Source organism: Semicossyphus pulcher, unplaced genomic scaffold (genome assembly GCF_022749685.1).
Source record: "Semicossyphus pulcher isolate SPU_LCO1_2020_fin unplaced genomic scaffold, fSemPul1.0.p SCAF_1, whole genome shotgun sequence".
NCBI classification, from domain to species: Eukaryota; Metazoa; Chordata; class Actinopteri; order Labriformes; family Labridae; genus Semicossyphus; species Semicossyphus pulcher.
In genome coordinates, this window is record NW_027211603.1 from 9,677,975 (window position 1) to 9,748,956 (window position 70,982).

At 43.4% G+C, this 70,982-nt stretch overlaps 3 protein-coding genes across 7 annotated transcripts; 2 read left to right on the top strand and 1 right to left on the bottom strand.

Moving 5' to 3' along the window:
• Positions 1–4,397: 4,397 nt before the first annotated feature.
• On the top strand, positions 4,398–49,907 carry dmxl2 (Dmx-like 2). Of its 5 annotated transcripts, none has more exons than XM_069681043.1 (55): positions 4,398–4,731; positions 11,997–12,122; positions 12,371–12,442; positions 12,545–12,623; positions 12,831–12,975; positions 13,923–13,989; positions 14,101–14,273; positions 15,827–16,007; positions 16,131–16,311; positions 16,645–16,863; positions 16,948–17,219; positions 18,885–19,148; positions 19,290–19,519; positions 19,708–19,913; positions 20,177–20,298; positions 21,674–21,763; positions 21,889–21,997; positions 22,082–22,201; positions 22,359–22,586; positions 22,852–23,138; positions 24,941–25,113; positions 25,212–25,857; positions 26,071–26,400; positions 26,485–26,604; positions 27,404–27,539; positions 28,490–28,600; positions 28,782–28,951; positions 30,120–30,217; positions 30,310–30,475; positions 30,949–31,213; positions 31,356–31,558; positions 31,731–32,120; positions 33,032–33,214; positions 33,305–33,601; positions 33,706–33,897; positions 34,006–34,082; positions 34,256–34,386; positions 34,807–35,052; positions 36,203–36,385; positions 37,981–38,171; positions 38,324–38,457; positions 38,556–38,641; positions 38,734–38,935; positions 39,864–39,981; positions 41,124–41,189; positions 41,942–42,028; positions 42,545–42,666; positions 43,094–43,232; positions 44,819–44,879; positions 45,021–45,148; positions 45,252–45,329; positions 45,459–45,550; positions 45,649–45,701; positions 45,793–46,010; positions 47,997–49,907. In XM_069681043.1, exons 1-55 carry the CDS (start codon positions 4,645–4,647, stop codon positions 48,204–48,206), a joined length of 9,360 nt encoding a protein of 3,119 aa, XP_069537144.1. In that variant the 5' UTR covers positions 4,398–4,644; the 3' UTR covers positions 48,207–49,907. The 5 variants fall into 5 exon arrangements, with proteins under 5 accessions (XP_069537144.1, XP_069537821.1, XP_069538492.1 ...); XM_069681720.1 differs by having other exon boundaries at positions 19,711–19,913; XM_069682391.1 differs by lacking the exon at positions 41,124–41,189.
• A 1,384-nt stretch (positions 49,908–51,291) lies between these two features.
• Positions 51,292–56,726, bottom strand: gldn (gliomedin). The gene is made up of 10 exons (XM_069685047.1): positions 56,202–56,726; positions 55,160–55,211; positions 55,054–55,071; positions 54,817–54,915; positions 54,207–54,308; positions 52,945–53,061; positions 52,515–52,598; positions 52,303–52,428; positions 52,022–52,172; positions 51,292–51,934 (listed from the first exon to the last, which is right to left on the bottom strand). Exons 1-10 carry the CDS (start codon positions 56,724–56,726, stop codon positions 51,469–51,471), a joined length of 1,740 nt encoding a protein of 579 aa, XP_069541148.1. The 3' UTR covers positions 51,292–51,468.
• A 5,076-nt stretch (positions 56,727–61,802) lies between these two features.
• cyp19a1a (cytochrome P450, family 19, subfamily A, polypeptide 1a) lies at positions 61,803–64,507 on the top strand. The gene is made up of 9 exons (XM_069686128.1): positions 61,803–61,998; positions 62,078–62,228; positions 62,313–62,467; positions 62,569–62,733; positions 62,825–62,939; positions 63,040–63,151; positions 63,262–63,424; positions 63,588–63,829; positions 64,250–64,507. Exons 1-9 carry the CDS (start codon positions 61,803–61,805, stop codon positions 64,505–64,507), a joined length of 1,557 nt encoding a protein of 518 aa, XP_069542229.1.
• Positions 64,508–70,982: the final 6,475 nt, after the last annotated feature.

Sequence of the window (70,982 nt, forward strand, 5' to 3'; positions counted from 1 at the left end):
CATTTTGTCAAAGTAAACAAGCTACATATAGTGTCAGGCCATGTGATAAATGCAAATGTATGTGGATGTATAAGACATGCTGCACAGTTTTCTTAATGACAGCCGCTTGGAATCCTGTCCCTTTAAATCCTTGAGGTCGTCACTTTCTGCACGAGTTTCGTCAATTATTAACATATTTCATTACTTGTGCCGTCAATTCATCAGGCCAGTATTCATCATTTGTATCTGTTCACACAGTTGAACACAATCATCTCTGTGAGGAGGATAAAGCAGGAGACGTAGAGACTAAATGAAGCCCAGTCTGAGGCTGCAGGCATGTAGCTCACATCTGTTCATGAAAGGGGTCGATGGATGAACACTTGAGTGGCCTGCTCTATCCCTGCTTCCTCACATAAGTGGACGGATGAGAATCGTGCCCAGTGGTATACAAGAGTCTTGCTCCTTGGAATGCAGCTTTGCTTCTCCCCCATGTGCATTTCATCTCCTTTCAGTGCAGATAATAGCGGAATGATTGTGAACGACCAGGGAAATAATGCTGCATAATGTGTAGGGGATTAGGTAAAGTCCTGCAAGCATTTGGTCAGGCATCATATTTGCATGCACTTTGCATGTATCCTGCAAATATTTTGATGTCTTTTTCCCACCTCATGAGAGAGTCTTTTTGTTGAGGCTAAGAGCTAATAGTCCGCTGTAATGGCTGCTCTGAAAGCTATCTTGGATCTTCTCTTCCCCCTTTTTCTCTCCATATTACTGTCGTGTTTCAAAGCAACAGTAATCAACATAATGGATATTCTGTGTTGCTCCTCTGAGCCCCATTAGGAGTGTTTGCAAACATTACAATGTGTCTATCTCGTCATTAACATAACTCTATTCAAACCTACCATGGTTTTTTTTGGAGAAGCAGTGAATAATCATTTGAAATGATTGTCTTTGGAATAACTGACAAAGCAAATGAACATGCCAGTAATCACAAATAGCCAAATCACACACAGAGCGGCACGAATGGTGTTTGTCCTCATGAAACGAATCCTTCAGAACACAGCATTTGGTTTAATAACAGATTTACTTTCTCTAATTTACTATGAGGACACATGTAGCACAAGCTGTTGTTTATCCCTGTATATGTATGTGCTGCTTTGACAGAAGACTGAGGCCCTCATAATGTAAATATAGTTACTGTATGACAGCAACATCTAAATGCACTGATTTAATTATTTAAGTTTGGGAAGAAGCTCTATTACATTTTTTGTCCTGAGGCTCACAATGTCTCGCGCCTCAGGGCCGGACCGGAGATCCCTTTGCTAGCAGCCATCCATGAAATGAGAAAATCTATAATGCATTTAATTCTGTTCTCTGTAGATCAGGGCTGTGTCTCCCAATGGCACCGCGGGGACTGCAAACACTGCATCAACCTCCCTCCAACCCCACTGCAATGTCTATACATATAGTAGCTTTTACTCACAGTGTCCTCCATCTCCGTGTCTTTCTCACGCATATACACACTCCTGCATGAGACTCCTCCCCTGCTCTAAATACACTCTGCTTTCACAGGTTAGGCATTCTGTTGCACTGTTTTTCTCTAATGGCTGTGTTCTCGCTGCAATGATCTCAGCACTCTTGGCCGGCACACTGCCCCTGCTACTTTAGGAGATGAATCCCCAGCGTCTTAATAATCTAAAGTGGATGCAGTCCATGGTATCAATAATAATCAGCACAGGGAACACGTGAAGAAACTTGCTGGGAAACTGCATGAATCTGTCTGACAATTTTTGTCTCGGGTGATAAAAATGTAAAGGAATGCTGCCATGAAAATACTGAAATATATTGAAAATCGCTTTAAGGTAAATCACCTGCCCTTTAAAACCATGCAAACAGAAGCTAAAAGAAACAGATTTCTAGCAAGATTTCACTGACTTTGAATTTTCTGGCTGGTTATCTGTGTTACATAATGCTACATGGTCATCCAGGGATTGTGCTGCTGATTTACAACTGCTTAAAAAGCAGAGCAAACACAGCAGTCACTGCTCTTTGAGCTTTATTTGGTCGCAGTTACTATTAGAAAAACAGTCTTCCGTGACCTTGAGCCGATCCATGCAAATACTTCCTCAAATCTCCCCCCTTCAATCAGCACATACAGTACCTTCCTATGCTTGATTTATTGCAGTGTTTAAGTGACCTCTTAAAACATGATTTATCAGAAAACTGAAATGCTAAAATTTATTATCATTTTATTTTCCATAAGTTTTAAGTGTTGGCTGCACGGTGGTGCAGTGGTTGGTGCTGTCGCCTCACAGCAAGAAGGTTACAGGTTAGAATCCCGGTTCGGATGTAGGGGGGCTTACTGTGTGGAGTTTGCATGTCCGGGTTCTCCGGCTTCCTCCCACAGTCCAAAGACGTGCTCTTCGGTTAAGTGGTGAATCTAAAATTGCCTGTAGGTGTGGGTGTGAGTGTGAAAGGTTGTCTGTCTCTATGTGTCAGCCCTGTGATTGATTGGCAATCAGTCCAGGGTGTACCCCGCCTCTCGCCCAATGACAGCTGGGATAGGCTCCAGCCCTCTGCGGCACTGAACAGGAAACGAGGTATATATAATGGATGGATGGATGTTTTAATTGTACCATATTTCTTTTAAAGTATTTGTTATTTCATAGTTTTTATAGTACCTGCATTGATATCTATTTTCTTAAAGAACCTGATATTTTCATGACCTGTGTGTTTTATTTTGCTGCCTCTGTAAAACACTTTGTAACTTGGATTTTGAAAGGTGCTCTATAAATAAAATAAGGGTAAACATTAGTCATTGTGTCCAGTCTAGGATTACAGAACGTCTGGCACACCTCGTACAAAAAACAGGTACTCACCAAATGCTAAATGGACAGACACAGCCTTACACATGCTACAAGATGAGTGCACTCTGCCATTGTTGTTGACACTGTTTATGTGTATGTGTCACATCCTCTCTGGGCTCCTGCCTCACAGTCTTCTGCTCTGTTGTCCTGTGTGTCATGGTGGCTGAAGGCAGGCCGGCCCTGACTGATGATGTCAGTGTGGCTAAAAGAAGTAGGCCAACACCATGATGGTTATAGTTGTGTATCACCACCACCGTGGATCCCTGCTGTCAGTCCTCTCATCATTTATGTGGAGACAATGAAGGACAGAGTGCGAGAGAGGGGGAACAAAAGGGAAGGGGATAAACAGTATAATGGTGATTTGCTCCATTAAATCTCATCAGTGAGATGAATGAGGGGAGATAAGGAGCTGAGGGACAGTCGCGGCTGCAGTCAACCTCAGCTGGATGTAGCTCGCTCACTCTCTGCTCTCTGTAAAATGTCACACAGTAGTCGTTGTTACAGCATTTATTATCTTATGCTGTACTTGTGACACTAGGGATGCAAGTAATGATTACTTTTACAACTAATTAACTAGCAGAATATTTAATCATTTGTAACATTTTAGAAAATAGTAAAAATTGCCCATTATTATTTCCTACATCCCAGTGTGACATCTTCAAATTGGTCTGATATTCCAAATCTCATAGATATTCAATTTACAACAATGTAAGGCATGAAAACCTTTTTCAGATGTTGGAACCTTAAAAATAATAGATTTTTAATGATTACCGCTGACCTTTTAATTAAAAGTGAGCAGACTCACTACTGCTTTATATAATTACTTTCAATCCTTCATACTTTGATAGAATACCTCATGTGGTAATTAATTAGTTAATTTCAGCTCAAGGTTGTATGGAAACAGATACAATTTTAGCTTATGTGCTAATTCGGTTATAAAACAGTGTTCCATTTGCATCACAAAAAAAGTGTGAAAAAATCATGTAACCTTGTTAGACTTGAAAAGGAAGAGAAAGAGGACACCAAAACCACGTAAAATATATTACACCTCTATGATTTCTGTGGTAGGATGGCTAATCTCAAATTTTAACAGTTTTATGACTACAGTTTTCTTATTTTCATGCACTGACAAAATCACCACCAAATCATTTTCGTCCATAGTCTTACCCAAGATACTACATTTATGATCAATGAACTCAAATCGTCGACAGAGGGCTGCTGGCTCTACAAACTGGCACGCCGTAAACATAGAGAAGCAATGCTAGATCGGCTCTACAGTGCCCTAGAAAGAAGCCTGGTCAAACGTTTAGCGCAGTTGTCGTGTTATTTTAAAGAATAGATCTGTCAACGAAACAGCTGTCTTTTTTATTCAGGAATAAATGCAATGAAACACTTACCAAGAGTCAAGAGTTGATATTTTCCAGTCTAGATTACTATATCTATGGCCATTCAGTCGTGCCTTGACAACGTCGTGAACGCGCATGTCAGGTTCGCTGCAGAGATCCCACAGCCTCGGCTCTCTCACGATTAATCGTAGGGATGGTGCTGACAGTGAGAGGCGACGGACGCCAGTATTACACGTTTAAATAGATGACCGGGCCAGGTGAGATCCCATCTACACGGGTCCAACACCAAGTCCCCGAAAGCCTACATTTGTGGAGGAAGACGACGCTGCCAGGCCGAGGACGACGTTAACATTACTGATGGAATTCCCAGTCGTTGCTAGATGGAGAAACCGAAAGGGTGGACTCGTTATTAATAATTAAAATAACCCATCTGCTGCTAAAATAAAAGGAAAATGCATCTGCATCAGGTGCTGACGGGAGCTGTAAACCCTGGAGATTGCTGCTATTCGGTGGGAAGCGTGAATGACATTCCTTTCACGGTGAGCTTTTATTTTGATATTATGTGCTCAGGATGACACCCGTTGAAGCTAACGAGGGACTAGCTAGCTGAATAGTTAGCTAGCTGTCGTTACATTGGCTGTAGTCAGGCTGGCTCGTGAGCTAAAGCACTGGCTAACCGGGTGGTGTGCTAGCCAAACTGCCGCACTGAAAGCTCCACAAACAGTGAGTCGAGACTACTCGGGGCATCCTTATCACAAGCCTCTCTCCCATTTACTTCAACAGTCATTCAAACATGGACCAGCTAACATCTTCCAGTCACGTTACATCTCAACCCTAATATCTGTATCTATTCCCCACGTTATATTATTTATTGCTGCAAGACATTTAACGCTAGCTGCTTAAATGACCTTTAGCTGCATCTCGTAACGTTCGAATTACTGCAAGGGAATCCCTTTGCGCAGCCATAACATTATCGGTCAAATATTTGCATGCCGAGGTGATATTTTGCAGCGCAGACTACAGGTAACTACGCACGGGGCTTGACAAAATTGCGCACCACTACAGGATTTAAAAAGCTGTATTTTGCATGTGTGGTTGCAGAACTAGCTAAGCTTGCTACCATTTGGCGTTAAATCCTCCTCACGGATCATTAGCTCGCTGTCATCCCAGCATCAGCTGCGCCAGTCATGACGTAGAGAGCCATATATGGATACATGAGCTAGAGGGCTTGATGGCTGTGTTTTTTGGGTTGAAAATAATGTTCAAAAACGTGGTGCCATCTGTCTCCTTTTTCAGATTAGTGCAATAGACTACACTTACATTTAGCAATAGCAATTGTATTCATAAAGCACATTTCATTACAGGTAAGCTCAATGTGCTTTACATTGGGGGTAAAAACATACCAAATAGAAACAATCAAGAGCAACGCTTAAAATCCAATGTACATCAGACACACCACATAGCAGTCAGACAGCAAAAAAGAAGAAAGAGAATAAAATGAAAACATTGATATACAAAGCCAAACATACAACTATCGGTACAAGCGATCACGTATGCACACACACAGAGTCACTATTCGTACGCTCGGGAGAATAAATATGTTTTGACTTTAGTTTTAAAAGTAGATGCAGTTGTGATCTTAGGTCAACAGGACCAGAGTAACTAAAGGCCCCCTCACTGGACTTAGATCTAACTCTGGGTACAGTTAAAAGACCTTCACCTGATGACCTGAGGGGCCTAGTCTGTGAGCAGGTCAGAAATATACTCAGGAGTGATGTGATTCTGTATTGTACAGGGAGCCAATGAAGTGTTTTGAGGACCGGAGTGACTTGTCCAAACATTTTACAAAACTGATGTTCACTGACCCTTCATGAGCTCATACAGGGTTTGCACGAACCAGTCAGTGTAGATTTTAGTGTTTGTACGCATGCCGATCAAACACTATACACTGAATCAAATCCTGTCTGTTATTTATTGACCCCTTGGGCTATATATACATTCTTTGTCTGTCTGAGGTCTGGCAAAGCCCCAACATTTCTCTTTGTGACTCAAGTTGACAGGACCAAGAAGCCCAGTCAATATTCCATTTAGTGCAGTGAGGCATGGGAAGAGCCTATTATATTACAGCCTCTTTTGTGATGGCAAGTAGAAAAATGCGCACAATACTTCTTACCACCAACAAACGCCGTGGCTCTTTCGTTCAGTTGAAGTAGAGTGAAGTAGAAAGCAAAACTGCCTCTTCCTGAGTTAGCTTGATGAATGATGATGAGTTTATTGATCGCTAGATGAGCTTTCATGTGATTTGAAAGAACCCTCAAGGGCCAATAATATGTTTTGCGTTGTCATCCTGACAGGTCTTTGGCCTTTGGGTGTCTTAGTTTATAATAAAAGTGTGTTTCATGTCTGCAAGCACTTTCTAAAATGACAGATACGTTCTCTTGAACAGTATTAACCTGCAGCTCAGGGTTTTCCACAAAGATCGAAAGGACACAAAATATGCAACTACTTTGTCATTACTTTAAAATTCAAGATGCATAAATATTTCATGATTTTTGCCTAATTGATGACTCCACAATCTGTGTTTGTGATGCCAGTAACTGGACTCGTGTAGCATTCTTACCAAAAGCAGTATGACTGCATTACTCAAATCTGCCAATGCAGGCTCACATTAAATTCTTGAGCAGCTATGTTGCACGCTACCACTCCCTCAAGCTGAGAACACTGTCAAATGGCTGCCAAACGTGGGCTTGATCTGTTCCTGCTGCCTATTAGCGAGACGGCGCTTTGTTCTTTTATCTTTATATTTTTCAGATGCACACGCCCTCTTCTGCCTCCTCTTCAAGTCCCTCACTCCTGTGGAGTATAAGGCACTATTTTAATTTCCTGTTCATTCTGTCCAAACCAAACAGAGGGGGAGTTGTCCCCCTTTCCCCTTACACTGACCCCAGTTCAAGGCTGTTTGAATGTAAACAGGCAGGCCTCATACCCAGGGTCATATCTGCTCAACAGCATAGGACAGAGCTGGTTGTGGGGCTAAAGCCTTGCACGTTGCCAGGGGGGCCTCAGTTTCTATGCCTGGTGTTCTCTTTCTGTGTCTGAGAGGATATTTGAAGAACACTAGACATCATGTCCAATGCAGTTACACTCACACTGACCCCGAGGCCTCCTAGGCCAGACCCTAACAACCACACACACACACACGCGCACACACAGAGACCCACACTCACCTAACCTACAGCAACCATGAGTGCACCAGCTCAAATTAGCCAGCATGAGGCTATAGCTGCATTAGATCTGGAATCATTCCATCTCCATGCTATTTATGTCTGTGCCCCAGCATGACGTTTACAGTGATGCATGCTCAACAATGTGCATTGACATATTGACAGACGTTGAAAGACATAATGTTTATTCTAATGAGGGTGAATGATCGACAATAAATCTTCATCTCCCTGCCGTTGCCAGGCCTGGTGGCTTGTTGGGTGGTGGATATACACTAGTTTAGTGCTTAGAGCCCACTGTCAGAATACGAGGAGCCATGAGTAGGAGTGTGAAAGCACTCGATGGCAAGAAGAAAAGAGATCTTTCATTATTTAGGGAAGAGAAAATGGCGTTCCTCTTCACAATGAAAAATTAATGTGGGTTGATAATTCAGTACTGCGATTGTCATTACATAAACTGCTTCTTTATTATTGACAGTAGAAAAAATAGTCTTGTCAGTTGAATGACAAATAAAACAGAACAAGTCTTTATCCTTTTTCAGCCATTTAGTGTGATTTGATTTGATGGATGTATTGTGAAAGTTAAACACTGATGATGTTCTCTGGAGAGCTTGTAAAAATCATGGTAACAACGATTATTTACGACCTATAACAGTGCTTTTCTTTCACCTGTGGGTGATGCATCATGTAGATACAAAGAGCCGGGTGGGTTTGATATGCAGAGCTGCAGATGTGTGATCCACTAAAAATAGAAAACACGTGTAATCTACAAAGCACACAGGGAGAGCACATACGCCCACCGAGGTTGCATATTCCTCTCAATTCTGTTGTTTTAATGATACAAAATAATTGTTCTGCCTCTGGATCTTGATCTTTCTTAGAAAGCAGATCCTGCCAAATAATGTAAGACAGCTTGGCTGAAGGGAGATGGGATTTTTTGAGATTGCTTAACTTCTGTTTTGGAGTTACATACTTTCTTGTATTGTGCAAGTATGAATTTTGCTAAATTTCAAGTGTCTGAGACGCATGATAAGTGGCCCTTTTTAAACACATAATTAGCATCCTTTCAGGTGCCAATTTTAGTTTGTAGATTGCTACCAGTAGATGTTAGTTTGTCCTCTAAATTTGGTTGCAATTGAAAAATGCATTAAGGGGATTCAAGGAGTTAAAGCAGTTTAATGTGCTGCACATGCAAGGTTTTGCATCAAACCAGGAATGAGTTAGCTTTTCTGATTGAATCAATTACCAAAAATCGAACTTACAGAAAACAGAGGATTTCAGGCAAACAAGCATTACAAGCCTAAGTTACCATGTTTATAGTAATAACATGGTCGAGTTTTTTGCTCCATATCCAGAGAGAAATGATTCTCTTAGCTTGAAGTGTAACCGTCAAGAAAATTAAATAGTTGCAGCAAAAAATGCTGCTGAAATGAGTCCTGAGTTAGTTAGCATATGTGCACTTTCACTTCCCTTTTCTCAAAGTCTGTGGCTTTTTTTCCTCGCATGTCTGAAATAAGGTTTCATGCTTAAGAGAAGTGGTTTACTAGAAACAACGTGAGGCTACAGAGGTTGCCCCTGTACAGAGGGGACATTAAGAGTAATCACACACCCATTACCAATGGACTGTGTTGTAGGTTGTGAAAAGCCTAATGTTAGCTTTTTACTCCTGGTGATTACATTTACACTCACAAGTCACGAGACTGGTGTTCATTTGTGAAGATGATCTTGCTGAACCAATTGTGTTAGTGTCATAAACTTGTGTTTGCCATATAGTTTAGTTTTGACAACAATTTAAGTTTTTGTCGAGGGGACCACGGCGCTTACTCCCGGGCTGGCCTAAAAAAAATACGTCTTCCCTGCAGCACTCTGTTGCAGCCCATCAAAGCTGAATACATGCAAGTTTGTGTATTTTGTTTCTGCTATGACAAACAGACCACATCGAGATGGATTGAAGCCGACTTGGAGAATCTTGGTTCTTAATGTACACGGCTTTACTGCAGTAATGCTGCGGAGAATAACAAGGCCCATATGATATGTAGAGTGAGATCAAAGTACAGGTGTGAGCTATAGGCTTTACCGGGGTTGATGTCTTAATACAGATTGACAGAGGCCAGGTTTCTCCAGGCCAGCGAGTCCATTTCATGTTTTCAGATGTATGCAGCTAAGACTGCAGCTCAAAGACGGCTAGCTAACACGAACATGAAAGTGGTACACATGGCAGCAGCTGTGGCTGTAGCACACGCTTGCATGATTTCGGTTGAAATGAGGGGCATAAGATGAAAAGGCAAAAGTGATCTCTCACTCTTCTTCCTCTTATCTACTTCCATTACGTCCACACATGACTGCATTCACTCTGTTCTTCTAAAACACACTGAAAAGCAGTCACCTCCCTGCCTCTCTGCGCTCGTGCATGACACAGAGCTTTGTAGTGTTGGGCTGAAGAAAGCAGCAAAGATCGATGATTCAGTATGAGATGTTTTTGATTCATAAGACGGTAAAAAAAGCTGACACAATAATATCATTTCTCTTACACTCTTTATTTCTGGCTAACTTTGCCACTAGAAGAGCGTCTTTATATAATAGGTCACGTGACCACACCAGACAGTAGTCGAACAAATATAGTTCACTCTCTACAAAACAATCCAATTACATTGCAATTGTTTCTTTGCCCGCTGTAGATGTAACTGCCCTGTCAATGTTAATGTGTTACAGGGAGGTAATATTTATCCACGGGCAGCAACAGTCTCGATGTAAGCAGCTTTCACGACTGAAGGGGAAGAAGACTTGCTGCTTCAGGGCTGCACTCATTAAGTCAGCAGCTTTATAAGCTACACATACTTGGAAGTTTATCCAAGTGCATTCAGAGACAGAATCAGTGGTTTGTTAATGCTGTGTTTTGCTGAATCAAATAAAAATCCCCCCCTGACTGCTAGCTGAACATCTCGTTGATTAGAATGGACATCGAGAAGACCTTCGTGTTTTCATTTTACTAGCTTGATGAGCTGAGAGATTTTTTAGCTGACCAATACTCATTAAGTTCTCATCTCTTATTTAGTCGTCTTTAAAAAACAACTCAGACTGTATCTGCAATATTATTCCCCCACAGTAGATGAAAGCAGTCACGCAGAACCCTTAACACTTGGTGCTTATTAAAGACCAAAGCGTAGTATTCCTGTGAACTTTATTAAGATGGCAATGGGAGATTCTTGTAATGACTGTTTAGTTCCATTCCACCTATAAATAAACTGAGAATGTCTCGTCAGTAAAGAAACATAATGATAATTATAACTGTTCAAATGTGCTGTTAAATCTTCTATCCTTGTTTATAAAGTTGCGTCAATATTTACCATAATACCACATGTTAGCGTTATGCTGCTACAACTAATGAATCATCCCGTTTGTCATCCCTCAGTACTTTGTTGTTCTGTCCGTGTGTGTGTGTGTGCATGTGGATTTGTGGATGATGAAAGACATACAGGACGCACACACACATGCCTAATCCAACAGAACAAAGCAGTGATGACTGTTCCTCCTGTTTAAGGCAGATACACTCGTGCTTAGCAGCCTGAAACAAGGTCCTAGCAGGTTCAGATTATTACCTTGCTGGCTGAGAGAGTAGAATGGACTCACACATTCTCTTATGTATGTGTGTGAAGGAGAGAGGGAGGGAGGGAGGGAGGTGCAGAGCAGTCCTAGACAGTGCGTGACGGTGACCGCTTTTTAATTCCAGCTGTAATGTGCAGGAGCGAGTGCCGCAGTAATAGTAAAGCACAGGCAGCACCTCCCTTACTTCCTTTTTCTTTCATATATAATGTCGTAGTGTGTCCAGCACAATCTTATCACCATCTTCACCGCACCTTCCTCCCTGACTGTCACTTCATATTATACCGCTGGCTGTAATGTTGTCCTGTTGTGTGACCCAGTGGTTCCCAGCCTCTCCTCCTGTTCTCCTGAATAATAAAAGACACAAGCCGTCATCCTGACTGCGCTGTTGCTTCGAGGCCAGCTTGCCTGTCTCCCAGGTGCTGCTTGCACTGCTGCTGCCGTTCTGCACGAGGCTCCGTGCTGCCAGAAGCCACGGCGATATCAGTTTACCTCGCTGTCCATAATCCAAATTTTAACACAGTTATGCTCGTTACACATCGCCAGTTACAATGTGCTATATATGTCTTCTTATTGTGAATGCTCAGGTGTTATTTTATCATAGAGTGGATCTGTATAAAAGCATCTTATATTAATTCTAGTATTGTGTAACAAGGCTTCTGTGCTCGTCTTACCGTCACAACCTGCCAGTGCCATGGTGGTTTAAAGTAACTGCTATGCTGTGCTAATCCTGTTGTAATATCTCACCCTGCTAATGCAATATTCATATTAGTGCCTTTGAGTGCTTTGACGGTCTGCTTTAAGTCATTTTTACAACATGATGTTTTATTTAAATGCAGAATATGGAAATCCAAAGCTGTAAAACACACTGGGCAGAGCTGTAATATATTAGACTGCATGAAATTTTAAGTTTGTTAAGGTTTTATTTCTTTATTGTGGCTGTACCTGATTTTCTTCCTCCTCCCGTGTGTCTGTTTCAGGCCTACGGCTCAGGTTGTGATGTGGTGATCTTGGCTAGCGACTTTGACTGTGTGCAGATCATCCCCGGCGCGCAGAATGGGAACATACAGGTGGGCTGCGTGGAGTGCTCCCACCAGCTTGGCAGGGTAAGTGTTGACTGCACACTCAGACACACTCCCACATGCAGTTTTTCCATGAGGCCAGAAGACGACATGAATTAGCCTGTGCATAGAGAAGTGCATTTAGCCCCGTGCATGCTGCTGTTTTTACTGCCCATCCTTCACTCTCATTGCGATCCTGCACCACTCCCCACCTACCCCTCTCCTGGGGGAATGGCTGAAGCACTGATGGGGTGAGTAATGTTTTGATGATGAACACAGCTCTTTATTTTTAGATTGCTGCGTCCTACGGAAACACAGTCTGCATCTTTGAACCTCTTTCTACCAACCCAAACAAACGCCACAAGGTGAGCATGATTGTCAGACATGTATCGTGGTTGTTCTCAATCTAATCGCTCTTGTGTTCCAATAACATTGCATGCTGTGTGTCCCCCTCCTGTTGCTAACAGCAGCTTAACTATCAGTGGCAAAAGACAGGACAGTTCTTCCTCGATGCCATCACCTACAACCTGGCCTGGGACCCACAAGGTACACCGATGCTTTCTGTGTTTAACTGATTCACTCAATGTGTGACTAAATAAATCCACAACAGGCACATATCCTATTACAGCCCCCCCACGGTTCGTCTGGAACAACGTGTGTTATGTAAGAGTCGCAGTGTGCATGTGGCTCTGTGTTCTCCAGTAGTCAACGCGGGACAAGAGGTGTGTAACATTGTGCTTTTCATATCCTCAGGGAACCGTATCCTAGCAGCAACCGAGCGGCTCCAGCTGTGGGCTCCGCCACTGACAGATGCCCTGATAGAGGAGGAGGATGGGCAGTTGAATGAGGACAAGCCCCACCCTGTCCTCAATGACTGGAACTGCGTCTGGCAGTGCAAGTACGTTTTTTTAATTTGTGCCTACTGTAAAAGCATCCGACATGATGGACGTGGAAAAAAACCCTTCAAGGTTATGTACATTAGGTCAGCAGCAGGAACTGAATCCAAAGATAATTTGGTAAAAAGCCAAGAACATTTCCTCAGAGAAACAGTTGGCTTGTGAAGTAAATGGCTTCATAGAGCTGTCTGTGGGTTTAGCAAACATTTTTGCGCTACAAGCTGCTTGCTAGCAAGTAAAGTGACTAGACTGAGGGTGTGTCCACTCTCACCTCTTCTTCTGCTGACTCAAAAATGTCAAGTGATTGTAACTGAAAAAATACTCTGCTCATCTTCTGAAATACCAAAGTTAAATGTCGCTTTTGGACATATTTTTTCTTCAGGGCATTGCAGAAACAGCCAAATATTACACCTGTGCACTCTTTCACATGGCCTGTTGGAAGTAGAACATGAGCAAAATGTTTCTACATCATTCTGTCAGCTGATTTATTTCCCTTTTGTGGTGCAGTTAAGAGCAAGTCCTAAATTATTAACTTCAATTCCTCCCTTTGAAGGTCGTATAATTACACAATTTTTGCTAATAAAAAACCTAAAGGCTGTTACTGATTACACCTGTGCACACAGCCTTACATGAAACCTTTGTTTGTACTGTTGTAAGCGTCTCTTTTGAGTCTGTGGCGTGTGCTCTTAGTTGTGTAAACACACACAGACATATAATACCATATTAGTAATTGTCACCTGATGACACGTACACGCCCAGACAATTCACTAAAAACAGGAAGTGCAATCTTTGAAATGACTAGAAATAACTCGTACTGCACAAATTAACCACACACACACGCTGACAGCTGACAGGCCAACTATGTATTCTTCTGTTTCGTCTGTTGAAGAGTTTCAAATGGAGAAGTGAATTTAGCTGATATTGCTGTTTATGCTTGTGTTGCTCTCAGGACCGCTGCATCTGTTCACATCGCCAAGTGGTCTCCTGACGGGGAGTACTTTGCAACAGTTGGAAAGGTATATAATTCATGTAAACACATTGCAAAGCAACAAATCAATAAGCACTTTCTGTTATTGTAAGGTCTGTAAGTATATTTTGTATGATCATGCATGTGTTTGCATATACAGGATGACTGTTTACTCAAGGTGTGGTACCCCACCACGGGCTGGCGCTCTGCAGTGGTGGTCCAGGACCCCTCAGATAAAAAGTCTCCCCTCGTTCACTTCTCCTTCGTTTACCTGGCCCACCCTCGCTCGCTCACTGGCATGTCCTGGAGGAAGACGAGCAAGTTCATGCCCAAGTAAGAAAACACACACACACACACACACACACAAACAATCACACAGTTAGGGTGGCAAGAAAGACAAGCACATGCTTGTGATGAAATGTGTGATAGAATCTTTTTGGCCCTGAGAATTCAATTCAATCTTATTTGCATAGCACATTTCATACAAATGTGAACTCAATGTGCTTTTCAAGATAAAGACAAACAAACACAAATAAAATGAAATAAAATACAAAGTACACAAAAGAATCCGGAAACACAAAAATACAAGTTAAAAGACATTTATAAAAGGACCTTGCACCAATCCATTCAATACACACACACACACACACACATATACACATACAAGTGCAGGTCTTACGCTCCCAGACCTATCGCTATTAGAGTACACAGACAGGTTTACACCAGGAACACAGTAGGGAACCCACACAAGTCCATACACACACACACACACACACACACACACACACACACACACACACACACACAAGAGCAACAACAACAAACTAACAGCCAAAGGCACGAGAGAAAAGCAAAGTTTTTGTGATTCATCTGTTCCAGCAGGACTTCCCCTGTCTGTGATTCCTGTCTAGATATTTTAGTATTTTAAGAAGAATTTGAAGTTGTAACATTAAAAAATGTAGTATTTGAATATCTGCTACACTGCTGTGGTAAGTTTACAGTGATGTTCTCCAATGCAAGCAGTCAGCTCTTTCTGTGCCCTTGACTGTGACTTAAAGTTCACACAGTCTGGTGTTAAGCCTGTCATTGTAGTTTTATTAGAACATCATCCAATTCCAGTGTTACTGACTTTCAAATAACTTCTGCTAGAGCCCTCACACACAAAGCGTGCAGACTGCAAGACATGAAGCTGGTTTGCACTGGTCGCACTTATCCATAGCTTTTTGGCAGATTAAAAAAAGTAAAATCACTGGTGGGAGCAGCCAGTGAGAGGCAGCTCTCTGTTTGGCTGTTCCACTGACAGAATCAGTCATTTCATCAATTTAATGCAGTCTCTCTTTTATTTTCCTTCTGCCCTTCTTTCCTCCTCAAGCAAAAGTTCATGTTTATTACAGCATCTGTGAAGTTACCAGGCGAATTTTCTATTTGTATTCTACAAGACCATTTACACCGTTCAGCTGTTCTGTGTGAATTTGTAATGTCTTATTGGCTTTCAGAACAGGGACTACTCTGGTCATTTCCTCTCATGCGCTGAGATTCTGGAGATTGTAAATTGTATTCCTCCCACATGCACACCCACTGTATTATCTTTTTTTCTTTTGAGTACAATGAATCGTGTCCAAAGTGGGCGTTGTCAGATGCGTTGGGTTTTTTAGAAATTAATTAATGACCGGTTGTGAAGCCACAAACAACTGCTCATACAGCCCAACATGTCGTGCAGTAATATAACAGAATAATGTATTTTCTGGACACTAAACGCTTAATTCCAGAATATTCCACAATGTATTTTGATTTAAAATTTTAAAGGTCAAAATATTTGACAGATTGACTTAAAATAATGTAAGTCCTGATTGTGTAAGACTAACGTTCTCCTCTTTTTGATCTAGGGGTTCGGTGTGCAATGTGCTGCTCACATCCTGCGAGGATGGTGTGTGTAGGCTGTGGTCGGAGACCCTGCTACCGGAAGACAGCCTGCTTGGTGGACAGATCTCTGAGAACACACACTCCTTCAGCTCCAGCCTGCCAGGCCTGGCAGGAAATAAGGACAAGATACAGCATGCTTTGGAGGTATACTTACTTAAACCATCAGATCTTCCCAGAAAAGATTAATAAAAGCACATTCAACATGAATATTTATTTGATAAAGTAATAACATTCTCCTGTGTTTATTCCTGCACTTTGCTTGATCAGTCAATCCACCACCTGAAGCATCTGCGCCGGGGCCGTCGACGGTCCTCTGCTCTGGTGGCACACAGCGAGCTGCTGCCCTCTCAGCTTGGCACACAGGACGCACACACTCACCGCCACATCGCTCATCACGCCAACGCCCTCTGTCACTTCCATATCTCAGCCAGTATTAACCCCAACACAGGTAGGGTGTCTTTAGTGGAACTGGCTCATAGAATTTGTCAGCACAATATAAATGCAAACTGTGTCTTTAAAAACAAAGGTTTTGGATGTAGCTTGTATTTTTAGACTTAATGAAGTAATAAAATAACCACAAACCATAACAGACGGATATCTAAAAGCAGGACTGGTTTGCATATGTGTAACAGAGTGATACAGCAGAAATGGCTTCTGTGACTGGAAATAAATGAATCACATCAGTGAGCATGACATTCAGCACTGCTGTGAGTCCAGTCCAAGCTTCAGTAATATTTTATTTAACCTTTGCTTCTCTTCTTTCATCCCTTTCCTCTTTCAGATATCCCATCCATTCTGGCTGAGTCTGCAGTGTTCAACCCAGATGATGGCTCTGGTGGTGGAGGCTTTGTGGTTCACTGGCTCAACAACAAGGACCTCAGTTTCACCTCCTCCATGGACCTCTTTATGCTGCAGCTCCGTAAGTTCTCTGAACAGCAGCTGGAGCAGACGACTGAGGACCCCCTGGATCCTGAAGGATCCCCAATGAAGTTTGACTTTGGTACGACTTAAAACCGGTCACACACATTCCCTAGTTTAAAAGCAACTTCCTGTTGTAACAGCGCTTTGTTTTCTGGCTCTCTAGATCTGGACGAGATGTCTGACAAAGCCTCATCAGAGCAGGGTGAGGAGGGTGAGCCGGGGGAGCAGGGAAGCACCAAGGCGTCCTCCCCAGGATCCAGCTCCAGCATGCCTTTGCCCTCCATGCTGCTCGAGAGGAAGATGGAGACCCTGATCACAGAGTGGAACAAGAGCCCAGACATGCTGTTCACCATCCACCCTGCTGATGGATCATTCCTGGTTTGGCACGTGAAGTACCTAGACGAATTCAACCAGGGCATCTTCAGACAGGTTCAGGTGGGCAGAAACTCCTTTTTATCGCTCGTGATTTCAACAGGCAAGTGAGAAATATTTTTCCAAATTGTAAATGTTGTGCTTTCAATTTCAGTAGTGAATCACTTTCTCACTCAGACACTCGTGCACACAATAGCAGCAGTTTGGCTGTAGTTTAACTTTGTGTGAAATGTAAGGTGACTCAGCACTCCCCCAGTGTTATGTAAGATTGCGAGTATTTTATTCTGCCGAAGGAGACTCACTCCTCTTTGCATGTGGGCTGTTCAGACTTTGCAATGTCATGGTTCATAAAAGTATTTTATACTAAAAGTGCTAGTCTCCAAGATTTTAATTTAAATAAATGTCTGTTAAGTCACTATCTATCGCCGAATGAGGTAACACAATGGTGATTGAGCCTATGGCCCACTGATGGAAACCTAGTGACGCGTTTTCCATCACCCAGCAGTGGTTGGTCTGCCAGAGAGGGTAGGCGGAGCTAAGCGGCTGCTTTTTCAGTCTCTGCATGTGTTGCAAGTAAACAGTAATCTACTATGGCTGAACAAACAAAGAAAAGATCGATGACTACAGATACAACTTCAACAATAAGTGAAAATCCAAAGAAAGGGAAACAAATTGGACGCTCAGATGAAGCAAACAGTCTAAAAAGGAAAGCGACCGTCAGCGAGGGAAATCCAGCGTTACAACCGGAGCCAACCGTGGACGTCACACATGCAGCACTGTCTGGATATCTAGGAAGTGTGCTCGCGCAATTACCGTTTATCACCATAGGTGCTGCTAAAGAGAACGAAACTGAAATCTTTGAGATTACAACTTCAATTTTATGTTTGGAAATGTAGTGTGTGTGTGTGTGTTATATTACATTCTCATGTTATGTAAAGATGTCCCATTTAAAATATTTATCAGATATAAATTCAACTTTAACAGGGTTTTTTCATAAGGTGTTAGAATGTAGTGAATTTGTCTATTTCTCTTTCCCCAGTCTGAAATTAGTTTCCCCTTACTGGTGCGCCCAAATATTTTTAACATTCAAACACTGTAATTTTCACCTTGATATGCAGCGAGATGCTGCTCATACTGTCGCACCCAGCTTCCTTTAAGGAGAGCGGCGCTGCGACACAAGCAGGCTGAGGAGGACAAAACACAGTAGAGTACTTCTAGCTGATGCTGATCCTTTAAAATATGCCAGGATTGGCCCAGATAAGATCTGCTGAGGGTATCGCTACAAAAAAGTTCACACAGCACTTCGCATGTCCTTACTTGTGATCCATTTGCATGGACTGCAGTGATGCAGAACTGTATTCGATCACATATCTGATTTCATCATCAGATTAAAATAAGAGACCGCACACACAGGCAATGTGTAATAAGAGCTTTGTAATGCTTTGTACATATATTGTCCATATTGTAGTGCATATTATTATATCATATACTGTACACAGTGAAGATTTATGCATGAATTATGCAGTAATCTGTATGTGTTTATTGTATAGTTGTAAGTATACACAAGCAAGCCAAATAGCTTATTGTTAATGTTGCTGCTGATGAGCTCCATGATGACATTGCGTTGTATAAATTGCTAATTAGGTCTCCATAGAGCTAAAGCACTAAAGACTTGTGATGAGTGTTTGTGTTTCTAATGTTTTTATTCCTCTCCGTCTCTCCCTCCAGGTGTCCTTCTCCTCTCGTATTCCAGTGGCTTTTCCTACCGGTGATGCTAACTCGCTGAGTAAGAACATCCTGATGTACGCCTGCACTTTGACTGAGAGTGCCGGGTCGGGGGAGCAGGGGAGGATGGTCGCACGTGTGTCCCACTCTGCTTCACTCTCAGCAGGCCTGGGTTCCCCTGCCCTGACCTCCTTTCCCAGCCCTCACCCCGGCATCAGTCCTGCTGTTATGATGGTCTCAAAGCATGTTGACGGATCTCTGAACCAGGTAAAAGATTTGGGGAGATTTTGAGCTTGGGGTGCACTATTTTTTTTTTTATCACTGTTGACCCAGGGTTTAATTTAAATCCTTGTGTATTCATCCTTCCCAGCTCTCAGTGAGGTTTTTTTTCTCCCCTCTGTCTTGCAGTGGGCAGTGACATTTGCTGAGCGCTCTGCCTTCTCCAACGTTCTGACCGTATCTCATAAGTTCCGGTACTGTGGCCACCGCTTCCATCTGAACGACCAAGCCTGCCACACAGTGCTGCCTCTGCTGCTGACCTCCTCTCACCATAATGCCCTGCTCACCCCGCCCTCAGCTCCAGGCAGCCTGGAGGGAGAGCAGCCCCCTACCTTTCCCCTACCAAAGGGACTTCCTCGGTACGAAGCACAGTGAAAGTTGAGAGAGAGAAGGGAGACGGCAATTTTACATAACAGTCAATAGAGCACATGGTTTGAAAGGCCACAGATGCTGCTTATTTTAACACACTGTGACATGCTCTCAAAAGTGACGGTTCTGTTTCCCTCTGCATGGAACATGAGTTCTAACAACATTACTTTTCCATTAGCAGAAAGCAGCTTCGCAATGCAGCTACAAGGACCTTCCATGACCCCAACGCTATCTACAGTGAGCTGATCCTGTGGAGGGTGGACCACATTGGACCCCTGTCCTGCACTGGAGGGGTCTCTGAACTGGCCCGTATCAACTCCCTGCACACCTCCGCCTTCAGCAATGTTGCTTGGCTGCCTACGCTCGTACCCAGCTCTGTACTTGGTAAGAACACCGTGCATTTTAAATATAGATGTACATTCTGTGCAGAGTCATTCTTGTCATGATTAAATAACTGTCAAGAGATTAAATGTAACAGTGCAGCATACGAGCATCTGCTTTGCTCATAGGGCAATTTGATATTTGGTTCACTTGTCAGGACAAAACCCTGCTAAATAAAACACTCATTATATAATGGTCACTGAAGAGCTTACCTCCAATCGTATACAGTTGTCAAGTGCTACAAACTCATGTGGTATGTCCCTCAGGAACTTACTGCAACAGTGCCAGCGCCTGCTTCGTGGCATCAGATGGCAAAAACCTGCGTCTCTATCAAGCTGTGGTGGATGCCAGAAAACTACTCGATGAGCTGTCGGATCCTGAAACGTCTGTGAGTGGACACACACTCAACACGTTAGTGGTCATTGGGATGTGATCATTTCGGTTTAGACACTCAGGAATATTATGCATCTGAGTCTTAGGGTGCTTTCACACCTAAAGTCTGTTTGTTTGAACCAAATCAAAGACCAAATTGTTACAATGTGGTATTTTACCTCGGTTTGTGTTCACACGGGAGCTTTTACCCGCGAGGGAGCTGCTCTCTGATTGGTCAGAATTTCCTCGTGGGCAAACTCCTTGAAGTAATCAAAGAAAGAGCACGCTAAATCACACTCAACATGATGGCGGACTTTAATGTCTTGTTGTCTGAGTTTTTTTCACTGAAAGGTTTGAATACCTCCGTGTTCTCGTGCGTTTCCACAAGCATTTGTGAAATTGTTTGGTCAGCCCACATTTCTATTTCCTTGTTGCTCCTCCACGTCTGTTCTTTACTCATCTTGCTGCCTGGCTGTCTCTGCAAGTGTGAACATCGTTAATAACCCACAATGCACAGTTTTTTAGTTTGCTTCCTATATTAGGTCCTAATCAATTTCGGATCCCATCAGCTATAGTCTGACGACGAGTCGGGAAATCTGAACGCTGAACGGCTTCTGTGACACAGCGTCAAGGGAATTTATCTCAAGTTGAATTTTAGATCTAGAACAGGATGTTAGCTGTTCGCATGCAGATGTCTGTTTAAAGAGATTAACAAGAGCTGGGATGTCATTATAGTAGATTACGGTCTGCTTTTGCTCTCCACACGAGCTGTTTTTCCTGCATGCGCACAGCCTGCTGATACGTGATTGGTCAAGATTACTCGGACTACAAGCGAACTACAAACAGACTTGCTGTCCCGGAAATCCACGTCCCTATCTACAGATTCTACATTTCGATTAGGTCCTAATTTATGTCCAATTCTGTTTTCACCTGAATCGAACTAGACCGTGGTTCGTTTGTAAACAGACCAAGTCCCGTCTTTTCTGGCCGACCATGGTCCGGTGGTTTGGTCTGCACCAGAGTTCGAACGCGTGTTCTCACTTGTCCAAACAGGACTTTCCAAGTAAATTCTGGAAGGCCGAAGCTGTCAGGTGTGAAAGCACCCTTAATGTCTCAAACTGTGGGTCTTAAGAACCAAGCAGGCTTGTTGTCTGCTCTGCTATATAGAGATGTTACCAAAGCACGGAACAAAACCGCAGCATCTACATCAGGCACACAGATCTCACATTGGTTAGAAACGTGGCAATGTTCTTCATATAGCTAATTTTTCTATCTGCCAGCCCACGTTTCCCTGTAGTCCAAATGCCCAACAATATTCACCATTCTTTTGCTTTCAATTGCAGTTCACAAAATGGGATAGTTTACCATCTTCCATGCATGTCTCTGTTTAGAAACTGGTGGGCGAAGTGTTCAACATTGTGAGCCAGCAGTCCACAGCCAGACCTGGATGCATCATAGAATTGGACGTCATTACAAACCAGGTTAGGAGCTCCTCTGTGTTTTTCACACCCACTACAGTCACTGAAATATGGTGCTTAAAATCCTGAAACGCTCTGATCGATACACATAGTATCCTGTTTGATGGTATCTCCTTGTGTGAATCCAGTGTGGAGCCAACACCCAGCTGCTGCATGTCTTCCAAGAGGACTTCATTCTAGGTTACAAGCCTCACAATGAACCAGAAGCATTCACACCGGCCTTCCCCTGTGGTGAAGGTATACCTCACTGCTGAGTTAAAATTCTGTGTGGATCTGTTTCCTTTATACTTTAAGATAATAATGTTATTTCACTATATTCAGATTACCAGCCTGCCCCATTCTCTGAGAAGTTCTTCCTGGTGGTGATAGAAAAGGATCTCAACAGGAACTCTGTTCTGCAGATGTGGCACCTGCACCTAAAATCTGTGCAGGCCTGTGTTGGTAAGTGTAGAGTGCACATAACTGTGCAGCTATAGGCACAAGTTGAAGATGTCTTGACATTAATAAGCATGCCAGCATGAATTTTTAATATGAAGCCATTTTATCTACATCAAAGTGCCTCTGCTGAGCTAAAATATTCCTGCGCCTCTGTTCACAGATGAGCCGAGCCCAGATTTCAGCTTCCAGAGCCAGCTCATGGTTCCCAATCAGGCTGTGAATCCTGACTCGTCTCCAGAGACGTCACCCATCAGACCCCTGCCACGGTCAGCCTCCACGGCCAACTTGCAATCAGCCAGCAAACTCATCCTCAGTTCCAAGCTGGTGTACAGCAAGCGGCTCGACCTGCCCCACGGGGTGGAGGTTACCAGGGCAACCCCCTCTGCAGGTTAGGATGTGCACACAGTTGTTGCACATATGACTCACACTATGTTGTTTTCCAATATTAAAAACAATGTGTAAGCATCCATTTTTACCAAGGTTTACCAGGTGACGCAATAAGAAATGTGCTTCTGTTTATTTGGCTTTCATCCTGTAATTTGCCGTGTTAAAGCAAGAAATCTGGTTAGAGCATGAAATTCCAGAGCACGTCTACAAGCTTTTCAATAACACTGCATGAAACTATTAGTCATACCTCCTTCTCCTTCTTCTAGGTCATCTGAGCTCCTCCTCCATCTACCCCGTGTGCCTGGCTCCGTACCTGATTGTTACAACCTGCTCTGACTCTCGCGTGCGGTTCTGGCGCTGCGCTGTGGAGGGAGATGAAGGGTTTAGCGAGGATGACAGAGACAACCGGGCGTACCGCTGGGAGCCCTGGGTCCTGATGAATGAGGAGGAGGACAACAACAGTGCTGTGAGCGTGTTAGGGCGGCCCGTAGCCGTCTCCTGCTCCTACATCGGCAGGCTCGCTGTGGCCTTTAAAAAGCCACGACAAGGACAGGTAGGAAATTTGAAGTGTCTGTAGTGTAAGAATTCATTAACCTTTGGCACCCTGAGATGGAAATTTACAATAAAAATGTAAATGCAGTGAATAAATATTATTCAGCTGTAGTGTCTGGATCCTCCCATACATCAGCATATGAATACATATTTATGTGCAGCAGAGAACGGTGAGGGAGGAACTAGATAAGATAAACATACACTTTGCATCATACAGTGCAGTGTGTTTTAAATGTGTATTGAAAGTCCTTAGCCATTAGTGCAGAGGAAGTGATAAGACCTGGCTTTCTTATTATCTAATTCCCCACCCTGTAGCTACTGCATTTGAAGTATGCAGAGCTTGATGCCATTGAACTCAAACTGAAATGAGGTCTACATATAGCCGTCTGGGTTTTCAGTGTATTTAATGATGTGATACAGGATAGAGGTCCGTGCCGGCACCAGTGTGCTATTTTTATGAGCCCAGATCACTTCGCTTTGTGATTACAGCACGCCTGGGTTAGTGTGTTTCTGCCACAATTTCATTGTGTGTTGGTGTGTGTTGCTGACTTGAGGAAAGGATGGCTGGCAGGAAGTCACAACCGCCCTTTATTAAATGATTTATCAAAATACCCATATAAGGTGCTCCTCTGCAAGTACTAAGTAAAAGCTATCCTTACCGGCTTGGCTCCTCACATGCTTGCTAGTTACTTTTAGGGATGCACGATTGGATTTTTTGCCGATATGCCGATATTTTCCAATCCTCTATGCCGATTTTGATTTCTGATATATTAGGCACATGTTTTTTCCACCTAAATGCAGAGAACATCAAGTGTCCCCTGGTGTGGAATTGATATCATGCCTACTCTTATTGTAGTGGGCCACTGGCAGATGCAGAAATAACAGTTTATAAAATGTACACAATAACTGGGCAATATAAGAAACTACTTAAACTTTCTTTTCTTTGAAATAAAACTGTAATATTCATACAACTTTGGCCCTTCCTCGCATGACCGATGCTGAGCAACCGTAGCAACCTTGCTGTCCGTCTCGGAAACTTTGAAAAACTGCCACACCGCAGGCATCTTGCACCCTTCTTCACGCTTGACGGAAGAGGCGTGGTGCAGGCAGGGCAGAGTTAATGTCGTAGCATTACGTCAAGCTTTTTTAGGGAATCATCGAGCATTAAGGCAGAATTAAAGTGTTGTTTTATCTGCGGAAAACATCGGCAGAAAAATGATATACCTGCAAATATGTCATTATCAAGCCATAATCTGCAGATACCGATAAAATGCCGATAATATCGTGCATCCGTAGTTACCTTGGTCTCTAGTGTTTTGATAACATAGACCAGCCTATCCGAGTGAACTTGAATGCATCCATTTTGGTGTTCATGATAATAAACATGGGAGAACCCTGGATAGATTCTATTCAGGAATTCAGCCAGCCGTCTCCTCCTTGGGGAGAAGCCAACAACAATCCTTCTTCATGCGTGTGATTGTGCTTTGTGAATAGCCCTTTCTCTGTGCACTCCGAGTCAGACGGTATTGTGTATTTGTGAAAGAGAGCGAGTGCAGGGCAAGGAGGGTCTGAGCAAATCAATGCACTTCGTGCTGCTACACAATGAAACAAGATTTAACCCATTTTAAACAGCAAAAAAACGTAAAATCAATATGTGACGGTCAATGTTGATATTGTGGCTGGCCGCCACAAATAAATCAATGTCTGGGAAACTCAGGCTTTAAAGTGTCTCCAGTATTTTCAGATTTGACATGTTCTAGGAGAAAAGGGGACCTCTAAAGAAAACACTCCTCTTGTCTTCAGCTGCAGGGATGTGGAGAGGACTTCTCCATGCATGTGTCGATCTATGAGTGCGAGTCCACCGGAGGCTCAGAGTGGGTTTTAGAGCAAACTCTCCATCTGGACGACTTCACCAGACCCACGTCAACCCTGGATCCAAGAGTCAGCGTGGACTCCAACCTCTTTGTCTACAGCAGGTAAAGAGGGCACTGCTTGTGTGTTTGTGTCATATATAGTCAGCCAGTGTATGTTTAACAGTATAGTTGACATAAATGAATAATTCTTTGCCTGCCAGGTCCGACCTGTATATGACAAGAGATCATAGCTCTCCCAACATCAAGCACTACGTCCACCTGGACTGGCTGTCAAAGGAGGATGGATCTCACATTCTCACTATGGGAGTCGGATCAAACATTCTCATGTACGGCCGCATCTCCGGCATGGTCAATGAGCAGACGAGCAGCAAGGAGGGGGTTGCTGTCATCACCCTCCCTCTAGGGGGCAGCATCAAACAGGGCATCCGCTCACGCTGGATCCTGCTGCGGACCGTGGACCTCCTGTCCTCCGTGGACGGCACACCGTCTCTGCCGGTCTCCCTGTCCTGGGTGAGGGACGGCATCCTGGTGGTGGGCATGGACTGTGAAATGCACGTGTACGCTCAGTGGCATCAGGACAAGAAGCCCGGTGAGGGAGACGAGGGCAACCTCTCATGTGCGGACATTGCTGGAGGTCAAACAACAGGTTCAGTCTTTGAGGGAAGGGCCAGGTCGAAGAGTGTGTTTGAAGGGAATACTGCAGTGGACGAGGCCCTTCGAGCCCCAGCAGGACTTCAGGAAGGGGGACTGTTTGAGGCGGCTCACTCCCTGTCCCCGACGTTACCACAGTACCATCCAACCCAGCTGCTGGAACTCATGGACCTGGGCAAGGTTCGCCGCGCCAAGGTGAGTTTCTGCCTCATTCAGAGACGCCATAAATTGCAAAAATGGTTATTTAAAGATCCTATTGATTTATTTTAAGACAATAAACCCTTTCAGGACCATCTTTAATAACTGAAAAGAAAGATTTCCACAGACACTGTCAAACAAATAAACAGGAATATGTGGTGACTTAGCTCATGTATTTCACACTCTATTTCCCGTTTTTCCGTACATCAGGCCATCCTCGCTCACCTGGTGAAGTGTATCGCCGGGGAAGTGGCTGTGGTGAGGGATGTGGAGGCAGGTGAGGGCGGAGCCAGGAGACATCTCTCCCGGACCATCAGCGTGACTGGCAGCACGGCGAAGGACACCATCGTGGCAGGCCGCGACGGGGGCAGGGACTACACAGAGATCAACTCCATCCCTCCCCTGCCTCTTTATTCCCTCATGTTGGCTGACCTGGACACCTCGTACAAGGGAGCGGAAGAGGCTGCTAAGGGAACTAAGGCGTCTGATGGCGAGGGAGCCCATCAGTCCAAAGAGGACCAGTATTCAGATCTGTTCCAGGTATGTAGAGTTAAAAGAGCTCTGATTCTGTTGTTAAAGGTGCAGTCCGCTGTACTATTTACTCCTTTCCTCCTGTGTTTGCAGGTGCCAACAGTTACAACTGATGACTTTGTGAACTTTGCCACTGACAAACCAGAGAAGAAGTCGCGAGTTATCAACCTGTCTCAATATGGACCGACCTACTTTGGACCCGAGCATGCTCAGGTATTGCTGCCTATTTTAGAAGTGGTAGAATGAGGCTGCAAAACCATAGTAATATAAGGTCATCATCAACATGGTTGTATGTAGTTAACCACATTTACAACATCGTGATACGTTTCTGCAAAGGTAGCATTGGGAACCACATTAATCACATGGTAATTACAAGCAAATCTGCATGGGGGTGGCTGTAGTCAGTGGTAGTCAGTCGTCTTTCAATCAGAAGGTTAGTGGTTCGATCCCCAGCTCCCTCTACTTGTTGAAGTATCCTTGGGCAAGCAATGATTGACAGTTGGGCAGTTAATATAGCAGCCACTGCCATCAGTGTGTGAATGTGACATGTCGTGTAAAAGCAGCATTGAGTGGTCGCTAGACTAGAGAAGTGCTATATAAGTACAGTCCATTTACCATTAATAATAATCCTGTTATATCACAGTGTTGTGTCATTTGGGGTGTGTTCATTATTGTAGAATTTTTGCAACTTCAAACTAATGATAAGCTGATATTTAGCAAATGACAACCATCATAAATCAGTACATCTTTACAACATCATTATTGCAATACTTTCCCTCCTGTGATCTCAGAATCAGAAGATTTAGGTTTACACATACAAGGAATCTGATAACACAGAAGTAAAACAGCAGAGGAGAAGAAACTGTTCCTGTGTTGTGAGGTTTTGGTCCTGATGGACCGCAGCCTCTTGCTGGAGTAGAGGGTCTCAAAGAGACTGTGACTGGGGTGAGAGGGGTCGGCCACAATCTTACCTGAGTCACGTGTTCAAGCATTTACTCCTTTGTGTGTCCAGGTTTTATCCAGTCACCTCATGCACTCCAGCCTGCCCGGACTGACCCGACTCGAGCAGATGTTCTTGGTGGCTTTGGCTGATACTGTCGCAACCACTAGTGCAGAGGTCGCCAGCTCCACTGATCAACAATACACAGGTCAGTATATGATATCACATGTCATATGTATTTCAGATAACATTACATAGAGTACATATATCATATTGCAATAAGGTTTACTGGAATTAGAGATTTTTCTGTCTTGTACTGCCCTAATAAAATATCCTGGTTTGCTGAATTTAAACCTTTTAGTTTTTTTTTTACCATTTTAAGTGTTGATTAAAGCGCACATCTACGTATGTGGCAGTAACCCCTGATAATCCAACCTCTCTGGTTTAAAATTGTAACCTTGATTGATTCAAGTTCTTTCAAGTACATGAAACCTCCTGATTGAAGTGTCCTTGAGAAGGAGACTAACAAGCTCCACAGTCTGAATGTTTATTCTGCACCTGCACATTGATCAGTCAGGGGGAAGGACAAGTGACAACAGAATTAGTATCGTCTTATGTTGTATTATGCACCTCTTATTTAAGATGTCCACATACCTGCAGAACAGGCTTTTATTCTACTTTGGCGTGTTGGGCCGCTAAACTGTTCCCCTTGCGAAGAGATAATGTTATATTAAAGTTGGCTAAAGGTTGTAGACAGAAAAGCTCAGCGTAATTTGTCTTGATTGTGTGTTCCTGGGTATTTATCTCCAGCCATCAAATCTTAACATAAACAACAGAGCTTACACTGCTCCTCTTAACTCTACATAAACAAACACCACACTTTTTCCATATCTTTGTCTTTTCTCTTCAATATTCCATCATATTTATTTAGTCTTTTGAGAGGAAGACATTAGCAGGTTGTTCCAGGGCAAAGTAAGCACAGGGAGGGTAAGAAGGTTCAGGGACAGAGATACAGGCTCTGACAGCATCGCATGAACTCAAGTGATACTTGAGTTTTAAAGGGCTTTGCTGTTTTGTCAAAGGACGTCAATTTTAATAGACTTGTCACTGGAGTAACAGCGGTGATGCTGACAGCTCCCTGCTGTTGTGTTTGTGTAGGTGCTGAGGCTCTCGATGAGTGTGGACTGAGGTACCTGCTGGCCATGCGGCTTCACACCTGCCTGCTCACCTCTTTGCCCCCGCTGTACCGCATGCAGCTGCTCCACCAGGGTAAAACACTGCTCATTATGCTGCTGCGACACAGAAAGCCCTGTCTTCTATGCAATAATAATAACCACTATGTTCTCAGATTTTGTTGTTATGAAATTTACCTTTCTGCATTCACTTTTTGGAATGAACTGCACATCTTGCTCACATCTTCACCTTCTCCCTCTACCTCTTTCTACGGCAGGCCTATCAACATGCCACTTTGCATGGGCCTTCCATTCGGAGGCAGAAGAAGAGATGCTGAACATGATCCCTGCCATGCAGAGAGGCGACCCACAGTGGTCTGAGCTCAGAGCTGTGGGAGTCGGTTGGTGGATACGCAACATCAACACTCTGCGGAAAATGGTGGAGAAGGTACCTGGACAAACTCAGTCTAATAAATACAAGATTTTGCATCTCATCGATTTAATGTTTTAAACAATTTTACAGTGATTTAAAGGCAGCCAGAAGATAAATCGAAGCTTTACAAACCTTAGAAAGCTTTGTGTAACAGAGGTGGTGGTCCAGCTACTTAAAGGAGCAGTTCTCCCCTGGAAAAAGCCACTCTCAGTCAAAGCTGGTGTTCTCTGTAATCGATGGAAGCAATAATATTTGAAATTGGCGCCATAGCTGTGGAGAAAGTTGTACAAACAGCTCGTGGTTTCACCCATTCTACATTCCTACAATACCCAGCGTGCATTGCGCCCCTCCCTCTGAAAGGAACGACCCAACGAGAGATACTGGAGTGAAATACTACTGTTTTCCGGTCAAGGACATTGACCCTTGCAGGCAATGGCTCAGAGCGGTACAGAATCTGAAATTTGACGAGAATATACCGGTGGATCTAAACAATCTTTGGGTCTGCATTTCAAACCTGACGATTTTGAACGAGACATGACATCAGAGGCGGCGTCCTAGATTGAGGAAGTGTAGTTTAGTGAGCTCCCTGGTCTGGCAGAGGTTTTCCAGGGCCCATTGAAGAAGAGGATAGGCACAGAGCCAAATTACATTTTTTTTCTACCATGATGGCATTAGCTCCCAATAATAGCATGATAGGACTGATGTTGAAAATCGGCGGACTGGCCCTTTACGATGACTTTTTTTGTACTTTTCATTGTTGTTTTACTGGAATCCATAAACGTAGACAGCTTACAGTTTCATGTGGTCCGTTTGAACACTTTCTACATTAGCTACCTTATAAACACGACAGTTGAAGCAGCAAGTATCAACAAAAAATAAGACATTAGATGAAACAAAAGAGCTTTCATATTAAGTATTTCTGTCATCTGTGCACTCCGTGTACTTCAGCTATCAAACCTGTACTAACTGTGAAATTAAAAGGCAGTGGACCCTTTCATTTTTCTCTGATCAGACCAGCTGAAATCGAATTCTGCAGGAATATACTTTTATTTTGATGAGCAGCCAGCAGCTAAATAAGTGGGAAATTGAAATTGTTACATTGTCTAGTGCACTTAACATCAGCGGTTACAGCTATTGGTTATTGATAATTGGTTTAGTAACTGTAACCTTTGTGTGTAATCAGGTAGGTAAGGCTGCTTTCCAGAGACACAACGACCCTTTGGATGCTGCACTGTTCTACTTGGCCATGAAGAAGAAAGCTGTCCTATGGGGCCTGTTCAGGTAGGACATTAACTGATTATCTGTTAAATTTCAATTAATTTTCCCACAAAATCTTTATGGGACTCTGATCTGTGGGGCTTTTCATCCGTCAGGTCTCAGCACGATGAGAAGATGACTCAGTTCTTCAAGAACAACTTCACTGAGGACCGCTGGCGAAAGGCAGCTCTGAAAAACGCTTTCTCCCTGCTGGGGAAGCAGCGCTTTGAACAGTCGGCTGCCTTCTTCCTGCTGGCTGGATCACTCAAAGACGCCATAGAGGTGTGAACAACCCGCACTCATCTACACAGAGGATACACAGACGTGGTTTATTACTGCTGAGTCTGTTCCAGCACTCATTTTCATTTTCCTCACAGTGGAAACTTGGCAAAGTCTTGTTTTATGGAAATACAACAGCGTGAAGGTGTGACGACTACATCACTAACTGTGTTTATGTCGCTGAGAGGGCTGGATATCCTGCAGCCTTTAAATCACATGAGAGAAGTCTAAATTAAACTGATAAGATGCACGGTTTCCCTTGGCCTGTGTTTCTATACAAGCAGTCATAACACACAGATAGCCATAAAAGGAAATAGAAACACAAGCTTCTATTACCTCAGCTCTACATGCTGTTTTGTTTGCAGTGGAAACAATTTCTGAATCCTTACATTTATAAAATTTAATGGTCAATAACTTCATTTTATTCCCTTATTTAATTCATTTCCCCCTCTCCTCTGCTGTCCCATGTTGTGTAGGTGTTAATGGAGAAGATGGAGGACCTACAGTTAGCCATGATAGTAGCAAGGCTGTATGAGGCAGACTTTGAGAACTCGTCCACCTGCCAAGGCCTGCTGCACGAGAAGGTCCTTGGCTGCAACAGGGACGGCAGCGGTTACCACTGTTCCAGACTGCACCCTGACCCCTTCCTCCGCAGCATAGCCTACTGGATCATGAAGGATTACACCCAAGCCCTCGACACGCTGTTGGAGCGAATCCCCAAAGAGGATGATGAGAACCCTGGTCAGTTGTTTGCAGAGATTTCAGTCTGTATTACACAGACAAAGATCCACTAAAGCCTGTTTGCTCTGCTCATTTGTATTGTGCGCTTTGCTTAAAATCCCTTTTTTCTTCTTTTCCTCTGTTCGCCCCTCTCCTGTGTTAGATCTGATGGTGAAATCTTGCAACCCTGTGGTGTTCAGTTTCTACAACTACCTGAGGACGCACCCTCTCATCATCCGTCGCCACTTTGCAAACCCGGAAGGCACAGCAACAACTGTGGGCCTCACTGCTGAGAAGAGCAGCGCAGATGAGATCAACCTCATAGAGCGCAAGCTGTTCTTCACCACAGCCAACGCACACTTCAAGGTGGGTTCGGGAATTATACGGCCACTCGCAAGAACAATCTAAACCTTCTGATGCAGTTTGCACCTTTAAATCCACCTCTCATATTAGACTTGTTTTAAAGTCTGACAAAGTTTTAATTAAAAAGGAAGTGTGATGGTTATACTTGGTTTTATCATAATTAAATCTTCTGTAGGTGGGCTGCCCAGTTCTGGCTCTGGAAGTGCTCTCAAAGATTCCCAAAGTTACTAAGAAATCTGGCTCGTCACCTCTCAGCAAAGCTTCATCAAAGGCCAACTTAAATTCAACCCTACCACTCGAAAATGGCACCCAGGGAGGCCAGGACTGGGGCTTCCCATCAGCCCCTGCCCCGGCATGGGGAGGGAATGACAATGCCGGTGGGCTTGATTGGAGCCAGCCTTTGGTCAAGGTGGAGGATGACGGGCTGAAGCTGGACTGGGGAGAAGACAAAGACGAAGATTCGGATGAGGAGGATGACGGCCTGACCATGAAGAAACCAGAGGCAGAGATCAAAGCAGACGGAGGAGCAGAGAGTGGAGGCAAACTGCAGAGGGAGAACTCACAGGTAGGAATAATATCACTGGGATCCATTAGATTCATTAGAGTTTAGGATGGTTAGTTAAAGTTGTAATCTCGAAGATCTCAGTTTCGTTCTCTTTGGCGGCACCTATGGTGATAAACAGTAATTGCAGAAGCACACTTCCCAGATATCCAGACAGTGTTGCATGTGTGACGTCCACGGTTGGCTCTGTTTGTTACTCTTGATTTTCCTCGCTGACGGTCGCTTTCCTTTTCAGACTGTTTGCTTCATCTGAGCGTCAAATTTGTTTCTTTTTCTTTGGATTTTCACTTATTTTTGAAGTTGTATCTGTAGTCATCCATCTTTTCTTTGTTTGTTCAGCCATAGTAGATTACTGTTTACTCGCAACACTTGCAGAGACCGGAAAAGCAGCAGCTTAGCTCCGCCTACCCTCTCTGGCAGACCAATCACTGCTGGGTGATGGAAAACACGTCACTAACTGGGCGCCGCTTGTGATTTTCTCCATGAAAGTTGCACCAGACAGCCAGTCTGTAATACTGCAAATGCAAAGGCTTTCATCAGCGGGCCATAGGCTCAATCACCATTGTTTTACCTCATTCGGCGATAGATAGTGGCTTAACAGACATTTATTTACATGAACACTGGGCTGGGAGGGGTTAAAATTGCATGAATTGCATTGCTGCACTTTACGATCTTAATTATTGGCATAAATATGATTTATGCTGAGGTTGTGACCCCGTAATCCATGTCAGAGTATTTTCACATTTATTTGAAACACAGTTATTTTCAAGAGAAAGCCTCTATGTTTAAAAATATCAAGTATTTTTATAAAGTATATTTTGGTGAAGTCTGCCTCGAGCCGACTCTCTTGAAGCCTGCCAAAAGTCTGCGTGATACCCTTTGAAGATTGCTCAATTCATTTTCCTGTGTTTCAGGGAGAGTCAGAGGTGGACGTGATAGCAGAGCAGCTGAAGTTCCGAGCCTGTCTGAAGATCCTGATGACAGAGCTGCGGACGCTGGCCACAGGCTTTGAGGTGGACGGAGGGAAGCTTCGCTTTCAGCTCTACAGCTGGCTGGAGAAAGAGATAGCAGCCATGCATACTATCTGCAACTACAAGGTACAGTTGATAATAATTGATGTATAACAATATTTTCACTGTGAAAAACTGCGTTCTAGAAAAAGTGGTTGACCATTTTTTAACACAAAGGTGGAGGGGAAGGAGGAGGACTCAGAGGTGGAGCGTTGGGGAGAGCGTACAGCATCAATAGAAATATCGGACGACGCCTTTGAGCGTACGGATGCTGGGGCCTACGAGCGTCACCAGATGGAGCGACGTCGTCTTCAGGCCAAGCAGCAGCACTCGGAGAGGCGTAAGGCGTGGCTGAGGAAGAACCAGGCCCTGCTCAGGGTGTTTCTGTCCTACTGCAGCCTTCACGGAGCCAAGGGAGGAGGAGTCACCTCCGTGCGCATGGAGCTGCTGTTCCTTTTGCAGGAGAGCCAGCAGGTACACATGCACACGCTGATGTTATCTTACTGGATTAATGCAAAATAATCTCTCCTCGGCAAAGCTTTCTATCTCACTCTGCATCTTCCTGTCTCACTCTGTAGGAGACAACAGTGAAGCAGCTGCAGTCTCCGCTGCCTCTGCCTACCACACTGCCTCTGCTATCAGCTTGTATTGCCCCCACAAAGACAGTCATTGCCAATCCAGTTCTCCACCTCAGCAACCACATTCACGACATCCTCCACACCGTCACGCACATGGACACGGCGCCGCATCCTGACCTCATGGACGATCGGGTTAGAATCTTCCCTTTATATAGACTAAGTATAGAGTCTGCAGCGTTTCTCACAGTCATCGCTCGCCTTCTTTTATGTTGTATAAGAGAGTCTTTTTGTCTCCCTCAGGTGAATGCTCTGCACACACTAGCAGCATCTCTGTCTGCCTGCGTCTATCAAGCACTGTGTGACAGCCACAGCTACAGGTAACCGTTGATCTGCAGTGACCACACCCTGACTGTGGCTCAGGCCAAAGTAACAAACAGTGCATTTTATCTCCTTGTTACATCCGAGGAAGCAATGTGTATATTGCCACACATATTGAACACACATATGTTGTATGGTTGTGACTCTAATCAGTCTTTCTTTGGCTTTGTAGCAGCCAGACAGAAGCCAACCAGTTTACAGGGATGGTGTACCAGGGCCTGCTGCTCAGTGAGAGGAAGCGACTCCGCACAGAAAGCATCGAAGAACATATCACTCCTAACTCTGCTCCTGCACAGTGGCCAGGTAACAGTGCATTAGTATTTTTGTCGCTCTATTCTTAAATAGTTTTAATGAGATTGCACCTGAGTTCGATCTTCTTTCAGACTCACAGAATGCACAGAAAGGGGAAATGGCATATGTGTGAGCATCAAAGACATGGATGAGTGAGAACAAGAAGAGCAGAGGGAGGCGAGGTGCAGAGCAAAGCAGGCAGTCTGTGTTTATGCAGAGAGGCAGATGGTGTTCTATAATAGGAGCTTCATGGCCTCTGGGAAGAAACAGAAAGACAGAGACTGATCACGCCATCATGCGAGTGTTTCATAAATGTGTTCTGTATTGTACAGAGTTCGTGTTTTGTTCTGCTCTGGAAGTTTTTTTTTGGAAAGTATTATGAACCTTCTACGCACGTCATATGTTGTGTATAAGCGTGTCCTCTCTCTGCAGGTGTGTCGTCCCTGATTTCTCTGTTGACGTCTGCGAGAGAGGAGGACCAGCCGAGGCTCAACGTGCTGCTGTGCGAAGCTGTCGTGGCTGTTTATCTGGCGCTGCTCATACACGGCCTGGGCACTCACAGCTGCAACGAACTCTTCCGCCTGGCAGCACATCCACTCAACAACCGCGTGTGGGCCGCTGTGTTTGGGGGAGGGGCCAAAGTTGTTATTAAGCCAAAGAGGCCCGAGGCCCCACCAGGTAGAATGATTACCTTGAAGTTTAGCTAAATTTTCATCCTTGTTGTCTTCTGTCTTCCTCACCAGTCTTCATAATCTGTTTGTCTTTACTCTTTTCTTTTCCTTGTCCTCATTGCTCCGTCTTTTGACTTTTACATCCTGACTTCTCTCTGATCTGAGGCGCTTCATTATATTTACAGAGCGGCCATTTTCCTCTGACATCACACTCAGGGTGGGAAAAGTATAATGTAGGGAATAAGTTATCATTCCACTGTTTCCTCATTGATCAGCAACTGTAAAGTAAAATGGAATGTTAAAATCCAACAACAGCTAATATTAGCATGTAGCCGCTTTCTAGCTTACATTACTGTTTGATGGTACAACACAATACTATAGGATAGGCAGATATATCTTGAACTAACCTTATGCTGTTTCACATTTATATATATGATGTTGGATGTCCAGACTAAACGTGGGTGAAGTTTCAAACCTGTAGGTAAAAGTATGTTGGAGTAATCCCCAGGCTTCTCAGCTCAGTCTGCAGGCTGCTGTGAACGCCAGGTTTCACACAGTTTTTTCTACTCGCTGTACTTTGTGACGTCACAAAGCCTCAGCAGGCTTCAGAGAGCTGGCCAATCAGAAGAAAGCGGGCTTGTAGGGGCGGGGTTTCTTAAAGGGACAGAGCCGACTGAGTCGTTTCAGGCGGAGGCTGAATGAGGGCCTGCACAGAGCACCAATGTTGGAAACATGATGAGGTTTTTTAACTGTAAATGATGCTAAGCTACTCCACAGGTATCACAGAGGGAAATATGAAGCTTGAAATTAGCATAATAACCCCCCTTTAATTTAGCTGATTTTCACTATCCATTGTCTCTTCAGTTTCTGATCAGTAGAGATACAGGGAGATGATAACGTCAGATCTATATGTTTCTACAATTTACCACCTGGGATACAGCAGCACAACATCATAACAGCTATTGAGCTTCCAACCCTAAACGTGACATCAGACTGAAACGGCCACTGTGTAAATATAGTAAATGTTATCATCCCTCAGGCCTGTCGACATAGTAACACAAACTTACACCTTCTCCAGACCTCTTGATGCTCCTATGATGCTGCTGCTGCTGCTGTGTGGTGTCTTGTGTGAGTGTGCCCTCTGCCCTGTGTCTCAGTGCCAGCTGATTTTGAGGCAGCGAGGCCAGAGGAGTCTCAGGAGACAGGAAGACCTGAGCAGAGCAGCCTCACCCCAAACCCCACCCCCACCCCCACTGAAACCCAGCGTCCCAAACGACCCCCTCCTCCCAATTCAAGGGGAGAGGGGTTGGGCACTGCTGCACCAGCAACTAAGGCCAGCTGTGAGTAACTGGGCTGGTGGATTGCAGTGCTGGTTTGCAGGATTGCAGTGCATGGTTACTGTACAGGTTTGCATTGTTGCAGATGCTTGACTTGACTTCCCCTCTTTCGCCATCGTGCAGCTACTACTGAATGCCCATAACAAGCAACTCAGCTCACTAGTGCTATCTGTGTACAGTGCTATGATATACCAACAGCTGTGTGAGTGTGTGCGTGTGGTTTCTACTGCATTGCATGTACGTGTTGTAAAGTCCTCTATGCTCATCTCATTGTGTCATTCCTGTTGTGCCTCTGAAGCAACAGCCGGGCCTATCAAGGAGTGTTCAGAGGCCGAGACTATATCAGAATCTGAGACCAAACCAGGTACACCTTGAGAGGTTACTAGACGTAAAGAAATACTTCTGTAGACGTGGAAGTGTGTAACCAGTTCTGTTTGTAGCATTAAATGTTGAGTTCCTGTTTGGAGGAGAGGTACTTACTACATCATAGACTGATCGCAGCTCTTTTGTGACCTGATTCAGCTGTTTGTCTGAATTCTCTTTGTAGAAATTAAGCCATTTCCTGAGTAGCCGTGCCGTATAAGTCTGCTGACTGAACTCGACACTGCTCATCCATAGTCATTAGGCCAAAGTAATCTGCGCTCTCATTGTATTTGTGTGGGAGGAAGATATGGGCTGGCATTTAGGCTCCATATCACTGATAAAGCTCTGAGTAGAGTCAAAAGCCCTTTGAAGAGCTGGTTAGGTTGATTTTAAAATGCCAGCCTGCTGATAGGAATCACTTCGCTAAATGTTAAAACGTTTGCCCTTTTGAGCAGCGCTGCAAACTAACATGCATGTCCCAAACATGCAGCCATACAGAAATATCACACACTGATTGATGCCTCCCTGTCATGTTCTAATTAACTCTCATTTTAAACAAATCTCATCGTTCGCCTCCCTTGAGTGTTATGGATACAGAAAAGAGCTTAGCACATGATTACTCACCTAAATTACCATCATTGTTTGACGTGTTCTCTGTGTGTGTTTTGTGCCATCTAATTATTACTGATTCATTTAGTCCGTGTAGTATCTGTGTGTCTAACCGCACTGTCTACTCTGGTTTGTGTCTTGTCTTGTTTTGTCTGGTGCGATGCCAGAGATAGTCACCCAGGATAATGGTGCAGGTTTGTGCACAACCTAGTGTGTATTTCCCCGTGTCTCCATCCCTTAACGTTTGTATTTGTGCTGTCTGTCTCTCCCCTCTCCGAGTGCATCGATTTCCTTTCCTGTGCGATGACTCATCAAAGTCATAGAACTCAGATTATTTAGTAGATGAGAACTACATTTATCACCGCATTAAGGTTAATGTTCAGTGTTTATATTCTGCTCTGTCATGGATGTAGGGTATGCTGTGCTCTGTGTAGGTGTGTGGATGCAGTTCGCTTCCTCCTGAGCTGTTTCTTGACCTTCTTCTGGCCTTAAAATGACGCTGAGTCTCTGCTCATCCTCATCATGTGTACAAAACTGCAGCATACGGCAGTCTGCTACAACCTGACCTTATCACAATTCATTGTGTTTTAGAGATTTTATCTCTTTGTTCTTCTTCAACCTCCCAGTTGCACCCCCCCAGCCCCCAGCGGAGGATTCAGACCGGTACAGACGTAGGTTCAACATGAGGATGCTGGTTCCCGGCCGCCCCGTGAAGGAGACGCCAGCCACCCCGCCTCCTGTGCCCACAGAGAGACCCGCATACAGGGAGAAGTTTATCCCCCCTGAGCTGAGCATGTGGGACTACTTTGTGGCCAAAGTAAGGCATTGAGTTTCACATGTTGGGAGTGGACTAATTAGATCTGTGATTCATAGTCCTCAGGTTATTAAAAAGTTATCGCTCAATAGCTCTCTTCCATCTGCCTTTAATCCTTTGCTTCTTCTCCACCATCATTATTTCCTCCCTCTCAGCCCTTCCTGCCGCTTTCAGACAGCAGCGCTCTGTATGACTCAGACGAGAGCGGCGCAGAGGATGATGAAGACGATGACGACGCCTTCCTTTCTGACACACAGATAACGGAGCACCTTGATCCCAACTCCTACAGGTAGAGATCACACACTTTTGTTTTTCTGTCAGCTAAATTGGAGCCTTCGCTTCAGATGCTACATTTCCTGCCTGTCTCTCTGTTTGTCTGGTACGCAGCTGGGCTCTCATCCGCCTGGTGATGGTGAAACTGGCTCATCACAACGTCAAGAACTTCCTCCCTCTCACTGGCCTTGACTTCACGGGTACACACTTATTCATCCTAACAGCTCGTTAAATCTTAATTTAAATAAACCCACGTAGATAAACTTTTCATTGTTGCTGTATATGTTTACAGACCTGCCAGTCACCTCCCCTCTCAGCAACGCCGTGTTGAAGACTTTAGAGAACTGGGAGCAGCTTCTGCTGGAGCGAATGAACAAGTTCGACGGCCCACCTCCCAACTACATCAACACTTACCCCACTGACCTCAGCGCAGGAGGCGGGCCTGCCATACTTCGACACAAGGCCATGTTGGAGCCCGACAACACACCCTTCAAGTGAGAATTACATCATACACCGTTTGCAGAAAATACGGACACAGTTTCACACAGAAGAGCTATGATCTAGCTAAAGCTTTGTCACCGACATGCACCGCCATGACCGCCAGTGCAGCCGCCACCCTCACAACAATCAACGTTACCGTAGGCTGAGCTCAAATACCGCACCGGTAGCTGGCAGGATTGCAAACTCAACAAACTCCTATTTGAAAGAAGTCAAGTCAATTTATTTACAAAGCACAAAACAGAACCAGCTGACCAAAGTGCTGCACATTGCATAAAATATATAAGTCAGAATCAGAAATACTTCAGGCGTTCAGGAGCAACTGTAACAGGCTGCACTGTAACAGGCGGCCTATTCAGGATGTGGGGACGCAAACGCAAGCATATACAAGTATGTTTTGTGGCGAGCCTTCAGTGACTCAACAGAGGGGGCAGACCGCACTGAGGATGGAAGGCTCTTCCACAGTCGGGAGCCTTGACTGAGAATGTGCGGTCACCTCAAGGTTTAAAATTAGAGCAGGGGACCGCCAGGAGACCCGTGTCAGAAGGTCTGAGGGGCGGGAGGTTTTGTAAAGGCTGAGGAGGTCAGTTCTAGTTATTTGAAAGAACATTAGTGCAGCTCAGGTTGGTCAAATACATGAAGATAGAAAAAGTTCATTCATTAAGATACCAATAAAATACCTTAAACTGATGTCAAAGAAAAATCCTCAGATCACAGAAAACATGCAGCAATCACAAGTTTCATAAGCCGTACAAATAACAGGCATTTAGTTGTTTTGTTTGTTTCCTTTAAACTTTCCTAAAGAGCACTACCGCTAACATAAATCACCCTTAGCTACAATTTTACGTTTACAAATAGGAATCTTGACCACACTATATTTTTAGCATATAACATCAAGCAACCATGAGCCTTTTTTTCTTTCAGGACAAAGAACCACCAGTCCTTCCCAGCGCGACGCCTTTGGCATTTCCTGGTCAAACAGGAAGTTCTTCAGGAGACTTTGATCCGTTACATCTTTACAAAGAAGAGGAAGCAGAGTGAGGTCAGCTGCCCACATGCACACAAACGTTTCTTTAGAGTATTCATTAGATATGATCAGTAAACAAACCCTTGTTTTATTTACCAAGTCATGTTAGTTTATATTGACACCAGAATGTTTGCACGTTTTTTTTTCCTCACTTCCCCTACCATATGTTCGCTGTTAGCCAAAGAAAAGACTTAATTCTCTTGGGAATTGCATTTTTTTAATATAAAATGGTCCCGTGATTACCCCTTTGACTGGCTCCTGTCGCTGTCTCTAAACTATAGAGCTAGACTCGACAGATGAAGAGGCATTGTGGCTGTGTTGAAAAAAGTGGCTTAAAATAGGCCACATGACAGCCATAATGTTGATGATTGATGGGATTCATTATAGTCATCAAACAACTGTCAAGCAGCCATTAAATGCGGTGTCAAGATGTCATGCTGGAAGACAGCAGAGGCCTGAAATAGCAATCTGAGTCTCTCTGCTTCTCAGAACTTGAGAAAAAAGAGAATAAAAATGTGTACTATAAAAATTGTTATAGATTTAATTAGTTATTCTTTTATTGTACCCATACTAAATTCCTTGCGTTACAAGAACCCTAATGTGTGTATATGGGGATTTATAGTGTGGCCCTGTGGGACAGGTCGTCCCTGTGTATCACTCCCCTGTAATACAGAGAGAAGCGCTCACTGAGCATTAATCTCTTGTTGATGTTTTTATTGTTGTCTTTATCATTGCTTTGACTCCTCAGACACCTTTAATCAAGTACAGGACAGTTCACTGCCTTCTGTGATGTCTGGAAATAGTAAATATTATGCTGTCGCTGTCATGACAGACCGCTACCGAAGCTGCCAGTCCGGGGATTATACTCCCAAATGCTTAGTTTATATTTTTACAGTATTAATATCAGTCTTTGCTAAATGGAATAACTTTATCAGCATCAGTTTATCATTGATCCATTGATCATGCTACATGACTGTAGCTCCATGCTAATGAGGCGAGGCCTGCGTTCAGAGTTAACATGTGTTCATCAAAGATCCTGTCAACCGTTTACATTTTCTTTCATCCCATGTTTTATTTTTCTGTGTTTGTGCATGTGTTCTGTGTCGTGCCGTGTTGGTGTGTTCTGTGTCTATATTGCCTCTGTGTGTGTTGTGTAGTCTGTAGAGAACCATATGGACCATATAAGCCCAAACTGCATAGCAGGAGCTAGCAGTCCCTATAAGGTAGTATTATTTACTGTACCAGCTCAGGCCCTGGCTCTATCTGTCTGTCCGTCTGTCTGATTGGTCAGAGGAGTCACTGCAAAGCCAAGCTGGAAGGACCTTTTGTTTACCTTAAAAGTAATGTTTGTGCAGCGTTTGCACGGCGTTTTTAGTTAGACGTAGCACCAAACTGGGTGAAGCTCCTGGTGTCTCCTACTCCAGCTTGGCCTGACAGTGATTTATCTGGCAATTTTTTTACTGGCATTAAATCGACTGGAGGCTCTAAGGCTTAGATCTAACGTCTAATCTTCCCCTCTCACTGAGACATCTGCTCACATAACCTCACATCTGAACCAATAACACGTCTCCTCGTGTCTCTCACTCCTTTCTCCTCTCTAGCTGGACTGATTCTGCTGGACCCAAACAAAAAAAAAAAAACGCTCCCAATAAGAGAGTTGGCACACACAGTAGATCTACTAACTTGCATGCTCACGTTCAGGGCTGTGTGAGGCTTGCTAATCATGCAGGGTGTTGTCACCGGGGAATCCAAAATCAACAGTAACAATTGATTTAGTTCGTTTTTAATTTTCTGCCTTTAAGAGTAATTGTGCTACCTTCACATGCAGTAGGGATTTTTATGACCAACTTAATGTCCCAAAGCTTTGAAGGAAATGAACTTAAGCAGTGTTAATGAAGAATAAGCCCCCAGAGCCACGTACTGTACCTTTAATGTACCTTGGACTCTGATGGATCAGTTTTCTTGACTTTTGCAGGTGGAGGCAGATCTGGGTTACCCGGGAGGAAAGGCTAAAATCATTCATAAGGAGTCTGATATCATCATGGCATTTGCCATCAATAAGGTAGGTTGTGTGTGTGTTTGTGTGTTGTGTGTGTGTGTGTTTGTGTGTGTGTGTGTGTGTGATAGAGAGATTAAATTACTGGAGAGCACTTTGCCTCACGAGTCTATAATTTCTCTGAACGTTTCCTGGATGCAAGTTGTTCCTAAGTAAGGGGTAAAAACAATCCCTTCCAGTAACCGTCCTCTGGATTTACAAAAACATGTCACGTCCTTCCTATGAAATGGTTTGCCAATTTCACCTTCTTCTTTTTTTTTTACAATATATTTATTAGTTTTACGTCTGCAGATCACATCGAATTATACAATGAATAGCATGAAATACAGCAAACATTTTTCAGCTTGCCTTTACGCCCTTAACAGCCCCCTGTGAACAGACAAAACAAATTGAATGAATAAAATGAGACTAAAATAAATAAATAATAATAAGACAAAATACTTATACATGCATATACATACGCCAGTTTCACCTCTGATGTTTCCTTCCCTCCTTCCTCCCTTGCTCATCCCTTCCTTCCAGGCTAACTCCAACGAGATAGTGTTGGCCTCCACTCACGATGTGCAGGAGGTGGACGTGTCGAGTCTGGTGGCCGTGCAGCCCTTCACCTGGATCGGGGAGGACTTTGACAAAGAGTCCCGCAGGTGAGATTCAGTGCAGATCACGTGTAGCATTTGGTTGTGTTTCAAATATTACAGTCCTCACTGCTTCTGCACAAAGACACACACACAAGTTTCTTAGTTTTGTTTCTGCATCATGCCAAATATTTGGTCCTCAATATTTAATTTACTAAATGGTATCAATGTGAGCTAATGGGAGATGCAACCATCCTGCAAATTAAAAGTGAGATTGTTTTAACAGTGGATTTTATGTGTGTAACTAATTCAATTATTTCCATTTCCATTATTTGCTTCATCATGAAAACATGATAATGAAACAGAGATTACTTTGCACTGAACCCTGCAGAAACACTCACAGTAAATGACTGGCTCAAATGTTTATATATGTTTCAAAGCTCTATAAACCAGGTTTCATATAATGCTGGTTTTGCTTGTTCATTTTGTCTTGCAGCTCTGACGACATAGACTATCGCTCTTCTCAGACGAACATCGCCCAGGCCAGCTCTGTCCCCTTTGCACCACCTCAGATGCCGGTCTCTGCGTCCATGCCGTGGCTCGGCAGTGGGCAGACCAGCATGGGAGCCAGTGTGGTACGAGTCTATGTGCTGCAAACACAGATCAACAGACACAGAACACAGCAGTAATAGATGTGCAGTACTTAGAATATCCAGTAGGGGGAAACTAGGTTACGTGTCAGAGCCTTTAGATGGCATAGACTGTGTGCTTTCACTCTGCAGATTTTTTCATTTTATAACAAGTTGTGCTCCACAATAGAAGCATTTGTAAGTGTGAGATTTATTAAAACCACATGTAAACAAGAGACTAACTTCTGATGAGTCCGGGCCTCTGCACAACTACACGAGAAGTTTGTATTTTCAATTTTTATCAGTGTCGAGCCCAGAACTGAGCCCGGCCGACTAAACAGCTGTCCTGCTGAGTCTATGGAGGCTGATACAAAGAGATCATGTGTTTTCATGTGGCAGAGATGGATGCATGTAAACACAGATAGCAGCAGCTCTCACAGCCGGCTAGCCAAGGGTACAGATTTGCGTCAAACTTAGACGCAGCCAGGGTTCTCCATGTCCCAGCCATGTTGATAAATGTTGAGTACGATACACCGAGCGAGACAGGACAGAAGGTTTCTGCAGGTTCAGTGGATTACAGAGGGGGGCTTTATCAGGTCTGCAGTGGGGTCTGGTTAGGGAAGATCGCAGTCGTTTAATGCTGCAATTAATCAACAGCGGATCATCGTGTTCTGATTTGCAGCGTATCATATGACAACAGTGAGCGCTGCAAACAGGACGTTTAGTCGACAGAAGAGGAGGATGATATTAACCTCTTAGTTTATTTCAATTCTGAGCTGAAGTTTGGAGCTTTTTGAAACTTTGGCAGTGTAGTTTAAAGCTTTAACATTGCCTGCATTAACAGAATAGTGTTTATAAAATCTTTAGGACTCATCATAACAGGAATATTGATGTAAAGTAGAAAAGGGAAACATTTGACACATTAAAATAAGGCGCATTAAAATATGATGATTCATGTCTTTATGTCTCCTGGTAGTCTCAGAGTAGTTTATTTGACAGAGAGTGAGGAGAGAATGATTTCTCTGCTTCATGCTCTCTCTCAGCCTTATGAAGGAATTATGAATTCACAAACACATTCTTATTGTTTCATCATTGCTTGAAACTGAAAAGAAGAAGATACTTTAGTACATGAACGCTGATCTCTTTATCTCCACCTCAGTAACTGGCAATTGTAGCAGTATATAGGTTTGATCCTTTATTTTATCCATTATTATAATGGATAAACGTAACTTTTGATACCGCGCGCTTTGATGATGAGGTGTGTTCATTTCAAATGTCCCCCTGTAACCAAAGACATTCAGGCAGCGGTATCAATTAATATTAGTAACTATAATATTTAAAGGACCTGCAGTCCTTCAGGGAGAGAAAGAGTGCACATGCACAACATTTCAACATTGTAAACATGTTGAAATTTGATCTCTGCATGCGAAATGTAACGGACGTATTTACTATAGTTGACGTGAAAGAACTAAGCAATAAGTTGATCAAATCAAGTACATGTTGTCGCAGTGACATGTGGTTTGGAGTATGTAACAGTTTATTTATTTGTTGTCTTTTATGAAATGAACTGATGTTTTGATGTTTATTTTCAGATTATGAAGAGGAATCTAAACAATGTAAAGAGGATGACATCCCATCCCATATATCAGTATTGTAAGTGCCAACACTGAAGCCTGAACACAGGACGTTTTCACCTGTATATATTTCAGATGCGTTCGTCTCTCCATCAGTTTTTCCTCACCGCCCTCCTTTTCTCTCGCTCTCTTTCTGCACGTTTGTTTTTGTGTGCCTCAGACATGACAGGCGCTCAGGACGGCAGTGTGAGAATGTTTGAATGGAACAGACCTCAGCAGCTCATTTGTTTCAGACAAGCAGGCAATGCTAGAGTCACCCGGCTCTATTTCAACTCCCAGGGCAATAAGGTACACACACACACACACACACACACACTTGCACACACACTGCAACGCCTGTGTTTTGTCTACTCGGTGTGATTGTTCTCATTGTGCTGTTCTCTTCTTGCAGTGTGGCGTTGCAGACGGAGAGGGCTTCCTCAGTCTCTGGCAGGTCAACCAAACATCCTCAAACCCCAAACCGTATCTGGTGAGGTCACATCCCACCTTCATCACCTCCTGAACCTCCACCTTAGCGCACTGTTACATACTTTAAGACAAACACTCTAAGTATGAATCATTAAACCAACTTGTGCTGTTTGTTTTGTCCTGCTGATAGAGTTGGCAGTGCCACACTAAGACCTGCGGTGATTTTGCCTTCATCACGTCCTCCAGCCTCATCGCCACAGCTGGACAGTCCAATGATAACAGGTCTGCATCTGCACTGAGGGAAAGCACATTATTACAGCAGTACTGATCATTCTCTGTTGGTCTCAACTGATTTTATCCTTCGTTTACTTTGTCCGCAGAAATGTTTGCCTGTGGGACACTCTGATTTCACCTAGCAATACCATGGTCCATGGTGAGAAATCCCAAATGCTTCAAACAAGCCTTCTTTAAATATCAGAATTCTTTTTCAATGTAATCACATTTCTCCCCGCCCACTCCCCCAGCGTTCCCCTGCCATGAGAACGGGGCCACTGTGCTGCAGTACGCTCCGAAACAGCAGCTGCTGATCACTGGAGGCAGGAAGGGCTTTGTGTGCGTGTTCGACATCCGCCAGCGGCAGCTGCTGCACACTTTCCAGGCCCATGACTCAGCCATCAAGGCCCTCGCGCTGGATGCCTTCGAGGACTTCTTCGTCACCGGCTCAGCGGAGGGCAACATGAAGGTGACTCATGCTCCATCACTCACTTACTGACCTGCCAAAACACATCCCCTCTCGCTGACATGCTGTGATTGTGCGCTGAGGATTAATGTCGCATTCTCGGTACGGAGCGACTTGATGTAATCAGTAAATCCTCCGTCACACCTACAGATAACCTGAGCAGTGACAGCCTCATCTCTTTGAAGTCACATTAGGCTTTCTCACTGTTCTGAGGGGGCGGACGAGTCAAACCCCGGTCTGACATTTATTGCTCAAAGTGATGTCAGATAAATATTGTATAGACAAATGTTCTGTAGAGCTCTCTGAAGTGATAGTTAATATAACTTAACAAGACGTAGGTTGAAAAGAATGTCATAACAGGATATTAACGAGCCTGATTATCTTCTGCTTCTTGAGAAAGCAGCTGAATATCTTTTTATGTCCGACCCACCGGATGTGTGCGGAGGTGTGCGTTTACGTTTTAGCACTCTGGTGTCATTTGTATGTAATTTAATTAAGGTGAAGCACAGTGGTCGGCTGTGCATGATTCAACCTCCTCAAAGGCTGCCGAATCGTTGATGAATCCGTCCTGCTGCTTTCAGATGGTTTAGGGATTTAATGAAGTGCAGGAGAAGGTTTTTCATATCAGTACAACAGACACTGTATGAATCACTCTTATACGTTTTACAGATCAATACAAACTGTTTTTGCTTTACCAAATAAAATCCAGTTACTTCTGCTGATTTAAACACAATCTCTATTAGCCTATTTTTATTCCTATTGTCATATTTTTGCACATTTGCTGCAAGTGTTGAGTTTGCTGTAAGTTGCAGCAAAGTTCTGATCCTCTGGAAACAGACGTGATTCTGAGATGTCTAAAGCCTGGCCCACACTAAAAGATTTTTCAAATCTGAACAGGTGTTGAAAATGTGAGAGACGCCACACGTGACGATATAAAATTCTAGATTTAACACTTTTGCTCTTGTAGTGTGTCGAGAGCAACGATTACGCCAAAACACCATACCACACACTAACAGACTCCATTCACCAACAACCAGAGTCACGACTCTTATCGTGTATTGTGTACTCCGCTCTCACTCAAATATCAGGAGGATCAGACCCTGCCTATCAGAGCATGCAACACAACTGCTGATACAGGCTCTCGTAATATCACATACAGACTACTGCAGCTCCCTACTGGCAGGCCTTCCTGCATGCACATTCAAACCTCTGCAGATGATCCAGAACGCAGCAGCACGACTGGTCTTTAACCAACCCAACGCAGCACACGTCACTCCACTGTTCATATCCCTCCACTGGCCCCCAGCTGCTGCTCGCATCGAATTCAAAACCCTGTTGCTCGCTTACAAAACTGCGACAAAAACAGCTCTGCCAATGAAAGGCGCCTGGTACTCCCATCACAACAGGACCCTAATTCCCTAACTAGACTCTTCTCCTCAGTGGTCCCCCGGTGGTGGAATGAGTTACCAAACTCCACTCGGTCACAGAGTCCCTTTCACCTTTAAGAAGCAGCTAGACCCAGCTCTTTCATGAACACCTCTGCACTGATGCTAATGATGATGATGATATTGACCTCATTAATGTTTTTGATGATGATATTAAAAAGAAAAATCTGCTTCTTTACGCCCTGTGCACTGCCTGTCAGCACCAGTGTCCAGTCGCACTTGAAGCTGTTTGTTGGCACTTCCTGACTCTGTTCCCTCCTGTCTTGACCGTTGCTTGTGTTGCATTAAATCTCAGATGTGCGTCACTTTGGACAAAAGCGTCTGCTAAATGAAATTGTAACATTGTAACAAATATCACCACTGTTGTCAGCTTCATTATCAGTTGTTATTAATTGGACATAATTGTTTTACACCACTCTGAGGGAGTGTCAAAGCACTCAGCATTTCCAGGCTCCTGCATATAAAGGATTAAAGAACAGTTGTCTGGTGTGAAAAGGGAAGAAAAGAAACTCAACACCTCTTCCTCTCCTTCTGCTTTCTCCAGGTGTGGAAGCTAGCCGGCCATGGGCTCATGCACTCTTTTAGCACTGAGCACGCCAAGCAGTCCATCTTCCGCAACATTGGCGCCGGCGTCATGCAGGTGGAGACTCGTCCAGGTAACCGCATCTTCACCTGCGGAGCGGACGGCACCCTGAAGATGAGGGTCCTCCCCGACCGCTACAACATCCCCAGCAGCTTGGTCGACGTCCTGTAACGCCTACTTCCACTTCCAACGGTCCAAAGAGGAAAGAGACGAAAAGAAAAAACACACAATGCTTATGTAACACTCGCTAGGCATTAATAGTTTCACTGATGGGGGAAGAGTTAGTCAAAGATGGTCGCCTGGCATCTTTCCGAGTGTGCAGTGTTCGCGGGTTTACCGTTGACGTAAATCATAACGAGAATGAAAAAACGGAGCTGCAAATATTTTTTTTCCCAAAGGCTGAAAGCGAAGTTACAAGCAAAAGGTATCATACTTGATTTTAAAGCTAGATTTATTGTCATTTTATTGAAGAATCTCTACTCTTAGAGTGTGTCCATAGGGAAGCTATGCATGTCCTGTTCTCGTTCCGCGGTGCAATCACAGGTCTATTGATAGTGCTCTGTAAAAGTGCTCAAGCAAAAATTTTAAAAAGTGTGTAACTGTCGTCATTTTGTGCCCACAGCTGAAATCTCTTAGCATCTACTGTAACCAGCACTGTGGTTTGTTATTAAGTCAGTGGTTTCCAGTGTGAATCGAGTTGTTGGAATCTGCATTTTGTTTCAATGGTTTTGCCCCCCTTTGCCTTTTTGCCCGGCTTTTCTTGGAAGAGTTGATGGTGCATTGCTCCTGTAGTGAATCCCTCTCCCCCCTAACCCCCCTACTCACTGGCTGCCGTCACTCACTCCGGCCGCTCCTGGTTTGGGGCTCAACCTTGACCCTGCTCGGTCCCGGAGTGCGTGCTCACTCTGCTGTGTCTGCCATCCGTACGCCTGCCCGCCCACCTGCCCTCAAATGCCTGTTTGTGCGGCAGACTCACTGCTAGAACATTCCTGTTTGGAAGATGACGTGTTTTATTCCTGTGACTGTGATTTCAATGTTTCCATCTGTCTGGTCCGAACCCGAGCGCCCGCCCACCCACCCAGAGCAGAAACACAAAGGTTCACTTCTGGTTTTGCACAAGATGTTCTTGAATTTGTGTTTTATTTTTTAAATTGATTTTATTATTTAAATTATTTATACGTTTGTGTTTGTTTGGTTGACCATTCCTTTGTAAAACTATTTAACTTATTGCCTTTTATTTTAGGAATGTAAGGGGTTTTACCGTATCTGACTGGGAGATGTGCAACACAGTCTACTGTATGTAAGTGTGTGTTACCTCGCTAGTTGTTTTTACTGTTTCATCCATAAGGATTAGATATTTGCACTCAAATTCTGGAGACACTAAAAGTTGATTTGAAATAAATAGGATACTGAAGAAGAAACTGTTCTATACAAATGAATGTCTGGCTTTATTTGGCCTAGTAGTAAAACGTTTGAAATAGTTTTAATATATAAATGATATAAATATATATATATATATGAAATACCACAACAGCTTGTACAAACATGAAAGCATTTCTTTATTTTTGGTTTGTATCATACCAGCTGGATTAGTTGTAACTTTTGTTAAGTGTATGTATGGTATTTATTAAAGAGATTTGTGTTTCTCTCCCTCTTTCTGCCCACTATGTGTACTGTATGTATCTTAAGTGTTTTACCGATGGTCCTACTGGTGTCTGGTGCGTATGTGTGTGTGCATGTAATAATGCAAAAGAAGCCAATATCATGGGTAGACGCTTACTAGGGCACTTGAGCCTGGAGGAGTGTGAGAGAACAGGTCATGGTCAGAGTTTTACCTTTGTAAAGTGAATAAATTCTTTTTATTTCATCAGGTGGATTTGAAGCTGTTGTTTTCTTTTCGTTTCTGTCAGGAGGAATAAGTGACCAGGGACTACGCTGCTTCGTCTATATGTACAGAATAATTAGGAGAATAACATGTACATCTATATAAAAAATACATCAAAGAGAACTCATGCAAATACACTAAATATTGTTGCAACTTACATCAAAGACGGCCACAAAAGTTGAGTTATATCAATTTGTGTACATTATAAACGGTTTCATACAAAATCATAAAAAGTTTTCACACTGTTAGTAAATCCATAATCTCACATGAACATTGCAAAAAGGGTGAACATACAGCAGTAATTATCTATCAATAAATAATTAAGATTATTGACTAAAAACATTGACTGTATAAAAAGATGGACGACATGACGGCTCTCTAAAAGTAAAGCCAAACCCTCTCTATCGCCCCCTGCTGACTGGCTGCAGTATAGGTCATAAAGCTTGCCTCCTCCATGTTAACCAATCGGACATGAGTCAAACTGTAAAATCAAAATACACGCCAGATAAAATGTTCTCGAACAAGTTTATTTTTAATTAGTTACTTGATGCTGTAAAAAGGATGATTGACAGCTCTGTCGACAAATACGACTGCTGCAGACGATCTGTTCCGGATTAGCAGAGTGGAGGCGTAAGTGGTTTTTTTTGGTAATTCAAAGCTGTTCTCTGTAAGCAATAATATTTGAAATTGACACTATAGCTGTGGAGAAAGTTGTACAAACAGCTCGTGGTTTTGCCCATTCTACATTCCTACAACACCCAGCGTGCATTGTGCCCCTCCCTCTGAAAGGAACGGCCCAGCGAGAGACGCTGGAGTGAAATACTATAGAAAACGTTTTGCTGCAGGCAACAGCTCAGAGCGGTACAGAATCTGAAATACAATGAGAACATACCGGTGGATCGTCTAAAAAATCTTCAGGTCTGCAGTCTACATTTCAAACCTAACGATTTTGAACGAGACATGACAACGGAGGCGGGCGTCCTCGATTGAGGAAGTGTAGTTTAACTAGCTCCCTGGCCTCCGCCAGATGACGCGTTTTATGTAGTCTGGTGGAGGTTTTCCAGGGCGCATTGGAGAAGCGGATAGCGTCCTCCAAAGGCACAGAGCAACATGCATATTTTTTCTACCATAATGGCATTAGCTCCCCATAATAGCATGATAGGACTGAGGTTGAAAACTGGCCCTTTAAGTGTGTTTTGGTTAGTGGAAGTGGCTACAGCGGCTCCACCCACTGATCTCTACTGCACAGTCTCTGGCTCCAAATTATGTCACCGTCACAAGATGGCAGCGCCCGTCACAGGGGCAATTTTGGCTTCAATTTCGTACAATGAGAGTGCATGGAGACACGTCGTCCATCTATATATACAGTCATTGACCAAAAACTGCTATCACTTTCATCTGACGAGAACGCTCTACAGGACAATAAAGTTGAAACTGTGACGTGTATATTTGTCTCTAAAACCTAAATATGACCGATTTCCAAAATACATTTGACTTTCATTATGTAACAGTCATGTCTGCGTGTTTTGTGTCAGGACTCTTTGGCGTTCACTCGTCAGAGATGAAGTGCACCACATAGAGCCGAACATGGCCGTTGTCCCACACGTACAGGTGTCTGTCCTTCGGGCTGTATGACAGCATCGCCAGCACTCCAACCGGAACCCTCAGGTCAAAGGTCATATTCACCGGCTTTCCCTTCAGCAGGTCAAACGCGAAGGTGACTCTGGCGTCCTTGGTGTCGGTGACGTACAGGACACCGCAGGCGATGAAGGCGTTGCCGGCCTTGGTGCGGGGGTAGGTGGTGTTAATGTAGGACGTGACGGAGAAGGTCTTCTGGTCCAGCTGGGCCACCGTGATGCTCTCGTCCACGCTGGAGGCAAAGATCAGCCACAAGCTGTTCTCGTCCGCTGCTAATTTGAAGTAGGTCTTGGAGTTGTGGAGCAGGTAGGCGAGGCTGTGGTGCAAAGCGTTCTCTATAGACAGAGTGTGAAGCTTCTTGGTGTGAAAGTCAAATCTGTGAAGAAAAAGCAACAGGTTGTAAACCAGGAAAACATGATAAAATAGGAACAACAGCAAAGCATCAAACTGTCGATCAGCTCACCTGCCAATGCTCGAAGTACCAGCGATGTGATAATAGAAGGAACCATTGTGGACGGTGTGGCCGCAGCCTTGGTAGAACTTCCTTACATCCACGACTTCGCTGCTGTTGTTCTGGAAGGAGGCGATGCTTTTATACTCCTTCACAACACGACCTGGAGAGAGAACGAGCAAGGCTAAATGACACGCCTGCACTGCTTTGTCCAACAAAGCCTTGACACAAAGACTGATATGCTTTCTATCAGCCTCTACGCTGATGATCCTCTTGTTTATAATCCAACCTACCAGAGAAGTGTTCCGCCACCCATATCCGCTCATCGTTCAGCTGAGCCGTGTCTCTCATCCATGTGCCGAACGTGTTCTCCATCTTGGCCACATTTCTGGGGTTGATCAGAGACTTGATCAGGCAGTCTGAGGGGGGAACAATGTAACAACAAGCTCAGATGCTTACAGCTTTTTACACAGGAGACAACGTGTATGTAGACAGAAAAACTCACCGTTCTTCTTAGCAGGCTTCTCGTACAGTTTCGAAGCTTCCTTTACAGGTGAGGTTTCATCGTTTGGAACTGAGTGTAAAAGCCCTGTGAGAAACAACGTCATGTCATTATTCCCAGAGCTCACACTGTGTATAACCCTGAGTAAAACAATAATACTAAGAGGTTCATTTGTAGCTATTCTGGACCTTTTTCGATCATATCACATGATCGTCCTCAGCAGACGGAGTTTGCCATGTTGAAATGGGATGGAAGGTGAGGAAAATCTAATTTTTCATCCAAGAGCTCACAAAAAGTAAAGTTGAACATTTTACAATCCCAATGTCCAAAATTTCAGCTGCTGAGGAAGATCATGTGAATGATTGTAAGCTCCAGAACAGCAACCACAGAGAGACCTTGTAATCTCAACAATAGGCCATCAAAGTCCTTTTACCCATTGTCTGAGCAACCTGAAGGTTGGCTCTGTGGTGCCTTGTTCTAGAAGGCCCCTGTGGGCCAGGAGGTCCGGGAGGGCCCATGAGCCCAGGAGGTCCTGGGGGACCTGGAGGCCCTGTACAAGAAGAGAAGACAACATCAAAACCCCTTCAATATATAAAAACACCTTGATATATTCTGAGTATCTCCCAGATTAGGGCTTTTTGAAAGACAATTAATAATCTGGAAGATTTTCATATAAATAAATGTCTGTTAAGTCTCTATCTATCGCTGAATGAGGTAACACAATGGTGATTGAGCCTATGGCCCACTGATGAAAGCCTTTGCATTTGCAGTATTACAGACTGGGTGTCAGGTGCCAGTGAAGTATCCTGCTTTCAGTCTCTTTTCTGCTGCGTCACCGTCTGATGTCACAAACGCGTTTGAAACAGGGTTAGCAAACAGTTAAGATGTTACGGTGGTTAGGTCTTTATTGTATCTATTCCTCATTCAGTTTGTTTGTTAAACTCGGCGCCGACAAATTTGGAACGATGTTCGAGCGCTGCTTGGACAGAGATGAGCAGCATTTGTAGCTGAGATGACAAAGAGTCGCAGTTACAAACAGAGCATAGTATCGCACCGGAAAGGGGTAGGAGATTAGCGTGTTGACACGGGTTTTGTGTTCCCATCAATGCCAATTGGAGCCGAGGCGATAATTACCCGGGTCTACTGCAGAGTCATTTGACCCGGGTCTGAATGCCGATTGTAGCCTTTCCCACTAAGCAAAAAAGCTGGGTGTTGGCGGGTTTTTTGACCAGTAGGAAAACAGCTTTAGTGACATGTTTTCCATCACCCAGCAGTGGTTGGTCTGCCAGAGAGGGTAGGCGGAGCTAAGCGGCTGCTTTTCCGGTCTCTGCAAGTGTTGCGAGTAAACAGTAATCTACTATGGCTGAACAAACAAAGAAAAGATGGATGGCTACAGATACAACTTCAGAAATAAGTGAAATTACAAAGAGAAAGAAACAAACTCGACGCTCAGATGAAGCAAACAGTCTAAAAAGGAAAGTGACCGTCAGTGAGGAAAATAAAGAGTTACAACCGGAGCCAACCGCGGACGTCACACATGCAACACTGTCTGGATATCTGGGAAGTGTGCTCCCGCAATTACAGTTTATCACCATAGGTGCCGCCAAGGAGAACAAAACTGAGATCTTCGAGATTATAACTTTAATACAGTATAAAGTTAGGGATGCAAAATGGTCATGATAAATCTTTACTTGCCCTCAATGATGACATCATTGGACGGTTGTCCCTTCTCTCCCGGCGGACCAGGCTCTCCTTGGTCTCCTTTTTCTCCTGGCTCTCCTGTCTCGCCCTGCAGCCCTGCGGACGACATCAAGCTAAATATCTCCATACACTTCGTCTTACTATTAAAAACATGAGTCATTCCATTGACTTCTCCGGGTGATTCATGCCGTCCACTGTGGAGGAGAGGAGAGTGAAGTGGGAGAAATAATGGAGCAGATTTTTTCAGTTCATTTAGCTGAGGCCCAAAACCGCAGACATGAATAACATTAACTGAGAATGTGAGAGAAAGGCAGCAGACCCGACCTCTGCAGTCATTTATGAATTACAGGAAAACGCCATGAATAGTCTGTCATTGTAAAAAGTGGTTACTGGATGTGTGTTGAGCTTGTGTCTTTGTGTGTGTGCGTGATTTAAAGTGAGTGTGTGTGCTTCGTGTTTTGGTATATTCCCCCTCAGGTTACACTCAACCCTTTGACTGTTTCATTGTTCCAGCAGTCTCTCACTAAAAAGGCCAACATGGCCTCGGGTGATAACAAAAAAAGGATGGTGAGTAAAACAAGAATAGAGCTGACTCTTTCTTTACCTTTCTTTCCTCTTTTCCCATCAGCCCCGGGCACTCCATTCAGTCCTGGGATGCCATCAGTCCCATTGTAGCCGGGCATACCGTCTGCACCGGGCAGACCTACAGTAAGACAACAAATCTTCACCATGGGGCTGAACGTGAAACACTTTCACTAAAGATATGGGTCACTGAACCACAAAGGAGGCGTACAGGACTGACAGATTTTAAATCTGGACTCAGAGTGAAGGCTTCACTTACCCGGCGGTCCTGGAGGTCCTGAAACAGAAGATTTGAGCATGTTAGGGGATAAAAAGTGAGATTTTGGACATGACTGGGTTCTTTATTAAGTATGAGTGAGACGTACCGGCTATGCAGACTCCCTTTGTGCTGTTGCAAATGTCGATCAACAGTTTGATCTGAAGAGGAAGAGAAAACATCAAAAAATAAAATACACGGTGACACATTAAACTTCAGTAACAGGGCCGGGTTAACCAAATATGGGGCCCCGGAGAAAAGAATTAGCTTAGGGCCCCCATTGGCCCCCATTTCCTCGAATGTTGGAGGAAAACTATATTTACGACACTTAAAAAAAACACTCAAAATATATAAGTTAAAAACCAGAAAATTATATTGAATAAGTATCAAAAGCACTCATTCTGCAGAGTGTTATATGTCCTCTTTTGTAATGATTATTAAGTGTGTTAGAAACATTTTATTGTTGTAGCTGGTCAAGCTAATTTACCTTCTTGAATTGCTGATTAATCAATTTGTAAGATTGGATCATTAATGTATAAAAAATGATTTTGTGCATATAGTCTTCATCTGTAACGTAACAAGCAACTTTGGCTGTTAGAACCTTAAACATACATCATTTCCAGGGTGCTGGTTTAGCTCCATTGATAGAGCAGGCACCCCGTATACAGAGGCTACAGTCCTTGATGCAGCGGCTGCAGGCTCGACTCCCGACCTCGGCCCTTTGCTGCATGTCACCCCCCCACTCTCTTCTCCCGTTATTTCCTGTCTCTCTTCAGCTGTCCTGTCTAATAAAGACAAACTGACCCAACATTTTTTTCTCTGAATTGTAGTAAAGTAGGACAAAATGGAAATATTAAAGTAAGAATATCTAAAAATGGACTAAATGGCCTCAACATTATGTAATAATGAAGGTGTAACCTGAAGGCCCATATTATATAAGTTTGAATTATTCTAATGGTGGAAACAGCACAACCAAACACATCTGCTGTTACTCTGACACAAACTTGAGCCTGAAGCTTCAGTCCCCTGATGGTCACAGACCCCAGCACCACTGCCCATTATCACCCGCTGGTAATCCATCATTAGTCACCAGAGACAAAAATATACAAACACTATCAACCATCTGATCACCAGCAGGTGTTTGATCTCACCGGCACCATGGAGTAAGTCATCATCATCATCATGTCATCCTGCACGTGAGCCTTGTGGTAACTCTGGCCGTGTCGGTGTTTGTGCTTCATCTTCGTCTCCGCTTCCTCTCCCACCTCCTGGCTGACCTCCTGCTCCTGGACCGCCTCTACCTCCTCCTGGAGAATCTCCTGCTGTTGCTCCTTCTCCAGCTCTTCGCTCCTCTTATTCCTGGAGAACTGATACTGGTACTGCGGCTGTTCCCCGCCGCTCGCCCTCAACCCCGCCGCTCCCCTCGGCACTTCCTGCAGGAACTCCACCACCGAGCTCTGCTGTACCTCCGTCAGCCTCCCCTCGGTCTGCTCCAGCAAGGCACGCTGCTGATTCTGCTGGACCAGGAGCACCAGCAGGCCGATGGAGTTTATCAACGCCACCGCACAGGTCCCGTACAGAACCATCCGCTGAGGGAACGTCATGCTGGGGGTCGGGATCCACATGGTTACCACTTCACCTCCGCTTTTCTGAGGGTCACCCACCAACCTCAGCATTCACAAGGGAGTAGAGTTCCAACGCAGCGGTGAATATGGAAGAAGAAAAGTCAAACGGGACAGAGAAAGACGCAGATTCACTAAAACCAAACTAATCCAACAGGAAGGAGTTTGTCCTTTCGTGAAATTCAAAAATGTAAGGTCCGGTCCAGATGATGTAGAAGTCAGCGTCTGCCTGAGCTCCAGCAGGGTGGTCTATCTGAGGGCAGACTGGTAAATACACTGCTTGTTGTGTGGAGAAGGGGCTGTGCGTGTGTGTGTGTGTGTGCACTTGCAAACCAGTAATGTAGGAGTGGGCATTACACAATCTACTGGGTTTGTCTGGGAAGAAACCCCCGCCTGTTCAGTCACCTGATTTATATTCAGCTCGACCCATTCTACTGCACCGCCGTGGGCAGACTGACATCACACACACACACACATATGTATGATGCACGCACAACAGCACTCACATACATAACAAATAGAAGAATGCATTAGGCCAGACAAACTGACTCGTCATTATGTACAAGCGATTATTATTGTCATTATTACAACAGAAGAAAACTTGTATTAAAAGAAACCACGACATCGCAAAGCATTAACATCAGTGCAGTCGCTCTTCCCCTTCCCTATCCTCCCATCATTTCTTCCCCTACATTGATCCTTGTAGCATCCTCACAGTTTCCGTCCAACAACTGCAACAGTGACCCATTTCCACTGCTTTGATTTGGGAAACTGCAGTTCAGCACAAATAATATAGCTCCTGGCATATCAGGCACTCTTCACTGTGAAGGGGAGATGCTGGCCTTTTACCAAACAATTACTTCACTTAAAGTAATAATCTTCAAGATTTTCATCTAAATAAATGTCTGTTAAGTAACAGGTAACACAATGGTGATGAAAGCCTTTACATTTGCAGTATTACAGACTGGGTGTCTGTGGCAACTTTCACAGAAAATAACAAGTAGCGCCCAGTTAGTGACACGTTTTCCATCAGCCAGCAGTGGTTGGTCTGCCAGAGAGGGTAGGCGGAGCTAAGCAGCTGCCTTTCCGGTCTCTGCAAGTGTTGGGAGTAAAAGAAAAAGAAACAAATTGGACGCTCAGATGAAGGCAAACAGTCTAAAAAGGAAAGCGACCGTCAGCGAGGAAAATCAAGAGTTAGCCGGAGCCAACCGTGGACGTCACACATGCAACACTGTCTGGATATCTGGGAAGTGTGCTCCTGCAATTACCATTTATCACCATAGGTGTCGCCAAAGATAACAAAACTGAGATCTTCGAGATTATAACTTTAATATTATTTGATTTGGAACATTTGTGACCACAGAAATTGTTGGTCATATCATTTGTATGAATCACCTCTCTGTACTTTTTCATATTTGCAGTATTTTGAACACTAATATTTTGTTTGCTTTGATCATATTGTATGTTTGCACATGTACATCAAGGACAAGTCTTCCATCTACAGGTTTCTACAATGCCCCCAACACGTCTTTTTTATATTCCTCTCTTTATGTATTTATGTGTGAAACAAAAAAAAACTAAAGGGAACTAACAGTCAGTTCATAGGGCTGCTGTACATGCTCTTGCAGCCATGTTATGCCCCATATAACACTGGGCGAGGTAGCGGCCCTGTAGTGTGTGGGCTCCAGCCTGAGGCTGTGGGTCACAGCTTGAGTTGCTGCAGCAGATGTGAGGATGTGTACATAAAAAACAGCCTTAAGAGCTTTGAGGTCGCTCCTTTGTTGACTCTGGATCCACTGACATGAACCACTTGGTGTAAATATGTAAACATGCCAAATACTGGTATCTAGTTGCCCTCCTCTGTTTTAGCAGGTGCAGCTGCAGGGAGAGCAGCCCTTTCTTTCTTCTTACCACAGAGCGGTGAGAGGTCCACATCCGTCCTGCTGCTGAGGCCAAGGACAGCCAGATGACTGGACGTGTTTTACACAAGCTTCATCCTCCCATGCACCAAGTATCGGTTTTCAAAGGGAATCTGTGGATGCACAGTTTGGAAAGACCTTTGAGCATGAATTAACAGAATAGATAACAGCAAATCAGTAAAATGGCAGCAAAAAGAAAGAAAGGCAACACATAAATAAACCAGGATGAGAAATAGATTAAGGGAAAGTCTCAGATTTTGTTTGTGAGTTTTTAATGCAAGTTCTCTACGGTGTCTATTTACTACTTATCAACTGAGCAACAGCCAAACAAAAAGATATTAAAAACAAAAAGAAATAAGCAGGAAGTAACTTAAATTGTAACCTTAAAGAGGACTTAATAAATTCTGTCGAGACCTCATGCATGTTCTGACATTTAACCACTTCTCTTTATCTTTCCACTAATCGTGTTTTTCCCCTTCTGAACAGCTCACTTCACAAGTGTCGGAGACAAAGATGTGGTTGACCACAACACTGAGCTCAGACATGAGGTTACATTAACGTCTGTTTTCGGGGAGAAACAGTGGGGGTGAGGGTGGCGGTCTCCGCCTAATCATGCAGAACAATCTAGGTCTGAGCCGTCATACAGGGCAGAGTTATCCGGGCCGGGCCTCAGCACACAGTCGGCCGTTTGAGCGACGCACATTCTTGGACTCGGATGTGGGCGGTGAGTGAATTCACAGAGTCCTTTATACAGAACGAGCCAATGGGACAAAGGCTGAGATAAAAACACACAGCATCGGCTTTGTGATAAATTACTAAATAACTTAGTAAAAAAATAAATCAGTCTGAACTTAAAATTGAGCAGTTAGAGGACACAGAATTCATAGAAAGACAATAAAGAGATGACAAAATTAAAATGTAATAAACTATTAATAAGAAGAAATGATAAATACGAGACAAAAAAAAGCATCTTTGTTTTTCACACTTCAGGATCTTGTTTGGGATATAATATTTCAAGTAAGTACATTCTGTGTTGACAAATGGTACAGACGTGTCAGTCACAAACAAGTTACACTGATACACTGATAGCATGCCAATTGCACGCTCCCTCAAACTTCGCGACCTCTGTGGCATTGTGCTGTGTGATAAAACTGCACATTTTAGAGTGGCCTTTTATTGTGGCCTGCCCAAGGCACACCTGTGCAATAATCATGCTGTCTAATCAGCATCTTGATATACCACACCTGTGAGGTGGATGGATTATCTCGGCAAAGGAGAAGTGCTCACTGACACAGATTTGTGAACAATATTTGAGAGAAATAGGCCTTTTGTGTACATAGAAAAAGTCTTAGATTTTTGAGTTCAGCTCATGAAAAATGGGAGCAAAAACAAAAGTGTTGCGTTTATATTTTTGTTCAGTGTATGTTAGGAAAGACACAGTAGATTAATGTACACACAAATAATGAGGTGTTTGATGAAACAAAAGAAACCATTATTTTCTTTAGATAAAACATTTGTACTATATTAGGAGATGGTCCAAAAAACTGATTTCAAAGAGGTTTCCCACCTCTGGGGATCTAAATTGCTGTATTATTGCACAGGTTTAATTATTTTTTTATTTTACTTGGCCTGGAAAAAGTCCAATTCAAATTATCATAAAATACATAATACGTAATATCTGCCTTTAAAATCAAATCCTGAAATTACAGAACATCACCTTCATTTAAGCTTCCCAAGCTCCCGCCAAAACATTCAAAGCAACTTCCTTGTGTTACTGGCGGCTTTGGCACTGAGTGAATGAGACACAGGAGCTGCTGCAGAACGTGTTTTTGTTTCCTCATAAAAGTCAGATTCTGTTTTTATATTTATACACCAGTTAGCTCCAACCAAGTAAAGCTAAAGACCCAGCTCCTTCATGAACACCTCTGCACTTCATTATATTAATGCTATTGATTATGATGATATTGTTGATGTTGATGATTAAACAAAGAAAGCGCCCTGTGCACTGCCTGTCAGCACCAGTGTCCGATCGCACTTGAAGCTGTTTGTCGGCACTTACTGACTTCGTTCCCTCCTGTCTCGTTCCTTGTGTTGTATTAACTCTCAGATGTACGTTGCGTTGGTCAAAAGCGTCTGCTAAATGAAATTGTAACATTGTAAGAAATCTGTTTTTCTTACAATGTTACAGGCATTCATTTTATGAGTAGTGATAGAGTACAACATTACAGCAGACTGTGTATGTCTACACTGATCAAGCTGCTACCTGTGAATCACACAGCAGACTCTTATTTCACTGGTTGGTGATGAATTAAAACAAACAGATAAAGGTACATGATAAAAAACACCAGATCTGTGGTAACCTGCACAGAGTGCAGGAGAATGTTTGGGTTGCTTGGCAACAAAAGCCCAGTTTCAGTTAAGTTATGGAACTAGTTGAGTTCTGTTGTTGATTTATTACTATTGTTATGTATACTTGTATAACTGTTGTATAAAAGCAATATTACACTCAAAGTTATGATGTTGTACTGAATATCAGCACGGCTGAGATTATCTGCCGTTATCATCGGATGATATTCAGTAGAACATCACGACCTCTCGTGATACTGCTTACATGTCTCACATCTCTGCTTCTCCATCTACTGGTAGTCTGATGGAGGAACAAGAGCAATAAGAAACACTGTGAATTCTAATAATCCCTTTAAATAATCGTCAATATCAAAAAATACCTTTTCAAAAGACTAAAATGACAGTTACAGTTAATATTTAAAGTTGAATCATTTAATTCCAGCTCCCTCTGCTCTTTCCTCTTCCTCACAGGGAAAAGGGAAGTGTGGATGTTTGTTTAAAAAGCAGAGAATTTAATGAAGACAGGCACAGCTGTAGGAATAATAAAAACACAGTCTCTTTTATTCTCACAGGTCTCTGTGCTCTTTTGAAGAATTTCCAACCCGATCCTTTTGATGTTCAAAGACGGAGCAACGCTCGTCTCCTATCACCAAAATGTCAAATACAGCCTAGGATCCTGTTCGCTCAAGGCTCACACGCTGGCACAAATCCAACGCCTCAAGGTTCCTCATGTATTGTTTACCGTTCTGCTCAGTGTTGTGACTTTGCACCAGCCTGACGTGATCGTCACCAGCTCACACCACATATAAAGACAGAGACAGGACTACTGAGGTAGCTTTCATCATTCAGCTTAATCTGCCTTCATATGGATCTGATCTCTGCTTGTGAGCGGGCCATGAGTCCTGTGGGTTTGGCTGCAGAGGTTGCAGACCTGGTCTACATGTCCCCGAATGCTACTGCAGTGGGGACACATGGCATCTCTATTGCAACCAGGACCCTGATACTGATTGTCTGCCTGCTTCTTGTTGCCTGGAGCCACGCAGACAAGGACTCTGTACCAGGTAGGTTCAAATATGCAGGTTTTTCTTTGTGCTGGAGTCGCTTCTGTGAAATCATACTTACTGTCTTTTACCACAACAGGCCCTTCTTTCTGTCTGGGTTTGGGGCCACTTCTGTCATATCTGAGATTCATCTGGACGGGTATCGGCACAGCAAGCAACCACTACAACAGCAAGTATGGAGACATAGTCAGAGTCTGGATCAATGGAGAGGAGACGCTCATCCTCAGCAGGTTGGTTATCCCTGTTAATGCTGATGGATAAAGTTAACAGTTAATGTATGCAGAGAATTATATCTTCTTTTTTTCCTCCTTAAGGGCATCAGCGGTGCACCACGTCCTGAAGAATAGTCACTACACTTCACGTTTTGGGAGCAAAGAAGGCCTCGGCTGCCTCGGCATGAACGAGAAAGGCATCATATTTAACAACAACGTGACTCTGTGGAAAAAGATACGCACCTTTTTCACCAAAGGTAACATTTTAACCATCAATCAGTGCGGCAGATTTTCTGATTCATGCAGTTGTTTAATGATTTCACACACAGAAAATACTTAACTTATCTTTCTGTCTCAGCGCTGACAGGGCCGGGCTTGCAGCAGACGGTGGAGGTTTGCGTCTCCTCCATACAGAGTCACCTGGAACAGCTGGACACTTTGGATCACGTGGACGTGATCAGTTTGCTGCGCTGCACCGTGGTCGACATCTCCAACAGACTCTTCCTGGGTGTTCCTGTGAATGGTGAGTGGGCATGTTTTTTACTTCATTAATTATCATACCAGGACCAAGGAGCAAAGAAACATGGGAACATTTGTGTTACTGTCGTGTGCAGAGAAAGAGCTGATGCTGAAGATTCAGAAGTACTTTGACACCTGGCAGACTGTGCTCATCAAACCAGACTTTTACTTCAAGTTTGACTGGATTCAACAGAGGCACAAGACAGCAGCGTGAGTCTCTCCATCACATATCATTCATTTTATCATATTTCTTCAACAACGTTAGATTATTTTCCTTATAATCAGGTGTTATATATCTGATATCTTACAGCCAGGAGCTGCAGGACGCCATAGAGAGTCTTGTAGAGCAGAAGAGGAGAGAGGTGGAGCAGGCAGATAAACTGGACAACATCAACTTCACTGCAGAGCTCATATTTGCACAGGTGAGACTCAAAATAAATCTGTTTATACCTTCCCTCCTTTTTTAACTCTAAAGTCCTTCTTCATTAATGTTAGCTCAGGTATTTACATGTGTGTTTGTGTGTGTTTTCAGAACCATGGCGAGCTGTCTGCAGAGAACGTAAGGCAGTGCGTGTTAGAGATGGTGATCGCAGCTCCAGACACTCTGTCCATCAGCCTCTTCTTCATGCTGCTGCTCCTCAAACAGCATCCAGATGTGGAGCTGCAGCTGCTGCAGGAGATAGACACTGTTGTAGGTGAGTAGCTGTGAGAATCAGTACAATATAAATGCAGTTATTGGCACATATCACCTGCTTTGCTGCACAAATGTGCATGTACGCAAGGTCAAAGTTCATGAAAGTTTTTTGGTATTCTGTTGAAGGCAAAAACCTGTACTAACGTCTCATTCTCTCACCGTAGGAGAAAGACAGCTTCAGAACGGAGACCTTCAGAAGTTGCAGCTGCTGGAGAGCTTCATCAACGAATGCCTGCGCTTCCACCCTGTGGTGGACTTCACCATGCGCCGGGCCTTGTCTGACGACGTCATAGATGGCTACAGGGTACCGAAGGGGACAAACATCATCCTGAATACCGGCCACATGCACCGAACAGAGTTTTTCCTCAAACCCAATGAATTCAGCCTGAAAAACTTTGAGAAAAATGTAAGTAGATTAATATTTTTTGCCAGTGAAATCAGCTCTTAAAGACCCTTAAATCTTGTTTTGTAATATTTTAAATGAGATTTTTCAGTTTCTTTTATGATTGATTTTCTCACTGGGTCAGAGTGGGCGGGGCTTGGCTGAAAGCACTGATGTCATGTATATCTGTGCACCAATCAGGATTTAGCAACATTTGAATTAGCGTTTGATGCTACTGTCAATCAAATCACACAAACAGTCCTGATAAAGCAGATTTGCCGAGTGTAAATGTCCAACTTTATTTGAAGTAATTTTACTTACGAATCTAAGTATAAGTACATACAGCAATAAGTTGTTTTTTTCGCTAATAATTTATTCGACAGACGAACGTTTTCGGGTACCTCTCTAATGCGTCCTCTGCCCCGCTCTTCTCTCCTCCTCCAGGCTCCCCGTCGTTACTTCCAGCCGTTCGGTTCGGGCCCTCGCGCCTGCGTAGGAAAGCACATCGCCATGTTGATGATGAAATCCATCCTGGTGACGTTGCTCTCGCAGTACTCCGTGTGCCCCCACGAGGGTTTGACCCTGGACCGCGTCCCGCAGACCAACAACCTCTCCCAGCAGCCTTTGGAGCATCAGCAGGAGAGCGAGCAGCTCAGCATGAGGTTCTTACCGAGACAGAGAGGAAGCTGGGAAACACTCTGAGACTCTTTATTGTACAGAATATTTACGTGTATTATGTTATTGCTTCATTTATATTGACTGTACAAAGCTGATTTTATATTTGTTATGTATTAAAGTTGTATTTCTGATTGATCTGTTGCGCATTAAGTGAAATGTAAGTCCAGAATACTGAGATAAATGTAAATTATTGTGCCAAAATTATGAGTCTGTCTTCTTTTACCTCCCCTCCTCTTTGAAAACACATAGCCCGTTTTAAGTCTGGTGTTTTTGAATACTTTAGCATTGCATTATTTGAATAATCTATAATATTTTTCTGTAATGTATTGTACGTATTTGGCTTTTAAACTACTGATTGTTCCGAGTTTGCTTGTCTGTGTTTATGTTCATTACTTGTTGCCCATCCATCATCTATCATGCTTATCTATATATAGATATGGAGCCTATCCCAGCTGTCATTGGGCGAGAGGCGGGGTACACCCTGGACTGATCGCCAGTCAGTCACAGAGCTGACACACAGAGAGAGACGACCTTTCATGGGCAATTTTAGAGCAATCAATGAACCTAATGAGCATGTCTTTGGACTGTGGGAGGACGCCGGAGTACCCAGAGGGAACCCACCACGCATGCAGAGGGAGAACATGCAACTCCACACAGAAAGGCCTGTTATGCCAAACCAGGATTCGAACCTTCTAGCTGTGAGGCAACGGCGCTAACCACTGCACCCCCGTGGAGCCTTACAGTACTTGTTTTTTTATTTATATTTGTTGTACATGAGATTAATGTAATAAACCTGTGGCCTTTGACCTCTCTCTGACTCACTCACTGACTCTTTTATTTCCATAACTGGATTTTACGCTGTTTAATGTGTACGCAAATTAATAAATTAAAAAGGTAATTCAAACTTTGAAAAGCGGCAGATAAAGGAGGAGTAGAAATAATGTGTCTATTTAGATAGAGACTCATGTAGAGAGAAATATATTCCACTTTTTCTACTATTTTTGTATTTGCTAATATTAGCCACTAGAGGGCACTGCAACACACGATACCACAATCATGGGGTCTTCAGCAAATCCAATTTAAGCAGCCAATTCCTTCATTATGTTTAATAGCTCTGCCTCTGGGCTAACGTGGCAAAACATCTCACACAGATGTCTCAATTTGTGTTGCTTCAACTCTCCAAACATAATGCGCATTATGCTGAATGACCAGAAGAGGTCTGCTTGACAACATGTTTGCTTGATTGTGGGTTGAACGGATAAGACAAATTGACATTGAGGTATTAAAGAGGAAGCAAAGAGAAAATATAAATATTTTGATAAGGTTTTCTGCTGAGTGGTTTCAGTTCCTCCTGACGTGTCAACCATCAGCTGTCTGTCAGTATCGATGATGCAAGAGGGTGAAACATCTAAAATAAGAGTTTCAATCTCAAATTCACTGACACACAACCACCTGGGAGCTGCGTGTGCTGATTGCAGTGAGAAAAACACACAGACACAAGTGCTCAGTTTGCTCATCAATATCTGAAACGGACAGTTTCACCACTTCAGCAACACGTTTACGTGAGGACTGCAAGTGTGTGTATTTGTATTTAGGCTGAAGTCTCTATTCAGTGTTCTTTGTTAAGTTAGGTCTGTTTGTATCCGCAAGTAAATCATGTGACCGAGTATGTTTGTGTCTATGAACACAATATTCTTTGCAGGTGTCATGGGAAATAACACATTAATCTCTATATTCTCATTACCCCCAGATTCTGATCTCACATACACTGCAATAGTTCTGACTGAACTTTGTTAGCTGTAGCTTGTAAAACTCAAAGAAAACAATAACTCCCATAAAGACTTAAAGAAACAAGTTGAGAGATTTAAGTAAGTCAAAATAAATATAAGTAGACATAACCTATATTTAGAAATATTGAGCTGGATATTGAATCTATTGCTTTTTACTGCTCCTGTGTCAATTTGTTTTTCCAAACACTTTGTCAGTATATTTCTGCATATAAAGTCAAACTTAATCTTTACTATATGTTGGCTCAACCTTAACAGAAAAAACATGTACTGTATGCATCTGTATCAAGTGCCACTTCTAACATCTGTCATATTTGTTAGCACTTACTACAGAGTAGCTACAGTAGCTTCAGGGTGAAGAAGTGCTTTGATTATCACCTCCTCATGTAAGAGCCTAACACTGTCTTATTTAATCACCATCAGTATCTATCTATCTCGGAGCATGTGTTCATTTAGCATGTTAGCCTGTTAGCCATAAAAGTAGCCTAGTGAACAAATTAAATATCAGCATGATGATAGCCTATGAAAACCTGGAGGGAAATCAGGCAACATTTCAAGTTAACAACATTTATGATGACTCATAAGCTAACGTTAGCCTGAAGCTAATGTGAGCACACGACCACAAAACCAATTTGACCACTTAATAGTGATACAGGCTACACACAATATTAAAAACCTACTAGCTAACAGTAATGTTAGTAGCTAGCTTATTGCTATGTTAGCTGGGAATTGGTTGAATGCTAACGTTACCTATAAGCTGTGTCCCAATCCAGGGGCTGCAGCCTTGGAAGGCTGATTGCGTCACAGCGGCGCGTCGAAGGCTGTCCCAATTCGAAGGCTCCTTCAGATACGGCCAACAAATAAGTCCTCCTTGTCCTCGAGCCATGAAGGATCCATCAGGTGCATCCTTTGCGGCCCAACGTATCCCGAGATGCATTGCAAGGCAAGGCAAGTTTATTTATATAGCACATGTCAACAAGACAATTCAAAGTGCTTTACACAGAACAACAATAGCAAAGAGACACATCATAAAACAAGACATTAAAAAGCCAAGTGAAGATAACATAAAAACAGCTAAAACAGAAGCCAATATATACATATATACACATATATATACAGTATATATATTTCAAAAAAATAATAACAGTAATAAGAGTAAAAGCTACAGTGCAGATATAAATAATTAACTAAATAAAAAAACTAAATAATTGCGCGCCAATTCAAACGAGATGGCGGCCAAAAGAATAAACTTTTAAATGTTAAAATTTTTGGTTTCAACTCAATCAAATAGCTTGTGTTACACATGTTTACAAAAACAAAAGGGGCCTTCAAATTCTTTAAAATAAGAGGTTAAGTTACGTGACTTTAGTTATGCTAGGTAGTTAGCCTGCCTGCTACCTGTTGCTAGGCGACAGGAGCGGCATTTGGTGACACAAGGGTAAGGGTGGGAACAGATGCAAACAGGAAATCCTCTTTGGACCACACTGTCTCATTTCAGTTCAGCATTAGCGGTGTACGCAGGCGATGAATGGAGCATCGTCCGCAGACCGCCTCCTTCGAAGGCTGCAGCCCCCGGATTGTCACACAGCAATTGTTACATTGCAGTGGTTAGCTTTTGGGAGTATCAAATCATCCGTGAAATATGGCCTTCTGTTCGTCTGGGTTTTAACTTACCATTGTTGTTTCAGTGTCAGTCAAAAAGCTTCCCTGACTGTGAGTCAGCGGAACATTTTTTTGGGATATATTTAATGTATTGTATTATGAAACTAGTAGTGGATGATTAACCAAAAGACCAAGAGCTACTAGCTAGCTAGAATGGCCTAAAAACAAAAGATAGTTACTAACAGTGAAACGTTCTATCTTTGTGCAGTTTTATCCAGTCAAAATTCAGATATACGCAGAGGTGTAGTGGGGAAGATGTGGAAATAGCCAGTATACAGGAGCAAACACTGAGCTAATGTTACTCTAGCTCCAAACTGTGGGATATCGGGCATCTGCTAAATAGATCTGCGGTAGATTTCACTTCAAGTCTACTACTGGGGACTGTGTGTGTGTGTGTGTGTGTGTGTGTGTGTGTGTGTGTGTGTGTGTGTGTGTGTCTGAGCTTAGGAAATATTCTCAAAGGGGAATTGAATTTTACTTGTGGTTTCAAACTGTGTCAGCCTTGCTGGCTTTTGGCAGAGAGGTCGGCCGTGTGTCTGTCACAGTGATGCAGTTTCATACCAGTGTCTCTGGAAGTGAGACTTTTCACACTTTTAAACACTTATTGAGCTGCCGCGATTAAAGAAAACATGCATATTTCAAAACTACAACACATGACGGTATTTAACTTGGACTGGAATTAAACATTACTGTAAGATTTCAAGGAATTATAACAGCTTGCCTTGCAGAATCTGATTCACTTCTTTGAAATGCCCAGTCTGTTCTTCCTCTTAAGGAAGTCCATGGTTCTTCATTTGTGGTTTCTGTTAGTCTCATGATATATATTTTCCTTCTCGTTCCATTTATTGCTATTACTGCATGACAGATTTACAGAGGCAGGATGCCAGACAGCTTTTAAAATAACTCAGACATAAGAGCCTCGCAGCCAAAACCTTAGACTGCCCTGCCTCGTGCTCTGATTGACAATCGGATTGAGTGCACGCTGTTCACCGCCCACAAACACACGAATAAACACACGTTATATTGAGCTAAAATTCTCAAATGCCAATGGCCATATTGTCTCTTTGTTTCAGTCCCCTGCCGGATTACTGCTTCATTAAAACAGAGCCTTGGATGCCATGGAAACATCCACCAGAAAGGGTGAACGTGGAAATATTCTCATCTCTCCACATCTTTGATGCAGTGTCATTGTGCAAATTACCTTATACAGACGACACAGATGCATTTGTTTCTCAGACTCTTAGTGCGCGTATGATCTCACACTTCAGTACTTTTGATGATCACAAGAAAACAGTATAAAAAAAATTAATAAGTAGCCTGGCTTCCCTTGAAACAGCACTGAACCTCCTTCATCATGCCCGTCTGTCTGAAGAGGCCCAGACTGGACGGCTCTCTGCCAGTAAACACACTGGATCACAGGAAAGCTCTCACTTCATGGCCTGCTCATGCAGTGGTTTGCAGAGTCAGCTCATTTGTTTCTCAGGCAACATCAGAGGAGAGTGGTGTCCATCAAGGAAGCTCTTCTTCTTTGTTTTTTCTTCCTCCTTTAAATCCTTTTCTGATTGTGTTCAAATCTGCAGGTTTGAAGCTATAAACTGTTGCAGACTGTTAGCACCATGCATTGTATAAATAATGGATGTAGCCGACATGATGTCACATCATCGACTGCCCTGAGTTTATCATTTTGGCCGTCACCATGTTGGTTTTCTGGAGTAAGGAGTGACGCAAGGGGCTGTCAACACTAAGTAGCTAAACAGTCTACACCTGTGGCTAATTCATTAGCTGGCAAATGAGCAAGTTGACTTTCTGACTGAGATGAGAATCTATTTGTTGTGACAGCTAACCAGAGATGTTAAAACAAAAGAAGCCAAGAGAGCTTGTGAAACGTAGCGGACTCGTAGCTCAAACACTCGTATATCCAATGAAAGTGCAGCATGAACGGCATAAACCCGGTAACTTATAATACCCTGTTTTCTCAACACAGCGGCTGTCATCTCTGCAGGAAAAAGCCACCAACAATCCCGCCACAAATAAATCATTGATTGACAAACGCTGAAACAGCTAATAAGCCAGGTATATAGCAATTAGCTGAGGTGACACCTAGCAAACATCTAGCTGAACACATCACGTTATACAAATGTGACTGCCGTACAGCTGTCATGAATGGAGAAATCTGCTTTGTGATGTAAAGTTGGACATTTCAATATAGGACCTAATAGGGATTGACTCACCTTTGGAGCCAGCCTCAAGTGGCCACACAAGGAACTGCGGTTTTTGTGACTTTTGCAATTTACTTGTAAACAATGCTTTTACATGTAACACTACTTTGTACTTCTTCTCAATTATTACTACTTTGTAACAGCAGTCATGTTATCTGTTATGTCATGCAGAGACAAGTGGGGAGCCCACACAGACTTTAAATGTGCCCAGAATACACTGGGAGTGTTGAAACATTTGTCGTACTGAACACCCATGATAAAAGTACATAACCTCTTGATTATGTAACATTACACTGCCAGAACTTTGTCTTCTCTCACAGTTGACAAAAGAACAACGTGCAAATAAAAATCCAATACCTGCACACTTACAGTTCAGTCTAACTATCAGACTTATTTCTACTTTGTTTCTTCTCTGCTACATTTTAGATTATGCTTTTAGTAAAACTGGTGCTTCTACATCACCTGTAGGTGTTACTGTAAGCTTGAACATTTATATATGCGTGTCAGCACTGTGAGCTGTACACTATAGCGCACCTCAGGCCAAAAAGGCTTCTGCCCCTGTGACCCTGCTGTCGCTACAAGTGGATGGACGATGAAAATACCCAACAGTAGGTAATGTACTTGAGATTACTTCTATTTTATGGCATATATTTCCCCATGCTTCTCTCTGTGTCAGAGCAACTGTAACGCCCGAATTACCTACAACTTCTATCTATTATACTAAAGTGTTTAGCTTATAATACTTATTGTAAGCCTATGATTTATATAACGTATTTACTTAAAGTTTAATCTCGAAGATCTCAGTTTCGTCCTCGTTGGCAGCACCTATGG

What these genes read in the sequence shown, in the direction of transcription:
- dmxl2 (XM_069681043.1), top strand. Translation starts at nt 4,645, where the DNA reads ATGCATCTGCATCAGGTGCTGACGGGAGCTGTAAACCCTGGAGATTGC. An exon ending in GCTCCCACCAGCTTGGCAGG is followed by an intron (nt 12,123 to 12,370) that starts GTAAGTGTTGAC and finishes CTTTATTTTTAG; the next exon opens with ATTGCTGCGTCCTACGGAAA. An exon ending in CACTCAAAGACGCCATAGAG is followed by an intron (nt 30,476 to 30,948) that starts GTGTGAACAACC and finishes CATGTTGTGTAG; the next exon opens with GTGTTAATGGAGAAGATGGA.
- gldn (XM_069685047.1), bottom strand. Translation starts at nt 56,726, where the DNA reads ATGCTGAGGTTGGTGGGTGACCCTCAGAAAAGCGGAGGTGAAGTGGTA. An exon ending in TGGGAAAAGAGGAAAGAAAG is followed by an intron (nt 54,309 to 54,816) that starts GTAAAGAAAGAG and finishes TGTCGTCCGCAG; the next exon opens with GGCTGCAGGGCGAGACAGGA. An exon ending in GGTACTTCGAGCATTGGCAG is followed by an intron (nt 51,935 to 52,021) that starts GTGAGCTGATCG and finishes TTTTCTTCACAG; the next exon opens with ATTTGACTTTCACACCAAGA.
- cyp19a1a (XM_069686128.1), top strand. Translation starts at nt 61,803, where the DNA reads ATGGATCTGATCTCTGCTTGTGAGCGGGCCATGAGTCCTGTGGGTTTG. An exon ending in CCTGGGTGTTCCTGTGAATG is followed by an intron (nt 62,734 to 62,824) that starts GTGAGTGGGCAT and finishes TGTCGTGTGCAG; the next exon opens with AGAAAGAGCTGATGCTGAAG. An exon ending in CAGAGGCACAAGACAGCAGC is followed by an intron (nt 62,940 to 63,039) that starts GTGAGTCTCTCC and finishes GATATCTTACAG; the next exon opens with CCAGGAGCTGCAGGACGCCA.